Raw genomic sequence first — 72,089 nt, forward strand, 5'->3', positions numbered from 1 at the left:
ACAAGTCATAGCTTCCAATTCCTTGTCCTAAAGGAAAGTTTGATTGGCTAATTCTCCTTCTAGATGCCTTCTTTTTCTTACTATGGTGTTCTCTTCCTGTTGTTCCTCATCTACTTCTTCCTTGCTTTCTTCTTCTTCTTTTGCTTTACCACGCTCTCGTTTAGCCATCATTACCTCTCTTTCCTCATCCCCTGAAGAAGCTTCTAACAAGGATACTTGTTTTTCTTCTTTCTTTCTCAATCTAGGACACTCGGGGCGATAGTGACCTTTTTCATTACATTCATAGCAAGTGACCCCACTCCTATCTCGAGGCCTATCTTCACTCTTTGGTGCTCTAGGTTGTCGTGCATTAACCAAATGCAATTTCAAATCAGCAAACTCTGCCATTAATTGGGAGATATTATGACCTAACTGTGAGGACTTTGGTACCTTATGAGTGACCATTACCTTCACCTTAGAAGTTAAAGCTGTTGAAGACACAAAAGAGGATTCGATCTTTAGAGAAGCTTCTTTCTTGGTTGCGATGCGAAGTGCCTCCACGTATGTTGTTGGATCTTTACTCATTACTTTTGAGCGAAGACGAGGCTCCAAAGCCATAACAAATTTGCTCATCTTTAAGTGCTCCATCCCTGAGAGACTTTGAGGGGCCGATGATGCAGATGCCACAGCTCGCAAAGCTGCCCTTTCATACTTTGTCCATAAAGTTTCATATCGGATTGCCAACGCAGAGACCAACTCACCCTCTCCTTGATAGAACCGGTCCAACTGCAACATCAAAGAATTTGGCGACTCCATTGCCCCAAATCTCTACTTCATTACTGCCACCACTTGGTCCCAGTCCTCCTTGGTAGACTCGGGCAAGGTCTCATGCCAACTCAAGGCTACACCTTCAAGAAAATCAAGCAAAATCTCCGCCTGATCCTTCATGGACCTTCCAGAAAAGCCGGCATCCTTGAACAAAATCCCGAAGATAAGACTCCGGGTCTTCCCCTTGGGTACCTCAAAACACTGGAATCTTCACTGTGTTGAAACACAAAAAGGAAACACCAAGATCCAAATAATATCCCAAACAAGATCCGAACAAGATCCCACAGAGCCTTAGTATACCAAGACCAACTTATTATGCATAACCACTTGTTGAAAACCCTCCACAATGTGATCCTCAACAAAATCTTCAAAAATAAGTGACCAACCAGCACCATGAAAACATTGTGTATACATGCATTCTAGAATCACCCTTCTCACAATAGGGAGTGCACATAAAAGCTTCAAGATATTGTACTCTTTATCATTTGCATAGCAAAAGAAGTTGAAACCATTAAGAATCACCACTCCACTGTTATAGTCGAAATCTACCCAAAGACTCAACTCTTCTTCACACCAAGCTGCCAGTGCATGGAACAATCCCCAATCTATCATTGTGCCTACTGCCGGTGTTGTCGATTCACCAACATATTCAACAGTGTGAACATAAACGATATGATCAAGGTGACTGTGCGAATAGCTTGAGCATCACCTTCACAATCTTCAAGTTCTCTTAAACGGGTTGCAATCTCTTCTAACGAAGTTCTTCCAAGCATCTTCTTTACCCCATCAAAACACATGCCTCTTCTAGGCATAACATGCAATCAAACACACCCGAGACCATTTAGTAAGGTGGGATGAATCCAATACCAAACGTACCCGGCGTCTCCACCAAAAGATGTGACATGAAGTTGGGGGTAATAAACTTCACGCACCTCTTCACTTCCTTCTGCTTTCGAACTGACTTACAAAGATATTTATCATTGAGAATGGGACATTAGAAAGAAGCTTTTATGCCAAGATACCACACCATACTTTCCTCCCTCAAATGAGAATGAAGATGGTAACATCCCAAGTGATGTTGTAATCACGCATAGGGAGAAAGAAAGGATCAGCAAAGGCCATAATCTCAGCGAGCCGGTCTGCGCCAAAGAGAAAAGCGATATGTTGTTGAAAGAAGATCTTGCGGCTCAACATGACATGAACTGATATATATCAAGCAGTTTGAAGGGGCTGATTGGGTCGGATGGGTAGATTCCGAGGAAACATTGCACCTCCTTCATAGACACCTTTAATTTGGCATTGGTATTGTTTTTCTCTATGTTTCATAAGAGTTTGAGTATCAAGTGATAGCCTAGCGGCTCTCACTTATTTCTATTTTCTATGATATCATATGGGATGGAGAGAACGAGTGGAATGGCTCATTGTAAATACCATAGGTATGAATTATAAAAACCTTGGTTTGGGGTGAGAGTTATTTGTGTATGGGATATTATGGAGTTTTTTTTAGAAAATAGGATGAGTGAGTCACGTGGGCTCATGTCCATGTGTTCCAATAATATAAGAGAGGCCACATGCCAAGCGTGTGGAAGGCTCCATGTGAGGAGAATCTTGACTTTCTCAATATCTTAAGAGTCTTGAGCATCTTGTGATGGGACACATGGCAAGAGTAGCAAAAAAGGACATGGATGGTGACATACGTGCTTATGTGATTGATGGGAAAAGGAATCTACACGCAGCAATTGTAAATGGGTGAAGAAGGGTAACAAAATCTCTATAAAAGGAGCCCTCCTCTCCCTTGTTCATCAATCACTTCCACCATTAGGCCTCATGTTGTTGCAGCTCTAGTCTCCCCAAGCCTCTTCCATGAGCCTTCTCTCCCTCTTGTAGATATTCTCTTATGTAGACTCTTAAGTCCATCTCTCTCTACTTTATTCTCTCTCTATGAGTAGTCTTGGAGCTTCCGCTCCCTCTTGTATGTATGAAACCTCTTCTTCTCCCTTGTGTTTGTAGTGTTAAAGTGGATTCTCACTCTATTTGTAACAAAGGTCACTTCAGGTTCCCTCTATCTTGAGTGTCTCTTTCCTTTTCTTTCTTTCAAAGCCTTAAAAGTTCTTTCTATTCGGCTGCTCACTGTGCACACATGGTCCATCTGTTTCCTGAGCCACCATGCAAGCTTCTTACCCTCTTCTAGGCAAAATCCATGAGGGGTGGATCATTGATGAAGGTGGAGTCTTGAGGGAGCATCTTGCTCAGGCCAAATCAGCCTGGGTCGAGGGCAGTTTTCATGACAGTTTGACCCCCTGTTAGTGTTTTGCTCATAACTTTCTGCTCGTCGGTAGTCCGATTGTGAAGGTGATGCTCAAGCTATTCGCACAGTCACCATGATCATATCCTTTATGTTTGCACTTTTATGTTTGCACTATTGAATATGTTGGTTAATCGACAATGCCGGCAGCAGGCACAATGATAGATTTGGGATTGTTCCATGCACTGGCAGCTTGGTGTGAAGAAGAGTTGAGTCTTTGGGTAGTTTTTGACTATAACAATGGAGTGGTGATTCTCAATGCTTTCAACTTCTTTTGCTATGCAAATAATGAAGATTACAATATCTCCAAGCTTTTATGTGCACTTCCTATTGTGAGAAGGGTGATTCTGGAATGCATGTATACACAATGTCTTCATGGTGCTAGTTGGTCACTTATTTTTGAAGATTTTGTTGAGGATCACATTGTGGAGGGTTTTCAACAAGTGGTTATGCATAATAAGTTGGTCTTGGTATACTAAGGCTCTGTGGGATCTTGTTTGGATCTTGTTTGGTATATTATTTGGATCTTGGTGTTTCCTTTTTGTGTTTCATCATGGTGAAGATTCCAGTGTTTCGAGGGACCTAAGGGGAAGACCCGGAGTCTTATCTTCGGGATTTTATTCGAGGATGCCGGCTTTCTGGATGGTCCATGAAGGATCGGGCGGAGATTTTGCCTGATTTTCGTGAAGGTATAGCCTTGAGTTGGCATGAGACCTTGCCGGACTCTACCAAGGAGGACTGGGACCAAGTGGTGACAGCAATGAAGCAGAGATTTGGGGCAGTGGGGTCGCCAAATGCTTTGATGTTGCAGTTGGACCGGTTCTATCAAGGAGAGGGTGAGTTGGTCTCTACGTTGGCAATCCGATATGAAACTTTATGGACAAAGTATGAAAGGGCAACTTTGCGAGCTGTGGCATCTACATCATCGGCCCCTCAAAGTCTCTCAGGGATGGAGCACTTAAAGATGAGCAAATTTCTTATGGCTTTGGAGCCTCGTCTTCCCTCAAAAAAAATGAGTAAAGATCCAACAACATACGTGGAGGCACTTCGCATTGCGACCAAGAAAGAAGCTTCTCTAAAGATCGAATCCTCTTTTGTGTCTTCAACAGCTTCAACTTCTAAGGTGGAGGTAATGGGCACTCGTCAGGTACCAAAGTCCTCTGAGTTAGATCATAACAAAAGAAGAAGAAGAGAGCAAGGAAGAAGTAGATGAGGAACATGAGGAAGAGGAACACCGTAGTAAGAAAAAGAAGGCATCTAGAAGGAGAATTAGCCAGTCAGACTTTCCTTTAGGACAAGGAATTGGAAGCTACGACTTGTTGTCCGACCTTAAAGAAAAGGAAGCTCATATCACCTTTGGTCAATTACTTGCTTTGTCTCCATAACCACGGAAGGAATGGCGAAAGCTAGCAAGCATAAGAGTGTCAAAGAAGAAAAAGAAGAAAAGTGTCATTCCTGTTGTTCAAAAGGTAGATATAGATGTTGGTGATGATGTACCTGTGGTTGATGTGATCATTGATGGTCAAGTGATTTCTAATGTGTACATTGATCGAGGTGCATCGATTAATGTCATGAGTGAGAAGACCATGATACATGCTGATTTAAAATACTCTAGTACTACCTCTCCTTATCGCATCAAATTGGCTGACAACACTAGGGTTAAGACCTTGGGAGTTGTGAAGAATCTAGAAGTGGATGTATGTGGAATTTCTGTGCCGACTACTTTTCAGGTGATCCCTACCAAGCCAGATGCACGTGCCTATCCACTCATTTTGGGAAGGCCTTGGCTATGCAAGGTGAAGGCTGTTCAAAAGTGGGATACTGGAGAATTGATTTTGCAGGGAAATGATAAGAAGGTGCGCTACAACATCAGAAGCCGCAAAAAGGAAGTTGTCAAGGAGGAGTCTTCAACATCAGAGAGTTCAAGCTCTGACTTAACCAATGAAGAAGAAGAGACAGGGTGTAGCTCCGAGGAGTCCAACTCAGAGGATGAGGTGGAAGGAGTGGCCTTTGGTCTTTGTCTTGGTGCTGATCGGGATGAGTCAGGAAGGAACAAGGTGGTGGTGCAAGAAGATCCTGTAGAGACACTTCATGTGGAGGATGTGGAGCACACTAAACAACACCAACGCAATGAAGAGCTTCTTGATGATTCTCTATCAGGTAGTGAGAAGCTCCAGTACTTGGATATGCTAGATAATTTTCCATGTCTCTTTGCAACAAGCTATTCACAGGTTCGATCAGTCTCTCTTCTAGAGCACAAGATTGAGTTGAAGCCACAAAGCAAGCCAGTTGTGCAACGCTTAAGGCGATTGCGGGTGATCCAAGCTGAGGCACTAAAGAAAGAGGTAACACAACTACTTGAGGCGGGATTCATCTTTCCTGTATGTGTACATTTTTCAATATTAACATTTAGACACACCTCCATGAAGCTACACTTGCAAGTTACACTTTGTTGTTATTTTATTAATCAGAATGGATATCTCCTGTAGTTGTCACACCAAAGAAAGGAAATAAGTGGCGAGTTTGTGTGGACTTTCGTCCTTTGAATGGATGCACTAAGAGGGATCATTTTCCTTTGCCATTCCAAGATGAAATACTAGAGCAAGTAGCAGGGCATGAGATGTATTCTGTATGTGATGGGTATTCTGGGTACTTTCAAATTCGTATTCAGGAGAAAGATCAAAAGAAAACATCATTTGTCACACCTTGGGGAGTTTTTGCTCACAGAGTGATGCCTTTTGGGTTGATCAATGCACTAGCTACATTTCAAAGGTTCATGAGTCAAGTCCTGGAGCCTTACTTGGGAAAGTTCATAAGGGTGTTTTTGGATGATTTTTGCATTTATTCTCGGTGCATAGATCACATGGAGAAGTTAAAGATGGCCTTAGCTAAGATTGATGAAGCAAAAGGGTGTCTAAATCCTAGCAAGTGTCATTTGGCTCAAACAAAAGTAGTCTTGTTGGGGCATATTGTGTCTGAAGAAGGCCTGCAAATGGATCCTGACAAGGTTCAAGCAATCATGGCATTGCCAAGTCGTGAGAGTGTCACTGGTGTTCACAGAATTCTAGGAAAGAGCAAGTATTATCAACGCTTTTGTGATGATTTCACAGAGATAGTGCATCCCATTAATTTGTTGACAAGAAAAGGAGTTTCTTTCCAATGGGGTGTGGAGCAACAAGAGTCTTTCCAGCAACTTAAGGAGGCCATGAGTAAGGGCCCAATATTGAAGCCCCCTGATTGGTCTCAAGATTTTTATGTAAATCCAAGTGTATCTTTGCATTCAGTTGGTGCTGTATTGCTATAAAAAGGAGAGGCAGGTAGAATGCAACCCATCTATTATGCCAGCCGACAGTATACAGATGTGGAAACAAGATATGAAGAAATGGAGCAGCAAGCTCTCTCTTTGGTGTTTTCCGTCAGAAAGTTTCGCTCCTATTTATTACCTCAACCATTTTTCTTCCTTACCTCAGTCTGTATTAGCATATCTAGTTCGCAAGCCTAATCCTGGGGAGAGATTTGCAAAATGGTTGTCAGAGCTTCAAGAGTTCTCTTTCTCTTTTGTCACTAAAAATACCACTAGGTCCACTATGGCAGATTTGCTCACAGGGCGGGAGGATCTAGGAGAAGAAAAGAAATGTAAGGAGAACATTAAAGATGAAAGGGATACACCACCAACAGCTTTTTTTTTGTATTTTAATGGGGCTTTTAGTCCTTCATGCCAATAAGGAGCCGGGGGGATAGTCTTAATGAATCCTGAAGGTCAAGAGGTATGGGCAAGAGGACAAGAGCTTCGAGGTATCATAACTAACAATGTAGCTAAGTATAATGCTTTGATTCTTGGTTTGGAGGGTTGTCTTCAAAGTCAAGTTAAAGAATTGGAAGTAAGAGGAGATTCTCAGCTTATTATAAAGCAAATGCAAGGGCATTACAAGACAAGAAGTCCTCATTTGAAGGAGCTTAATCAAAAGACTATGGCACTATGTAGTCAGTTTGATTTTTGCAAGTTTGTTCATATAAACAGAAAAGAAAATCAAAGGGCAGATGAGTTAGCTACTCAAGCCATTGTAGTACAAGACTGGGGGTGGTTTCCTTGGTAGACAATGGATGGCCAGAACTGCAAGATGTTCAGCAATATGTGGAGGAAGGCATGTTTCCTCGAGGGTTAACTTCACAACAGAAACAAAGATTGGTAAGGAAGGCTTGTCCCTATACTATTGTTGATGACATTCTTTATAAATTGGGAAAAGAAAGGTGCTCCATCGGGTGGTCCATCCCATGGAGACTAGGAGAATCCTAGAAATGTATCATGAATGCTCTGGTCATTTTGCTTCAGCAAGCACAGCTAGGAGAATTCTTAATGCAGGATACTTTTGGCCACGCCTCCATAAGGATGTATATGAATGGTGTCGAAGTTGTAAAGTATGCCAAAAGTTTGGAAGGCGACAGTTGATTCCTGGGCCCTTGAAGCCTATTTCAGCATATGGACCATTTGAGAGGTGGGGGTTGAACTTTGTGGGACCACTCCCTCGCTCATCTCAAGGCAAGCATTATTTATTGGTGGCCACAGATTATGCGACTCGATGGGCAGAGGCCAAGGCCACAGTCAATAGCAAGGCAAGCACAGTTGCAAAATTTCTCTTTGATCAAATTTGTTCACGCTTTGGTTGTCCTTTGGAAATTCTCTCTGATGGAGGAACCTCTTTTAGAAATGAACTAATTGAAGATGTGGTGCATAAGCTAAAGATAAATCCTAGCATGTCCATGCCATACTATCCCCAATAGAATGGCTTGGTTGAGAAAACAAATGGATTGTTGTGCAATTCAATGGGAAAGCCTGTTGACATGAAGAAAAGGCATTGGGATAGACACTTGGTAGAAGTTTTATGGGCTTACAGATCCACATACAAGCTAGCTATTGGGTTTACACCATTCCAACTAGCATATGGAATAGAAGCCATTTTACCCATTGAATTGAAGATACAGAGTCTTCGCACAACTGTTGCAAGAATAGAAGGACAGGAGGATGCCTATGCTTAACGCTTGGTACAGCTAGAAGCCTTGGATGAATGCAGATTACAGGCCTTACAAAACTTGAAATCTTCTCAAAAAAGACGCAAGGCCCTTTTTGACACCAAATTATGCAAGAAGAAAGATATTGCAGAAGGAGATTTGGTGATGAGATTTGATAGCCGTCTAGACAAGCGGCTAGACAAAAAGTTTATCGGTCGATGGGAGTGACCATATGGAGTCAAAAAGAAGTTCACGAATGGAACCTATCAACTTGAGGAGGTTGATGGCATCGTGATACCCAAACGCACCAATGAGTATCGCCTTAAATTCTTCTATGCTCGATTACCTTGAGGACCAGCAGACCCTCTCTGTACTAGAGAGGATCTGCTGGGGGGGAAAGATGCGACGCCAAAAATTGATATTTTTCATTTTGCATTGGTATTCTTTTTCTCTATGTTTGATAAGAGTTTGAGTATCAAGCGATAGCCTAGCGGCTCTCACTTATTTCTATTTTCTATGATATTATATGGGATGGAGAGGATGAGTGGAATGGCTCATTGTAAATACCATAGGTATGAATTATAAAAACCTTGGTTTGGGGTGAGAGTTATTTGTGTATGGGATATTATGGAGTTTTTTTTAGAAAATAGGATGAGTGAGTCAGGTGGGCTCATGTCCATGTGTTCCAATAATATAAGAGAGGCCACATGCCAAGCGTGTGGAAGGCTCCATATGAGGAGAATCTTGACTTTCTCAATATCTTAAGAGTCTTGAGCATCTTGTGATGGGACACATGGCAAGAGTAGCAAAAAAGGACATGGATGGTGACATACGTGCTTATGTGATTGATGGGAAAAGGAATCTACACGCAACAATTGTAAATGGGTGAAGGAGGGTAACAAAATCTCTATAAAAGGAGCCCTCCTCTCCCTTGTTCATCAATCACTTCCACCATTAGGCCTCATGTTGCTGCAGCTCTAGTCTCCCCAAGTCTCTTCCATGAGCCTTCTCTCCCTCTTGTAGATATTCTCTTATGTAGACTCTTAAGTCCATCTCTCTCTACTTTATTCTCTCTCTATGAGTAGTCTTGGAGCTTCCGCTCCCTCTTGTATGTATGAAACCTCTTCTTCTCCCTTGTGTTTATAGTGTTAAAGTGGATTCTCACTCTATTTGTAACAAAGGTCACTTCAGGTTCCCTCTATCTTGAGTGTCTCTTTCCTTTTCTTTCTTTCAAAGCCTTAAAAGTTCTTTCTATTCGGCTGCTCACTGTGCACACATGGTCTATCTGTTTCCTGAGCCACCATGCAAGCTTCTTACCCTCTTCTAGGCGAAATCCATGAGGGGTGGATCATTGATGAAGGTGGAGTCTTGAGGGAGCATCCTGCTCAGGCACTATGTAGTCAGTTTGAATTATAAATATCTTGGTATGGGGTGAGAGTTATTTGTGTATGGGATATTATGGAGTTTTTTTTAGAAAATAGGAAGAGTAAGTCATATAAAGAGGTGGGCTCATGTCCATGTGTTCCAATAATATAAGAGAGGCCACATGCCAAGCGTGTGGAAAGCATGTGGAGGAGTGTAAAGTCAAGAGGAATCCTTCTAGAACTCCTATGTGGAATAAGGAGGATGTGGACATGTGGAAAAGAGAGGGTCCCTATGGGCTCCATGTGAGGAGACTCTTGACTTTCTCAATATCTTAAGAGTCTTGAGCATCTTGTGATGGGACACATAGCAAGAGGAGCAAAAAAGGACATGGATGGTGACATACGTGCTTATGTTATTGATGGGGAAAGGAATCTACAGGCAGCAATTGTAAATGGGTGAAGGAGGGTAACAAAATCTCTATAAAACGAGCCCTCCTCTCCCTTGTTCATGAATCTCTTCCACCATTAGGCCTCATGTTGCTGTAGCTCTAGTCTCCCCAAGCCGCTTCCATGAGCCTTCTCTCCCCCTTGTAGATATTCTCTTATGTAGACTCTTCAGTTCATCTCTCTCTAGTTTATTCTCTCTCTATGAGTAGTCCTGGAGCTTCCGCTCCCTCTTGTATGTATGAAACCTCTTCTTCTCCCTTGTGTTTGTAGTGTTGAAGTGGATTCTCACTCTATTTGTAACAAAGGTCACTTCAAGCTCTCTCTCTCTTGAGTGTCTCTTCCCTTTTCTTTCTTTCAAAGCCTTAAAAGTTCTTTCTATTCGGCTGCTCATTGTGCACACATGGTCCATCTGTTTCCCAAGCCACCATGCAAGCTTCTTACCCTCTTCTAAGCGAAATCCATGAGGGGTGGATCGTTGATGAAGATGGAGTCTTGAGGGAGCATCCTCCTCATGCGAAATTAGCCTGGGTGGACGGCAATTTTCATGAAAGTTTGATCCCCTGTTAGTGTTTTGCTCATAACTTTCTGCTCGGTAGTCCGATTGTAATGAAACATATATCAGAGCGAAGCTCTCTTTAAGGTGCATGTCTCTAAGTGCTTAGATCTCGAATCAAATACTGCTGCAAAATGTTATGAGTCTCTCTGTCTGACAGTCTATTTTCATGAAAGTTTTTACCTCCTTCCAGCAAACTGTCCATATCTCTTCAACCGTCTGTTTGTTTTCAATGAAACTTATATCAGCGTGAAGCCCATCTCAAGGCGCATCTCTTTATGTGCTTGAATCTCTGATATCATGTCTCTACTAAAAGTTATAGGCCTCTGTGTCTAATGACAGTTTGTAGAGTGTTTTGAGCTAAGTATAAAGGTGTCTATGAAGGAGGTGCAATGTTTCCCCGGAATCTACCCATTTGACCCAATTAGTCCCTTCAAACTCCTCGATATATATCAGTTCATGTCATGTAAAGCCGCAAGATCTTCTTTCAACAACGTATCGCTCTTCTCTTTGGCGCAAAGCGGCTCGCTGAGATTATGACCTCTACTGATCCTTTCCTTCTCCCCATGCTTGATTACAACATCACTTAGGATGTTACCATCTTCATTCTCATCTGAGGGAGGAAAGTATGGTGTGGTATCTTTGCATAAAAGCTTCTTTCTAATGTCCCATTCTCAATGATAAATATCTTTGTCAGTCAGTTCGAAAGCAGGAAAGGCCACATGCCAAGCGTGTGGAAAGCATGTGGAGGAGTGTGAAGTCAAGAGGAATTCTTCTAGAACTCCTATGTGGAATAAGGAGGATGTGGACACCTCGGAATCTACCCATCCGACCTAATCAACCCCTTCAAACTACTCGATATATATCAGTTCATGTCATGTTGAGCTGCAAGATCTTCTTTCAACAACGTATTGCTCTTCTCTTTGGCGCAGACCGGCTCGCTGAGATTATGGCCTCTGCTGATTCTTTCCTTCTCCCTATGCTTGATTATAACATCACTTGGGATGTTACCATCTTCATTCTCATCTGAGGAAGGAAAGTATGGTGTGGTATCTTAGCATAAAAGCTTCTTTCTAATGTCCCATTCTCAATGATAAATATCTTTGGCAGTTAGTTCGAAAGCAGTAGGAAGTGAAGAGGTGCGTGAAGTTTATTACCCCAAACTTTGTCACATCTTTTGGTGGAGATGCCGGGTACATTTGGTATTGGATTCATCCCACCTTACTAAACAGTCTCGGGTGTACTTGATTACATATTATGCCTAGAAGAGACATGTGTTTTGATGAGATAAAGAAAATGCCTGGAAGAACTCCGTTAGAAGAGATTGCAACCCGTTTAAGAGAACTTGAAGATTGTGAAGGTGATGCTCAAGCTATTCGCACAGCCACCATGATCATATCCTTTATGTCTGCACATTGAATATGTTGGTGAATCGACAACGCCGACAGCAGGCACAATTATAGATTGGAGATTATTCCATGCACTGGCAGCTTGGTGTGAAGAAGAGTTGAGTTTTTGGGTAGTTTTTGACTATAACAATGGAGTGGTGATTCTCAATGCTTTCAACTTCTTTTGCTATGCAAATGATGAAGATTACAATATCTTGAAGCTATTATGTGCACTTCTTATTGTGAGAAGGGTGATTCTAGAATGCATGTATACTGAATGTTTTCATGGTGCTGGTTGGTTACTTATTTTTGAAGATTTTGTTGAGGATCACATTGTGGAGTATTTTCAACAAGTGGTTATGCATAATAAGTTGGTCTTGGAGGCTCTGTGGGATTTTGTTCGGATCTTGTTTGGGATATTATTTGAATCTTGGTGTTTCCTTTTTTTGTTTCATCATGTTGAAGATTCCAGTGTTTCGAGGGACCTGACCTAAGGAAAAGACCCGGAGTCTTATCTTCGGGATTTTGTTCGAGGATGCTGGCTTTCTGGATGGTCCATGAAGGATCGGGCGAAGATTTTGCCCGATTTTCTTGAAGGTGTAGCCTTGAGTTGGCATGAGACCTTGCCGGACGAGGACCAAGTGGTGGCAGCAATGAAGCAGAGATTTGGGACAGTGGAGTCGCCAAATGCTTTGATGTTGCAGTTGGACCGCTTCTATCAAGGAGAGGGTGAGTTGGTCTCTGCGTTGGCAATCCGATATGAAACTTTATGGACAAAGTATGAAAGGGAAGCTTTGGGAGCTGTGACATCTGCATCATCGGCCCCTCAAAGTCTCTCAGAGATGGAGCACTTAAAGATGAGCAAATTTGTTATGGCTTTGGAGCCTCGTCTTCGCTCAAATGTAATGAGTAAAGATCCAACAACATTCGTGGAGGCACTTCGCATTGCGACCAAGAAAGAAGCTTCTCTAAAGATCGAATGCTCTTTTGTGTCTTCAACAGCTTCAACTTCTAAGGTGGAGGTAATAATCACTCCTCAGGTACCAAAGTCCTCTGAGTTAGATCATAATATCTCCCAATTAATGGCAGAGTTTGTTGATTTGAAATTGCATTTGGTTAATGCACGACAACCTAGAGCACCAAAGAGTGAAGATAGGCCTCGAGATAGGAGTGGGGTCACTTGCTATGAATGTAATGAAAAAGGTCACTATCGCCCCGAGTGTCCTAGATTGAGAAAGAAACAAGAAAAACAAGTATCCTTGTTTGAAGCTTCTTCAGGGGATGAGGAAAGAGAGGTAATGATGGCTAAACGGGAGCATGGTAGAGCAAAAGAAGAAGAAGAGAGCAAGGAAGAAGCAGATGAGGAACATCAGGAAGAGGAACACCGTAGTAAGAAAAAGAAGGCATCTAGAAGGAGAATTAGCCAGTCAGACTTTCCTTTAGGACAAGGAATTGGAAGCTATGACTTGTTGTCCGACCTTAAAGAAAAGGAAGCTCTTATCACCTTTGGTCAATTACTTGCTTTGTCTCCAAGCTACGAAAGGAATGGGAAAAACTAGCAAGCACAAGAATGTCAAAGAACAAAAAGAAGAAAAGTGTGATTCCTATTGTTCAAAAGGTAGATATAGATGTTGGTGATGATGTACCTATGGTCGATGTGATCATTGATGGTCAAGTGATTTCTAATGTGTACATTGATGCATCGATTAATGTCATGAGTGAGAAGACCATGATACATGCTGATTTAAAATACTCTAGTACTACCTCTCCTTATCGCATCAAATTGGCTTACAACACTAGGGTTAAGACCTTGGAAGTTGTGAAGAATCTAGAAGTGGATGTATGTGGAATTTCTGTGCCGACTACTTTTCAGGTGATCCCTACCAAGCCAGATGCACGTGCCTATCCATTGATTTTGGGAAGGCCTTGGCTACGCAAGGTGAAGGCTGTTCAAAAGTGGAACACTGGAGAATTGATTTTGCAGGGAAATGATAAGAAGGTGCGCTACAGCATCAGAAGCCGCAAAAAGGAAGTTGTCAAGGAGGAGTCTTCAACATCAGAGAGTTCAAGCTCTGACGACTTAACCGATGAAGAAGAAGAGACAGGGTGTAGCTCCGCCGATGAGTCCAACTCAGAGGGTGAGGTGGAAGGAGTGGCCTTTGGTCTTTGTCTTGGTGCTGATCGGGATGAGTCAGGAAGGAACAAGGTGGTGGTGCAAGAAGATCCTGTAGAGACACTTCATGTGGAGGATGTGGAGCACACTAAACGACGCCAACGCAATGAAGAGCTTCTTGGTGATTCTCTATCAAGTAGTGAGAAGCTCCAGTACATGATTTTCCATGTCTCTTTGCAACAAGCTAGTCACAGGTTCGACCAATCTCTCTTGTGGAGCACAAGATTAAGTTGAAGCCAGAAAGCAAGCCAGTTGTGCAATGCTTAAGGCGATTGGGGGTGATCCAAGCTGAGGCACTAAAGAAAGAGGTAACACAACTACTTGAGGCGGGATTCATCTTTCCTATTGATGATTCAGAATGGATATCTCCTGTAGTTGTCACACCAAAGAAAGGAAATAAGTGGCGAATTTGTGTGGACTTTCGTCCTTTGAATGCATGCACTAAGAGGGATCATTTTCCTTTGCCATTCCAAGATGAAATACTAGAGCAAGTAGCAGGACATGAGATGTATTCTGTATGTGTGATGGGTATTCTGGGTACTTTCAAATTCGTATTCGGGAGGAAGATCAAAAGAAAACATCATTTCTCACACCTTGGGGAGTTTTTGCTTACAGAGTGAAGCCTTTTTGGTGAACCAATGCACCAGCTATAAGGTTCATGAGTCAAGTCCTGGAGCCTTACTTGAAAAAGTTCATAAGGGTGTTTTTGGATGATTTTTGTATTTATTCTCGGCGCATAGATCACATGGAGAAGTTAAATATGGCCTTAGCTAGGATTGATGAAGCAAAAGGGTGTCTAAATCCTAGGAAGTGTCATTTGGCTCAAACAAAAGTAGTCTTGTTGGGGCATATTGTGTCTGAAGAAGGCCTGCAAATGGATCCTGACAAGGTTCAAGCAATCATGGCATTGCCAAGTCCTGAGAGTGTCACTGGTGTTCACAGAATTCTAGGAAAGAGCAAGTATTATCAACGCTTTTGTGATGATATCACAGATATAGTGCATCCCATGAACTTGTTGACAAGAAAAGGAGTTTCTTTCCAATGGGGTGTGGAGCAACAAGAGTCTTTTCAGCAACTTAAGGAGGCCATGAGTAAGGGCCCAATATTGAAGCCCCCTGATTGAAGCACACATGGTCCATCTGTTTCCCGAGCCACCATGCAAGCTTCTTACCCTCTTCTAGGCAAAATCCATGAGGGGTGGATCGTTGATGAAGGTTGAGTCTTGAGGGAGCATCCTACTCAGGCGAAATTAGCCTGGGTGGAGGGCAATTTTCATGACAGTTTGACCCCCTGTTAGTGTTTTGCTCATAACTTTCTGCTCGGTAGTCCGATTGTAATGAAATTTATATCAGCGCGAAGCTCTCTTTAAGGCGCATGTTAGTCCAAAAGGCATTACAAAAAACTCATAATGTCCAAACCTTCTTCTAAAAGTGATTTTATGCACATCCTCGTCTCTAATACGGATTTGATGGTAGCCACATTTAAGATCTTTCTTACTGAAAATTACGGCCCCATGTAATGCATCTAGCAAATCATTGATCCGAGCCATCGGCGAGCCATCGGATACCTATGCTTAATAGTGATATTATTCAATGCTATGTAATCTATATAGAGGCGAAAAGTATCATCTTTCTTCTTCTTTAATATCACTGGCGAAGCAAAAGGTGAGAAACTTAGTTGACCTAACTTGAGGTATTCTTCCAGTTGTCTTCGTACCTCCGCTTCGGTAAAACTCAACCTATAGGGAGGTCTATTTACAGGTCAAAACACTCCACAAACTGTCATTAGACACAAAGGCCTATAACTTTCGGTAGAGACATGATATCAGAGATTCAATCACACAAAGAGATGCGCCTTGAGATGGGCTTCGCGCTGATATAAGTTTCATTGAAAACAGACAAACGATTGAAGAGATATGGACAGTTTACTAGAAGGGGATAAAAACTGTCATGAAAATAGACTGTCAGACACAAAGACTCATAACATTTTGCAACAGTATTTGATTCAAGGTCTAAGCACTTAGAGACATGCGCCTTAAAGAGAGCTTATAGACACCTTTATACTTAGCTCAAAACACTCTACAAACTATCATTAGACACAAAGGCCTATAACTTTCAGTAGAGACATGATATCAGAGATTCAATTACAGAAAGAGATGCGCCTTGAGATGGGCTTCGCGCTAATATAAGTTCAGATAGACGGTTGAAGAGATATGGATAGTTTACTAAAAGGGGGTAAAAACTGTCATGAAAACAGACTGTCAGACACAAAGACTCATAACATTTTGCAGCAGTATTTGATTCAAGATCTAAGCACTTAGAGACATGCGCCTTAAAGAGAGCTTCGCGCTGATATATGTTTCATAAGAAACAAAGAAGCGGCCAAAAAGTTATGGACAGTTTACTAGACGGGGGTAAAAACTGTCATGAAAACTGACTGTCAGACAGAGAATTGTAACTTTTTGCAGCAGTATCTGATTCAAGATATGATCACATACATAACAATGCTCCAACTACATTCGTCATGCTTATGAACGATTTACTATGTCCTATATCGAAAAGTTTATAGTACACTTTATTGACAATATTCTTATATTTAGCAAAAGTGTTGCTGAACATTACGAGCACTTAAGAATAGTGTTCAGTACTTTGAGGAAAGCCAGTCTTTATGTAAATAAAAAGAAAACTATACTGTGTATGGTAAGACTTGAATATTTAGGATTCATAATTACTCCTGAGGGGATAGAAATGGATCCAAAGAAAGTGGATGTGATACTGACTTGGCCAATCCCTCAGAGTTTGATCGCTTTGTGATCATTCTTAGAATTTGTCCAATTGTACCTTTTATATGGGACAGAACCAACAAGAGAGTTTTAACACCATACATTTTCCCTTGAAACCGATGCAAGTGGCATTGCGGTAGGAGCAGTTCTCCTCCAAGAGGGAAGGCCAGTAGCCTTTAAAAGCAAGAAGCTTTCTCCCTTTCAAAAAAATTGACCAACTCATGAATTAGAGTTATATGCTGTTGTCCATGCTCTGAAAACATGGAGACATTATTTGTATGGGTCAGAGTTTTATGTTGATGTTGATCATGATACTCTGAAACATTTTTGTAAACAACCTGACTTGAGAGACCGCCAAGCTAGGTGGGCAGAACTCATGCAGAAGTTTAACTTGACGATTCGGTACAGAAGAGGGAAGGATAATAAAGTTGCTGATACATTGTCACGCATTATGCATAATATGAGTTTCACGGTATTAGAGAGTGCTCTAATGACCGAGATTAGAGAAACTCAAAAGGTGGACGAGTTTGTCCAGAGCCTTTGACCTAAGGCTCATGTATTCAAACCCGGGAAAAAGAATGACCTGGCATCCAGAAAAGACCAAACTTATGCACGATATGCCATAAGTGATGGTATGCTGAAAAGAAATGGCAAGGTAGTAGTACCTAATCAGAATGATCTCAGGCAGAGAGTCATTCAACAATGCCATGATAGCCCATGCGCGGAACATCCAGGAGTTGAGAAGACATGATCTCGTGAAGCGAGATTTCTTTTGGCCAAAGAGGAAAAAGCATGTTCATGAATATGTGACACGTTTGTCGTGTCAAGTAAGCAGGGCAGAGCAGGTCAAGCCACCCAGACTTTTACAACCTTTGGAAATACCACTAGATAGGTGGGAGAGCATTTCCATAGACTTTACTGTAGGTCTGCCTACGACACAAGGTGGATATGATTCTATCCTTGTAGTGGTTGATCTTCTTACCAAGATGGCTCACTTCATTCCAACTAGAGAGTCTGTTAGTGCCCCGCAAGTGGCGGATTTGTTTATTAGACATATTTTGTTTGCGTGGATTACCCAAATCCATAGTGTCAGATAGGAATGTCAAATTTACCAATCATTTTTTGACTGCGGTGTTTGAGACACTAAGGACTGAGTTGGAAATAAGTAGTGGGGATCATCCAGAAACGGATGGTCAAACGGAAAGAATCAACCAAATTTTAGAGGATATGCTTAGAGCATATGTGTCATTGAGGCAACATACATGGAACAAGTGGTTGCCATTGTTAGAATTTGCCTACAATGATAGAAAGCATTCCTCTACAGGGTTCAGTCCGTTTGAGCTGAATTACGGTTATAGACCATACCACATTGATTTCGACAATGTATGTATATCTCTTGTTGAGTATTCTCAACGATCACATAGAATCTTCTACGATAGCTCTTCTTACACATGGTCCGCATGGTCTAGATTCTTCAAAAGTTTTCTTTGAAGTTCTAAAAAGCATTCCTTTTCTTGTTCGTTTCGTGGCATTCATTGATTTTGTTGTGATGGTTGTTGCATTTATTTAATCATCGAGCCGCGAAACTGCCTACTTCAACATCGACGGAGCGAGATCAAATTTACTCTTAGAAGCGTAGAGAGTGCTTTTGGCAGCCTGTAATATAATGTGTTTCAAGACAGCTTGGTTGTTCTCCTCCACTATTGTATTAAGCATCATTATGTAAGAGATAATCTTACAAAGTTGGAAGCCAACCATCATATTTTCCAGTGTGCATGAAGTAGTCAGCTTCCACTACTCTCCGAGAAGCTTCCAAGGTTTTGTATTTTAGTTAGAAGCATCAAAGTGATAGAAGCCAACTGGAGCAAACGACCCTGTTGCATGAGCGAGAAACATACAAGAGTATGTGACCATAGCACATCTATGCAAATCATCGATTGCCTTTTCTTGGTTTCAAAAAAGGACTTTGAATCTATTTGATAAAATTATTGGAATAGTTGTGAGGATAGTGTAGTAAGTGCTATTGAATATTAAAAATTGCTACAAGAAAGTCATCACGCAAGAATGTTGCCCTACAAGAATGCTATTACAAGAATCCTAAGAATGCTGTGTTGCAAGAATGACAAGAATGCTGAGAATGTTATTATATGAACACTGTAACAAGAATTATGAGAATGCTATTACAAGAATCTTTGAATGCTAGAATGTTGGAATGCCATAATGTTGGAACACTACAATACTAGAAACATGATTGCTTGAAAGCTGTAATGCAAGAATGATAAGAATGTTGAGAATTCCAAGAATGCTAGAATGCTATAATGTTGGAATGCTAGAACACTACAATACTGGAAACTTATACAAGATTGCTTGAAAGCTATAATCAAATGCTAAGAATGTTGAGAATGCTAGAATGCTATAATGTTGGAATCTAGAATGATGGAATGCTGGAGCACTACACTATTGGAAACTTGACACAAGATTGCTTGAAAGCTGTAATTCAAGAATGCTATTACAAGAATGATGTTACAAGAATGTTGAGACTGTTGAGAATTCTGAGAATACTGAGATTACACAAAAAATTGCTATTACAATGATGATGTTACAATAATGTTGAGACTGTTGAGAATACTGAGATTACACCAAAAAAAGGCAACTTCAACAACCCACCTACAATTGTTGTGTACCCCCTCAACACACGAAAACAATGTCATGATAAATAATGAATTTGTTCATACAAAAGAATGATTTAATCAGAATGCTAAGAAATATTGTTCGCAAAAGGTAATAGCCAAGCATTGTTTTGTTCTTCTTCTTTCATTAATTAATATTTCAGTCTTTTTCATTAATTAATATTTCCAAAAAAACAAAACAAGTGGCGCATGGGGTGTGGTAGCATTGCCCCTTCATGCTTGAATTGCAATGTCGAATGAACATTTATAACGAAAAAGGAGATCAAGCCGAAAGGAAAAGTTGCCTCTAAACCAAACCAAGGCAAGAAAAAGTGAAAATAGGAAAAGCTGAGTGAATTTAACCAAGAAAAGGCTAATTTAGCTTAGAAAAAGATAAAACTGAAAAAAAAGAATGTTACCACATGTGGTGTGGTAGCATTTCTTGAATGTAGTTTTATTTGTGGAGAGTCTAGATGCACATAGTTATATTAAGGCTTGGGTAGTTGCATTACTTGATAGATTTACATTTTTTTAGTTTCACGTTGTTATTGAGCACATAATTATGAATTGATAGATAGACTTGCATTCTTATAGTTTCACGTTGTTATCGAGCACATAATTATGAATTGTGAGTAGAATGTCAATCGTATAATTTTAGCGCTTTTTACATATGAGTAAAAAGGAAGCATGGAAATCATGAGCATGAGACATGACACACAGTCCATCGAACCCGATCCTCCTTGCAAATAGCAGGGTTAACATGCTTTATTATTGAGTACATGGTAGCCAAAAGTTGGCTTGTTTTATTGAAGTGCACTAATACATGAAGAAGGCATCACATGAGCTCCCCCCCTTCCCCCAGGGAGCCACTCTTCGAGTGTGAGGGTGGTCTTTTTTTTGTTGCATCATCCTAGTTGTCGTTGCATGCCCCGTTTTAATATCCAACTAATGCATTTTCCAACCATGATGGGTAGCCAAGGCAACAACACATCTGATCATGGACAACCTAGAACTAGGTGCAAATGTTTCATAATCTATGCCTTTTGTTGGGCATAGCCTTTAGCAACAAGTCTTGCTTTGTACCTATCAATGGTACCTCCATCGATTCCTCTTATCCTTCTCCATCGGCTACTGCAAATCGCCTCTCCTTGCCTTGTCCTTTGATATCACTTGCACGTCGCCTCTCCTCGCCTTGTCCTCCATCTACCACCTCCATCGACACTACTGAGGATTCTAGAAAAGTCTTCTCACCATATGTTACTCCACAATTGCGATTGCAAACTATAGATACAACCTTCTAAATGGAACTTACATCTTAATAGGCATCTAAAGAGCATATTAATTTGCTGATCTTGTTTGCCAAAATACTCTAAATTAAGTCTACAGACTGTCTTTTTGATGTGGTTAGCATAGAACTTCTACTAGTTCTAAACATATAGTATTGGAATGCACACAATGTTGGTATTTTTGTCGATAAAAGAGTCAATATTTCCATTAAAAATGTTTATTTCAATGTGACTATTCCAATAGAAAGACCATTCTTGAAAAAGATTCCCGTCAAAAAAGGTGCTCTAAGCATCAAAACTAATGTAAAAGAGGGCCCATATCTTGTATTGAGTTGTGATCAACACTTGGCTTTTGAAATTACTGAAACTTTAGTTCTCTATACTTAATGTATTTAAGGAAAAGTATAAATAGATGATAAATGCTTTTTCAAAATAATCCGTTAAATTTAAAAACCACAATTTTTAGACTTCTTATGGCTGAATTTGTTGTTTTGCAAGAAAGGTAAGATTTGTCCTTGATGTCCAACTTGCAAGAAAGGTAAGATTTGTCCTTGATGTCCAACATTCCAACTTGGTGAGGGAGGAGGTGGAAGAATGGGGAACATATATATAGCAAGGTAGTAGACAAGATGTAACATATCATATTTTATCTATTACATATTCGAAGTATATGTTTTTCAACTACCACATGGCATTACATATATTAAGCAAATGATTTTTTATTACCATGTCTCACAAAGGATATGTATCTTCATGGTGGCACTTCTCCATGGGGTTCATGCACTCTCATACTCATGGCACTAGTCATTTCCTCCTCTTCTACTTCATTGCGATGCTAGATGTAGTAGGTATGAACAAGTCATGGCCCCAGTCATCTCACCTAACCCTGTACAGCTCACCATCTAGTGGCTACACCACCAAACTGAGGCTGACCCAAAAATTATTCTACTTGCTTCTCTTCTACTTCATTGGGATACTAGATTTAGTAGCTGATTCTTTTCTTAATGGGAACACAAGCTACACATTAGCTCTCCACCCTCCATGTTATGTTAAAACGATATATCGTGTGTGTTTGTGTGTGTGTGTGTGTGTGAGCTTATAGAGTATCTATGTACTCACATCACTCGCTATTGCAAAATCAGCTGCAAAATCGGACAAGCACATCTCTGACTTCGACTGCATAGTGGATGCAGTTGGACGCGACCAAGCTATAATGGGGATCCGGCGCCTCCAGAATTGCTTCAATTTGATTCAAGCCCACTTTCTTCCCGTAGCATCTTATTTTGTTCGAGCAAACTTTTTGTAAATATATCGGCGTGTCGTTCCTTTCTACCCAACTGATATATATACCTGGCTTGTTCTGTGGCTCTCCAGGTTTGGGCTCCGGTGGGTAACCCACCTTCTCAGCAAGAATGTATAGCTTCTGACCACCGTCCTGCAGCTCAATGATCACAAAATGGTGGTTGGCAAGGCTTATGGGGTATCTTTCCTCCGGGGCTCCAGAAGCCGATGAGGATGAGGATGGGGAACTTTGTAGTTTACTGTTGGCAACTTCACAGTAATAGATAAACTCAAGAGTCAATTGATCAGATCGGCAAAGCGTCTTGTACCTTCTCTGGCCGATTAGGGGCAATTCATTGTAGATCTCTGCATCCTCGATCCCAAATACGTTGATGCCACCGCTCGAAGATGTAGAAGAAGAAGAAGAAGAAGAAACTGACCCCATAGAAGAAGAGCTGAGCTAGAGTGAACTTGAAAGTGTATAATAAGAAGAAGCCAACTGATTTCCATTTGTAGTGCGTGCTTTAGTCTCTCAAGTGCTTTTGCTAGTGGCCCATGATTTGGCATTATATGTATACAACAAGCCTACTTGGTTTCCTTTTTTGTAGTGAGTGCTTTAGTCTTTGCTAGTGGACCTTGATTTTATTCTCTTTTGCTAGTGGACCTTGATTTTATTCTCTTTTGGATTGCCAAAAAAATGCATACCCAATGTTGTAGGTACCTGGGCTCAATAATATAATGGTGTGCTTTATTCCTTTACCAAATCGAGCAATAAAAGAGGCACGTTCCTCCCATTCATGGATTGTTTTGCATGTTTTGCCACACTCCCGCCTCCCTTAGCATTTCCAATACCCACCTTTACACGTTCAATAATTTGTCGATGTGCTATATTCCTTTACCAATTGGAAAGTAAAGGTGTGACATTTTCTCACCATGGAGAGATTGGATTACGGGCTCTCTATTTATTCCTATTTTGTGTCCTAATTTTCATTAGTTGTTTTTTAGAGGTGTCCCTTGAGGGGGGTGCCTCCATGATGTATTCAGGATTTGGTCTCAATATAGGGCTTTTGGCCTTCTACATACATTAATAATCCTTTCTTTCTTTCTTTCTTCCTCTATTGAGCTATATAGCTTTTAGTTGTGTACATGTTTTTTTTTGTTCTTTGTAGGGGCTTCCCTATGGAAAACTCTTCAATATTAAAGAGGTATCTCTTTTCATGTCATTGTATTATTATTCAGTTCCTTTTATGGCATATTGAGGCTTCCTTTGTGTGGGCATAGGTCGTAAGGATGTATGTCCTTAGACAAGGCTTCTATTACTACCTTCTTTGTGACTTTCATCACAACTTGCACAATGGTTGAATTCATTCAAGCCCACTCAAAGATGATATTTTGCATTTTGCTATAGTGCATGATTTTGGAGATATAAACTAGCATCCATCTTAATACAAAGTAATATATGAAAGGGAAGATGATCTCCAAGTTGTTATGTGTGGAAATGATGTCAATGATATTATTGGATTTTACACTCAAAATTCCATGGCTCTAAACATTGTCCTAGACATTGGTTAGATAAAACCCTTAATTTAAGTTGACATATATTTGTGATCATTATTTTTTATAAATGATTTCAAAAAGTATATTTTTGTAACCAAATATCAATTTGTTCCTTTTTGAAAATAATTATTTGTTTTCAACAATATAATTTGGTTTTGTAAGCTATTATAAATGTGTGTTTATTCTCTACTTGGATAATTATTTAATATATTATTGATTGAAAAACATTTAGACCATCTATTGTACAAGCAATATCAAATTTTGCATTTTTGTAAAGCATGGAAGGTAGGTGTTTCAAAAAAATATTTGACAATGAGGCTTTATTGTATTGGCACTAGGGGAATGATAGTTTTTTATTACCCTTGCACTTTTAAATGTAAGTCAAAGTTTTCAAATTTCTTTATAAAGTTAAAAACTAATGCCTTACTCTTAAAGGTGCATTTTTCATCAAACATTTGATATAAATACCTATCAAGCATCTCCATGTAGTAAGCTCCACATGGGCATGACTGACCTTGGAATCATGGTGTCTGTGAAAGATATCCAAAATATGTTGTTGGAGTTCTCTACTCGTCAATGAGAGGTGTACTCGTAGGTGACATGAGGTCTGAATATAATGCTAGGATGCAACAATGGTGGTGCCTCACATGGGGCAAGTGCTCACAAGGCCTAAGTCTAGTCTCCTGCTAATCTAGCATATTTGGAGGGTGGGCTCAACATCCCAAGCATGGTGTCTCCTAGTCACTACTCAGCCACTATCTCCCTTGTGGTGATTCCTAACACTAAGCAAAACCCAAAAGTATCATGCTTCTAAGGATAGAATGCCCTCAATACATGCTAATCAAGATACCAAAAATGATGTTTTCAAGGTACCATGAAGTATAGCATTAACATACTCTTACACCATGATTTTCCTCTCAAGTGCTTAAACTAGTTTTCAAGTAAAGCCGTCACATTTTCATTACCCAGGTGGTACTAATGCTTAAAAATTTACCATATTAATGCAACACTAGCCAAGCATTAAAAAATGAATCTCTCTTTCCTTCTCTTTGTTTCAAGACATGGACTTCCATGTCCTTTAAGCCACTTTAAGGGCTTGAACTTGAACAAGAATAGCTGATATCAATCTTCCAAGTTCGTTCCATCATGAATTTATCGGGCTTCGAGAGCTCTCAGTGCTGACCCGCATGACCCATGCCTCTAGACAGACGTCGACCTAACCGTGTCATCCCTCCTGATGATGGCAAGAAGGTTAAGACAACCATCCCTATAGACAAAACCATGAAGGAAGGTAGTTTGTATGCTAACAAGAATGGTGTGTGAAGTCAAATCGATGAAGTGACTATAGAATGTCTCGTGAAAGATGTCAGAGCTATCACCAACAATAAGAGAGCAACATTTTCTGATAAGGTAGATGGCAAGGTACCCGAACGGGCTTTTCAACCCGAATGCCCTATCGAACAAGATGGGTGGGGTAGCCGAACACTATATCAAATTTTTTGCGCTTCTGGGCGTTAAATCATGCCTTCCCCTTCTGCATATCATGCAGACTGCATCACCATGTCTGCCGTTGGCACTGCCCTCCTGCGCGACATTTGCACCCTCCTTGATTGCCTGCACAATGATGGCACGTTTTCTAGAGCTCGGTGTATGCTTTTTGGTTCGGGTATGCTCGACAAGGCTAGATTTTCTTGGGTTCAGGCGATGCCTGTGCTGGTTTTTGCATGTCATTTTGTCTTCCGGTTTGAGTTGTCCACCTTCGCAACCTTGGGCTGGCCGTTTGAGGAAGTAGTGCATGGGAACAGGTCCCAGATAGACATATGTTGGTCCTCCAAAGTGTCAATGATAGGTCGTGCTTGCATGTACACCTCAGTGAGCCCACGGACTCCACCTCACCTGCAGTCACACAAAGAGGTAAAGGCCTGTGATTGGCAGACAAAGGATTACCACCCTTAATCGTGGATTAAAAAGAAGTAATCAGGGTCGTTAAATTTGAATTGGCAGACTAAACAACAACTTAACTCTAATTTGGAAAGATTTAAAAGTCAAATTAGGCAGGCGAGTCCAAAGCACCCCACACTACATTTTTACATAAGGTGGCCTCGAAATCCTCTTGTCTGCATGTCAGTCCCGCACCTGCACACTTCTTCCAAACGAGATTATTCCTCCACCTACCTTCCCCTTATTGGTTTCCTCCCCATTTGCCCCCCCCCCTTCAACCTTACCTCTTGCCAATCCTTGTACTCAACCGCATTCTCTGCTGCCAGCAGCATCCTGTCAGCTCCCATCCTTCCACCCACATCCTCAAAATTAGTGTCAGGGTCATTTCGAGTAGTCTCACATGGGCAGATCTAGGAGAGCCACAACCATTCCAACAGGCCCACGCAGTAAGAGAGTGAACACAATTCTGGGCTCAGCTCCAGTGTCCAAGCCAGTAGCGGCACCATCCAGAGAAACACCGACATGGACCACAGACGACATGAAGTCAGCCATGGCAGAAGTGGAGGCAGGCACCTTAAGTATTCAGGCTGCAGCCAGGAAGTACAACATGGGGGGTTCATCTCTCTAGCTGATTGGCTTGATGGAAGGACTGCAACAAAGTGGAAGGGACCTGATCCAGTGTTATCCAAACAGGAGGAGAATATGATAGCAAGTTGGGTGCTCAAGCATGCCGAAGCTGCTCAGCCACCACTGACTTTGCATGATCTCAAACTAAAGGTTGCAGAGATTTGCGAGCTTTGACATACTCCTTTTATGGATGGGATACTTGGTAGGGGTTGGTGATGAGGCTTTCAACAGAGGAATCCAGATTTGGTACAAAGGATAGCACAAGGACTGGATAGAGATAGAGATATAAATCTAAATCGTGGATTGGTTGGGCTATTTTATGACAAGTTGGAGACACTCTATGGTCAGTACCACCATGACCCTTCCCGTATTTGGAATTGTGATGAAACGGGTTGCCAGGCTGGAAGGTTGGTAGGTATGCAAGTGCTTGCAAAGAAAGGATCAAGAAATGTGAAAGGTCTGATTCCTAAAGCTTGTGAGTGGATGACTATGCATTGTTGTGTAAATGCTAATGGACAAAGTATTCCAAGATTTTACATTTTCAGGGGAGTCTACAAAGCCAAAAACTATCTTCGAGAATGTGAGCCAAAGAGTTGCATGGCTATACAACCCAAAGCTTGAATGACTGCTAGATTGTTTCACTTGTGGTTGAGGCACTTTCAGAATTATGTGCTTGATATAAGTCCCACTATTAGACACTTGATCATTCTTGATGGTTGCAAGTCCCATATATCCGTTGACACAGTTTTCTCTGCCATTGAGATGGGTCTAGATATTCTCACCCTTCCATCACACACAAGCCACAAGTTGCAACCCCTAGATGTGGCTGTGTACAAGCCATTCAAGCCACACTTTTGCCACTAAAGACACGTTTGGATGTCAAAGAACAAAGGGAAGGAGGTCTGTAGGACCTCTCTTGCTGGCATTGTGTCTAGGAGTTTACGAAGTGCATTTACAGAAACTAACATAAGAGCTAGCTTCAGGGCAACTGGAATTTTCCCATTAAACAAGAATGCATTGGAGAAAGCATTTGGGCCAGCTGATCACTTGTATGTCGAGGCTGATGAAGACACTTCTGTTTCACAAACAATGATGCAGCTCAGCCAATGCCCAGACCCTGCAGGACCTAACAGCTTGAATGTGGAAGAGTCATCCCCTCAAGAACAATCCTTTGTTCCAAACTCTCAAACTTCCATGGTGCCGGATTCTATGCCTAACATACAAGAGGATTCTGAGGAACTCCAACAAATGCAGCATGGTGTTGATGAAGGCATCCCCTCATAGCAAGAGATGATGGAGCCCTCTCCTCTATAGGAACAACATGACATCAGGCAACGCAGAGAGCCAACAACACACATTAACACCAAGCAGAGAAGGGGACCTGAACAATAACATGGAGGCTCCACGAAAGAGGAGGAGAGCCCCTTTTGGATACGAATTGATGGGTTCTAGAGATGGATTTGTCCCTGCAGCTCCCCATCCATCCTTTGCATCTTTCATGATTGAGTCCTATGGCTATAGTGGTCTGGAAGACTGGGCACATGCTCAAGACTTCCACCATGGATACAATGGTCCATATGGTGGTATGACTAGGATCGATGTGACTGCGAGATCCAAATGGGGCCATGTATACAGACATGTAGAACATGAAGGGGCTTATGCCCCAGCACACGCAGGTGGACTCGGAGGACACACTGAGCAAGTGCGAATCAAAATCAAGACGATGCGCTTTTGGCTTGGAACATTGTGTACTCATCATTGCCCTTTCACTTTCCCACAGGACAAGTTTTTGCACAACTAAGCTTAGCTAGCTAAACCACAAGAAACATTTTGTACACATGCATATTGTAAATAAAGTAGCAATGCATCTGTTTTGTGTAATGTGCAATGTTGTAAACCACTCAAAGTGAAATGCACAAGTGCAACAGAAATGCTAGAAGACGCACAGCTAGGTCTACACCCATTTTGTATCGAAAGCCGTTTTCAAGACCACCATAAAACCCACCGTAAAACCCAAGGATAAACACCCACCGTAACCCATGGAATCCCATTTTCAACACCACAGCAGATCCCGTGCGTGAACCCCCATCCATTTCCAAACACCATGTTAAACATCGAAAACCTTTTTACCATGCTAAACTGATTTCACAACACTAACAAGCCAACATAAATCACACAAAACTGTCATGCGAACAGTACAGCATACTATGCCATAACATTTCCACTACAAGCGGTCCACTGACATACGATGGTCTCATATGCAGGCATATGGCCGTCCCACACACAGCCATCAAGTTGCCGTTTCATCTTCACATCCTGGATGAAGATAGCACCCATAGATTCTTGCAGGTGAACGCTCATGACATGCATCCCATCCCTTCGCTTCAAAGACATGCATCCTGCCTTGACACCAGGGCTCCGTCTTTTTCCCACGTCTGCATGTCAAAATTTTAGCATGTTCCAACTTCAAGGAGCCATGTTCCCGTCCTCCCTACAAACCGTGGAGAGAACCAGAAAAATCACTCACAATAGCTTTCATGGACCAAAAAAGATGATGGTAGGGAGAGGGAGAGAACATCCTTGCAGTGGGGTGAGCCATTGATGAGGCAACAAGGAGAAACTCTAGCTCTGTGCATGCAAACACCATCAAGGCACTTCAAAGTAGGCCAAGTAGCAAGTAGCAAGGTGTGGGAGGGAAGATGATGCCATGGTGATGGCGGAGAGAGCCACGAGGATGCGTAGGAGACGGAGGTTTCCACCATGGCACAAGCATAGAGGAGTGCAGAGTTCTTGACATACGCAGGCCAATTTTGGGTGACTGTGTTTATGCATATTCGTCACTTGAAGTGACTTGTGGTTGCTTGCCACTATTGTCAGTTGCTGTGTTGCAGTTTGCCCTTGTGAGGCAGAATTTCATATTTGCAGAAGTTGTGCAGTTTGCCCTTGTGAGGCATAAGTGATATTTTGCAATCTTCAGGTACTACAGAAATGGCCGACAATCTGTCTACTATTGTAAGCGAGAAGCTTGACAAGAACAACTTCCAGGCATGGAAGTTCAGGATGACAAATTTCCTTATGGGAAAGGGATTTTGGGAGTTCATTAATGGAGATGAGCAGGAACCTGCTCTTCTTGAAACTCCTACTGCACAGCAAGTGCAGGCATTTAAAACCTCGCATGAAAGAGCCAGGAAGTTCATGTATTGGCTTTCTGTTAGTATCTCAGATTCTATGAGTGTGCACATATAGGATGCACAAACGCCTAAGGAGGCGTGGGACACTTTGGTGAAGATGTACAATACCAACACTCATGCACGGAAAATGCAGCTCAAGTAGGAGTTGCATAATGTGCAGAGAGGAAGGATGAACATCAATGATTATTCCATGAAGGTGAAAGGCCTTGCAAATGCACTTGGCTCAATTGGAGCACCAGTTGATGATGAGGACTTGGTGTCCGTGACCTTGAATGGTCTTGGTAAGGAATATGCACAGTTTCGGACTTCCATTGGTGTCCGTGAAACATTTCCTGATTTTCAGGATTTAATGGCTCTTCTAATCAGTGAAGAGATGAGAAATGTGGGTGGTTCTTCATTCGCAGGAAATTCGCAAGAAACTGCCTTCTACTCAGATGCAGGTAGAGGTAGAGGAAGGTCATCTAGAGGCCGTTTTGGAAATCAAAATCAGCAACAGCAACAAGAAAATCAGTCCTATGCAGGAGGACGAGGTCACTCTAGAGGCAGGGGGAGCCAGAGAGGCCGTGGTGGATGGCAGAGAAGCCAACAAGCAAACAATAGCACAGAATGCTACTACTGTGGAAAAATAGGGCATGTGGCCAAGAGCTGCTATAAAAAGCAGAATGACATGAAAGTGGAAAGTTGCAGCAAGGCAACTTTGCATCATCAAGCAATCAAAATGATGACAAAAATGAGCATCTATTTGTGATGCAGCACATGATTAACTCCATGACAAGAGATGCAGCAGATTGCAGAAACGTCTTGTATGTTTACTTAGGTGCCTCTAACCACATGACCAGTCATGGTGAGTGGTTTAAAGATGTCAAGAGTTTGGATAAACCAGGTTATGTTGAAACAGGTGATGATACTGCGCATCCTATTGCGCAAATTGGCAAAGTGCCATTATCCATGCAAGATGGTAAAACGAAGTACCTTGCTGATGTACTTCATGTTCCTAACATCACTAAGAACCTGGTTTCAGTTGGCCAAATGGTTGAGCAGGGTTTGCAGGTCAGATTTAACCCTAATGGATGCTTTGTTGAAGATATGAAGGATCAGTGCCGCTTGGTTGCAAAAGGCAATAGAACTGGCATAATGTTTACCTTGGATGTTGATATGCCCGAGGTAGAAGCTGCTATGTTTGCGCATGGAAGAGGTGTCATTGCAAACATTGAAATATGGCACAAGCGCATTGGGCATGTGAATGTACAAAGGCTGAAATCTATGCAATGTTGTTGCAGGTTTGCCTAAATTCAGAGTTGATGGAATGCATAAGGTATGTGAAGCATGCCAAATGGGCAAGCAAGCTAGACATGCATTTTCATAGAATTATGGTGTGAGCAAGAGATCTTTGGAAGTGATCCACACTAATGTGTGGAGTACCAAATCTGCTTCTATTGGTGGATGCTACTACTATGTCAGCTTTATTGATGATCACACCAAGAAGGTGTGGGTCTATTTTATGAAGCAGAAAAACGAAGTGTTTAGCCACTTCAAGGTCTTTAAGGCCATGGTGGAAAAGGAAAAAGAAATGAAGATAAAAATGCTAAGGTCTGATGGAGGGGGAGAGTACTTTTCAAATGAATTCAGTGATTATCTGAGAGAACAGGGAATTCGAAGAAAGTACTCATGCAGTCATACCCCTCAACAGAATGGGATTGCAGAAAGGAAGAACAGGCACATTGCAGAAATTGCTTATGCCATGCTGAATGAGAAGAAAATGCCAAATTACTATTGGGCTGAAGCAGTATCAATTGCTGTTTATATTAAGAACAAAACCCCCATTGTTGCAGTACATGGAATGACGCTTGAAGAAAAGTTTACAGGTAGGAAGCCAGACGTTTCACACTTGAAAGTGTTTGGATGTATTGCTTATGTTCATGTCCCTAATGAGAGGAGGATTAAGTTGGATCCTAAGGCTGAAAAATGCATCTTTATTGTGTATTCTCTACAGCAGAAAAGGTATAGATGCTATAACCCTTCCACTCACAAAATGCAAGTAAGCAGAGATGTTTTTGATGAAATGAGTAGCTGGTATGCGCCAGTGAATGTTGCAGAAATGCAGAAGTAAGGAATGGTGATGTTGTACCACATGCAGAGCAGCAATCACAAGTGCTGAGTGGACCAGGAGAGTCCTCTAGTGGTGGATCCAATCCTTGGACAGGAAGGCTGAGATCAGATGGATCTCCTCATGGAAGTATAGATAGTGATATGCAGGTATCACGGAAAGGAAAAGAAAAAGTGGTGGACCATTCTCCATTTTTTTATGTTTCTGTAGGTCACTCTCATGTGGATGGAGAGACGAGTGGATCAGAAATGAGTCTCGATGAGGAACTTGGGCTTCCCTCAGTTTTGACTCCTGGTGCAAGGAGAAGCAAGAATGCTTTGAAGACTCCTGGTAGTGATCCTACTTTGCGAAGGTCCACACGTGTCAAATACCCAGTTGATAGGCTAAGGTATGATGGTTTTACAGCTCACCACTATGCATATATGGTGAAGGTAATCCAAGATGTTGAGCCAACTTATTTTGAGGAGGCTGTTGGGAATCCGAAATGGGAGAAAGCCATGGATGAGAAGATGGCTACATTGGATTCGAATGCAACATGGGAGCTAGTGCCCTTGCCTAAGGACAAAAAGGCTATTGGTTGCAAGTGGGTTTACAAGGTGAAACACAATGCTGATGAGTCTGTGAGCAGGTATAAGGCAAGATTAGTTGCCAAAGGATATGCACAGACATATGGCATTGATTATAAGGAAGAGCGTGGTCTGACAAGATTGGGCAATATCTTGTCTCAATTGGATTTCAGATTTCAACAACAGAGTTTTCACTGTATGTGAAAAAGACAGACAGGGGTATTGTGCTTATAGTCATCTATGTTGATGACTTGATTATCACAGGTGACAGTGATGCAGACATCTGTGATATGAAGCTACGGAGAGCTACGGTATTTCCTAGGTATTGAAGTGATTAGATCCCCAAATGGGATATGGCTGTTGCAGAGGCAATATGCATTGGACGTGTTGTCCAAGTATGGTATGACAGGCTACAAACCCATCTCTGTTCCCTTGGAGCAGAATGTGAGATGCAGATTGGGCTGGTAGTGTCTTTGATAGAAGATCTATCAGCGGATATATGTTTTCTCTTGGGAGTGCTGCAGTTAGTTGGAGCAGCAAGAAACAACCTACAGTTGCCTTGCTGAGCACAGAGGCTGAGTATAGGGGTGCAGCTTTGGCTGCGTGTGAGGTATTCGGAAGCTACTTACAGATGTGCATCAGTTTGTGGATGGTACTTCTGTCATTTATTGTGACAACATCAGCAGCATACACTTGGCAAACAACCCAGTCTATCATGCTAGGACAAAGCACATTGAGGTGCATTACCACTATGTGAGAGAGAAGGTTCTAGCAAGAGACACAGATCTCGTTTATGTCAGCACAGAGGATCAGGTGGCTGACATTTTCACAAAGTCATTGGGCATAGAAAAGCTTTGCAGGTTTAGAAGCTTACTTGGTGTGCAGAAGCTCGAGTTGAGCTTGAGGGGGAGTGTTGAGATATCAAGCCCAACACATGTTCACACTCGTAATATGCCGGGGTGACCGTTGTTCATTTATGTCACTGGCATAGTTGGTGGCGGATATGGTTGTGCACCGCCAGTGAATAACAGCTGTATGACAACTACTTTTGTGTACTAGAGTTAGTGGCATGGTTAGTCTGCCAACCCATGTGTGTTTTGGGTTTAGTTTATGAACCATCTATCTTAGGGTTCACTTACCTTTTGTATAGTTGTTGTGTGGCTTTTGAAGTAAGAAGAAGAAGAGATTTTCAGCCTCCACCTTTTGTGTCTTCCCCCATTGTGTTTGTTGTGAAGAAAGCTACAAGCAAGTCTCCTCCCTTTAACCTTACTCTCCCGCAATCTTTACAGTGGACTGCCAACCTGATTTTGAGACCAAATATACTAGGAATCAAGAAGGTAAGAGAGTTTGTTTTCTTTCTCATGCGGACTTTGACCATGATAAGAAATAAGTTTTATGCTTTACATGTTTGGGAAAGGGACACCCAGCAAGTCCTTGCCCAAATGTTTTGGCCTCTGAATCTATGCAAATAGGTCCATATGTTTTGCACATGGTTTCAAACATGATGGACGGACCAATTAGTATGAATGCTTATGTGCGAGCAATCACGTACTGAACTGAGGGAGATCCATGCATTGAACTATTGACAAGATCAATGCACTAAAGAGGGCAAGATCCACATGCTAAACTTGGGGGCTCTGTATAAACCCCAACCCTCGTCGATTTTCAGGTACAATTGTAGTCATGAAATGCTGCCAAAATTTTCTAGAAATCTACAAAAATCCTCTCAAATTGCACCCACGCTATCACCTAGAGTCCTCCAATCATCTCACACTTCAAATCTCAAATCCATCACCCACTTTGATCTTCCATGCACTGATCTGATCTGAGTTCAATGCATTGAACTCTGAGTTTAATGTGCTAAATTGGAAGGTCAACCTATAGACTTAATTAGATCTCTAAAAATCATATGCCCTCTACCTAAAGTATGCCACACTCTAAGACAACTATCTACGACCCCCTAAAAGCTCTTTTCCCTTCAAATCCCTTCAACAAGACCCTATCCAACCCGCAACTTGACCTTTCTCAACTCTTCTCTACCCTTTAACATGAGATGGAACTTGAATTTCACCCCCTGCCTCAGTCTACTCAACCCAAAGAGATCCCAATACACCTAGTGTCCAAAGGTTAGTCCACCAACCAACCCGAAACAGAACCATCCCAATCATAACAGGGGCCCCCATGAAAGTACTCCCAACTTCACTGCTGCAGTGACCTAGTGCTGTACACCAAACACCCGGCTAATACCAGAAATGACCCTCCTTTGGGACTAGAATGTTGAGATATCAAGCTCAACACATGGTCATGTTGAGATGCCTAGGTGACCATTCCACATCATTGTCACTAGCGTGGTTTGGTGGTCGATATGCCCCCAGTGAATAACAGCTATTAGACATCTACTTTTGTATACTCTAGTTGTGGCATAGTTATTATGCCTAGTCATGTATGGTTTGGGTTCACACTAGGAACCATGTAACTAGGGTTAGTAGTTCATACCTCTCTTATGTATGTTGTGTTGTGTGGCTTTTCAAGTAAGAAGGATAACCCACTTTTATCCTCCACCTCTTGGGTCTTCCCCTTTGTTGTGTAAGAAGACGAAAGCTGCAAACGAGTTCTCCTCCCTCTCCCCTGCATTCTTTACATGGTATTAGAGCCTCGTTCATGGTGAGGAGCTCAAGTAGCAAGTAGAGAATGCGATACCCTGGTAAGAGAATCTTGATCTCTTTCCGTTTGGAGTTTAGGGAGCATATCTCTGCAGGTTCCACAGTTCCGAGTGCAAGGTGCACTGTCTCCGATTGAGAAGATTTGCGGGGTGAAGCACGGGAGCATTGTTTCGAGAAAAACAACTGCATAGCAGTTATGATGCAAAAAATTGCATTCCGGAGTTGTTTGGGAATATTCAGAAAGTTTTCTGCAAATATTCAAAAAAGTGTCATTTTACGACAGTGGGTGCAACTTTTTGTGACTATGTAAAGTTGCAACGATCTGTTGGCTTTATGCATTTGGTGCAGAGTTCTTAAAATACACATGCCAGTTTTTGGTGACTGTGTTTATGCAAAAACGTCACTTGAAGTGACTGCTTGTGGTTGCTTGCCATTGTTGTCAGTTCTGCAGTTTCACCCTTGTGAGGCAAGAATTTTAGATTTGTAGAAGTTGTGCAGTTTGCCCTTGTGAGGCATAAGCTGTGTTTTGTAGCTTGCAAATACGTTTGTACGAATATAAAAATGGCTGATAACCTATCTTCTATTATGTGCGAGAAGCTTGATAAGAATAAATTCACAGCATGGAAGTTAAGGATGGACAATTTTCTTATGGAAAAGGGCTTTTGGGAGTTCATCAATGGAGATGAGCAGGAACCTATTCTTCTTGAAACTCCTACTCCACAACAAGTATACGCCTTCAAAGCGTGGTATGAGAGAGCCAAAAAAGTTATGTATTGGCTATCTGTAAGTGTCAACGATGTAATGATTGTGCACATATAGGATGCCTAAGGAGGCATGAGACACATTGGTGAAAATGTACAACACCAATACGCAAGCACATAAGATGTAGCTTAAGCAGGAGTTGCATAATGTACAAAGGAATAAGTTGAACATAAATGATTGTTCTATGAAGGTGAAAGGCCTTGCAGATGACCTGGCTCAATTGGAGCACTGGTTGATGATGAGTACTTAGTGTACGTGACCTTGAATGGTCTTGGAAAGAAATATGCTAACTTTTGAATCTCCATTGGAGTGTGTGAAACGTTTCCTAATTTTCAGGAATTGATTGCTCTTATCATTAGTGAGGAGATGAGGAATGTGGGTGGTTCATCCACAGAAAATTTACAAGAAACTGCCTTCTACGCAGATGCAGGTAGAGGCAGAGGAAGGTCATCAAATAGAGGCCATTCTGATGGACAGTATGGAAATCAGAACCAACAGCATGAAAACCAGTCCTATGATGGAGGACAAGGTCACTCTAGAGGCAGGGGGAGCCAGAGAGGCCGTGGTGGTGGATGGTAGAGAAGCCAATCAAATGATAGCCAAGAGTGCTACTATTGTGGAAAGCATGGACATATCGCCAAGACCTACTATAAAAAAAAAAGTAATATAAAAAATGGAAAGTTGCTAAAAGGAAACTATGCGTCATCCTGCAAACATAGTGATGACAGAAATGAGCATCTTTTTGTGATGCAGCCCATGGTTAACTCCGTGACAAGAGATGCAACAGATTGCAAAAATGTTTGGTACATTGACTCAGGTGCCTCTAACCACATGACCAGTCATGGTGAGTGGTTTAGAGATGTCAAAAACTTGGATAAACCAAGATATGTTGAAACATGTGATGATACTATGCATCCTATTGCATAGGTTGGCAAAGTACCATTGTCCATGCAGACTGGAAGAACAAAGTACCTTGCTTCACATACCCTATGCATTCCAATAACTCTGAATTTAGGCAAACCTACAACAATATTATGTGTTTGCATAGATTTCAGCCTCTATATATTTATATGCCCAATGCACTTGTGCCATATTTCAATGTCTACAATGACATCTCTTCCATGCACAAACATAACTTCTACCTCAAGCATACCAACATCCAACGTAAACATTCAGCCAATTATGTTGCCTTTTACAACTGAGTGGCACCGATCTTTCATAGCCTCAACAAAGCATCCATCATGATTAAATCTGACATGCAAACCCTACTCAACCATTTGGCCAACTAAAACTAGGTTCTTTGTGATATTAGGGACATGAAGTGCATCTACTTTAAATTTGATAAATTCGCCCAAAAATCAGCATAACTTTCACATATGAGCTCCGAATATAGCCATCCAAGTACTCAAATCGATCGCCACAAGTCATATAGATCCATCTATATGGTTAGATTTTTCAAACTATAGCTTCTAAGAAACTTGTACGTGAATTTTAAGTATACTCTCACCCACTAAAGCCTTAAAAATGGTGGCATGGCCTAATATTTGTAACTTTATGTTGGGGAAAGATTCACCCAATGACCTACACTTTTATAACCATGTTGGGGAGATATTCGCCCAATGACCTACACTTTCACAACTATGTCAGCCTCTTATTTTTTACCCTGATTTGATGGCAACAATGGATCGGCCAGTTCACAGAGGCATTCAAACTATTACATCCAAAGATCTAGCCGAGTAGTCCGTCTGAAATATGCTAGGGCTATGTAGACCATCCAATGGGAACATCTCCATGGACTCGGATTTGTAGTGGCTTAAAGATATTGAAGCTACCACGGTAACCCATGAATTCTCACCGTATTGGGGATGGAGATTAGCAAACTCATGAAGCTCGATCCAACGCAAGGCACAAAAAGGAAAGAAGAAAAATTAGGAAGAACCTTCGAACCCACAAACAGATGAGGAGGAGGAGAAGAAAAAGGAAGACTTACACCAAGTCCCTCCCCACTTCAAGGCTTACACTATACAAGAGAGAAAAATTCTCTTGGAACAAGCCAAAAGAACTGCAGAAGAAGGTGCAAACTATGGGTAAGACGGCCCGGCTAAGACAAAGGATGTCAACTTGGCCGAAAAAGGGGAAGACCCTAAGCATGTCTTCATTGTAGGTGATCTTACCCCTCAACAAGAGGAGTTAGTCTCGCTCCTAAAAGAGTATCAAGATTGTTTCGCATGGAAGTACACAGACATGGAGGTTGTGCCTCCCAAAGTAGTCCAACACACCATCCCCTTGACCGAGGATGCGAAACCAGTAAGAAAAAGACCGTACCCAATGAATCCCACTTACGTGGTGATAGTGAAAGAAGAAATTCAAAAATTCATCGACGCAGGCTCATTTACGAAATTGAACACATGGAATGGGTGTCACTGATTGTGATCGTCACAAAGAAAATGGGTACCTTAAAAAGGTCAATGCGGCCACCATCCGAGATCACTACCCATTACCTTTCACGGAACATGTGTTGGAACGAGTGGCAGGAAAAGAGGCTTACAACTTCTTAGATGGCTTCTTAGGGTATAACCAAGTGTCCATCGACCCTGAAGACCAACACAAAATAGTTTTTGCCATTGAGTGGGGGATATTTGCCTCCAAAGTAATGACATTCAGCGTCAAAATGCACCAATGCCATTTCAACGGCTTATGAGAACTGCCTTAAAGGACTACTTAAGGGGTTTTCTCGAAGTATTCTTGGATGACTTGTGCATGCACTCAAAATGGCATAAACATCTTCATTATCTAAGATTAGTCTTTGAACAGTTCCGACTGTACTGCATATCACTACATCCACTTTGTTGGAATACTGAAAGGAAAGAGTAGAGTGGACACAAAATCAGAATACTTGCTTATGGAATGAAGAAGAGTGAGGTCCTTAAGTAGGCACCTCATACAAGCTCACTGACATCACTGATGACCTCAAAGCTCCACAATCATCTCCTCAATCTGCTCCTAGATTCTCTCAATCATCCTATGTGGCTCTCCACCACCTAACTGTGCTTGTGGGCACCTAACTGTGCCTCTAGCACTCACACATAGAAACATAAGGTGTGCCTGAGGCATACACCTTGAGATATCCCAACAAACCCCCCCTCAAGGAAATGCCTCAGGCTATGTCAAGGATACATCTAGTCTCATAGTTTCTCATGCCATCCCATGGTGGTCAAGGATAAATCTATGGCTAGGTTCTCATGCTAGCAAGGGTTCCCTTGGGTGTAAGGTAAACAAAAGGGATACAAAAAGACTTTCCAATGGTTATCTCCCCTGCATGTACATGCACACAATGTCTGCAGGAGGTACCATGGAACAAAACATACACATGGCCTACATCATAAGGTGACCAGAGGTGTTCACAAAACACAATAGTTTATTTTCATTCATTTTGGAGGACTATCCAGGCTGAGTACCTTGACATAAAAAGAGAGATCGGGAGCATACATAGAGATGTGTTTAAAATGCATAATCTTCAAAGGATGCCTCATCTTGTGGAGGCTCATTAACTGTAAGTAGATTTGCATTTTCTGTCTTTGCTTTGGCTCTGCAAAACTTCTCATGATGGTTGTTCTTGCCACAGTGCTTGCATGGATTAACTTTGAAGCAGTCCTTTGAAAGGTGATTTGTCTTTCCACAGTGATTGCAAGGAGTATACTTGCCCTTCTTGACTTTCACAGCATAAGCAGTGTCATTGCCTTTCCTTAGCTCCATATGCCTTTCTTCTTCTTGGAGAGCAGAGATAATGCCTTCAAGGTTAGGATTGGGAAGATTCTTCAAAGTGCTAACAATGTGATCAAAACTTTCAGGCATACTCTTAAGTAACACTGCCATAGCATCATCAGGGGTGATAGGAGAGTTGATAGAAGCTAATTGAGTCATAAGACTCCGCATGTAGTTGACATGAGCAGCTAAAGTAGTATCACTTGCCATCTTTAATTCAAAGAAAGAGATTTTAAGTGATAGTTTAGAGATGTGAGAGCTTGCACCAAAAATTATGTCTAGCTTCTGCCAAGCTTCCGAAGGAGACTCCAAGTCAGAGATATGGTGTATATAATCATCACCTAGAGCAAGAGCAATTATACCATATGCCTTTTCTTCTCTTGCTGGATCCCTTGCTGGTCGTGTCGGTGTTGAGGATTCTCCAGCATTGGAGGCTGTAGAAGAAGCGGTAGGAGTAGGTTTGACAAGTCCCCATAAGTTCTCCCGCATCAATGCAAATTTCACCTTCATTTGCCATGTATGGAAGCCCTTTCCATTGAACTTCTCAAGATTATATATGGTAGCCAATCAAAACCAGGTCTAGCAAGTCAAAACAAAACTGAAGCAACACTTGTAGTGAAGTTATTGAAAACTTCAAAAGACCAGAAATGCTAGAGTAGCATTTTATGTAGCATCATTTTCAAAAGCTTGTCAAAACTGTCAAAACTAGAGAGCTGAACTTGGAGGGCTTATAGCTCACTCTTCAAAGCAAAAGAAAGGGGGCTTTCTGAGGCAAAAGAAAGCTCATATACCAGAGAGGGTCCAGCACAGAGGTTGGACGAAATGGTGTGCACTTTTGCCCGGGAGAGTTGCTACAGGCTGAAACTGAGTTTTGATGATTTCTCCCTCGTTACTGAACCAAATGACCTGAAAAATGGCTCAAAATCTTCGTCTTGAGGTCGCCCATCTACTCCTAAAAGGGCTCAGGCAATGGCGGAGTACGCAGGGAGTATTGAGCAACAGAAGAAATTCGCTGTTTGGAGAATGGCAGCCACCACAGACGTTTTTTCTTCAATTGCTTGCAGGTGGAAGTTCGCCCATACTAGAGGAGTTTCCAGCTCAGAGGGTTTGGGCAATGGTCGTTTGTAGGTGGAGAACCAAGCTCTCTAAGATTTTGGGAAGAAGGAGGAAGATAGGGAAGAAGAAGATGAAGAAGAAGATGATGATGTGGCAGAAATGGGCTCAAGGCTGTGCTTGTGGGCACCTAACTGTGCCTCTAGCACTCACACATAGAAACATAAGGTGTGCCTGAGGCATACACCTTGAGATATCCCAACACACTTTAGTGTCAGTTTTGGGTAAAGCACAGTGTAATTCTCGGACACATAGTGTCCCAAAAGGGGATTTACATAGACTATAACAAAGTCAAACTCATATTGGAACTTCCCCCCCTGCCCAATTACAAGGGTGTCCAATAGTTCACTAGGCACACTGGCTATTACCGAAGGTTCATCATCTTCTATGCTGACATAGCTAGACCCTTGTACGGTCTTTTGATTGAATTCATATGGACCGAGGAATGTCAAATAGCATATGAGGAATTAAAGTTGGCCCTGGCTATAACACCCATCCTTAAAGCACCCAATTGGAAACTCGTTTTTCATGTGCACATCGATGCATCAAATTATGCCATAGGGAGTGCGTTGGCCCAACTAGGCAGGCAAGACATTGACCATCCCCTATATTTTGCAAGCCGCCAACTTAATGAAGCTGAAAAGAACTACACCACCATGAAACGTGAGGGATTGACAATGGTGTATGCCGTAAAGAAATTTCGGCATTATCTATTGGCCAACAAGTTTATCTTTTTTGTTGACCATCAAGCGCTTCTATATTTGGTCAACAAGCCATGCATGACTACGAGAATCACAAGATGGATGTTGATCCTTCTAGAATTTGACTTTTCAATCACAGTTCGCAAAGGCAAAACGCATGTATTAGCTGATCACTTGTCAAGGGTACCAAATGGAGAGCCAGCCATCGGGGTAGAAGATTACCTCCCCAACGCTGATCTATTTCATGTAGACATCATTCCAAAATGGGTGGAAGAGATAGGCCATTACCTCACCGACGGGCTCCCGCAAGACCAACCCTTGAGAAAGGATAGAGCTTGGAAATTGATCAGGGATGCAACTCGTTATCAGCTCATCACAGGTCAATTATATAAAAAGGGTAAGGATGGCATCCTATGATGCTGCGTACATGAGTGATGGAGCATGTGACTATCACATGCTCTTGTAGTGCCTCATTAGACAATAAGCTGCAATCTGCCCTAAAATAAAGTTAATATGAAATACACTACCTACAGGGCCACTGACTCCCTTTGCATCCAGTGTAGAATAAGTGTGGACCACTACTATGTCACTCAGTCTGGTTACTCCCATCTATTGGACTGAACTCAACTCAGCCTATCTAATCCAATCATGATGTATATATGTGCTTCATCCAGCCTCATATGCCCTAAGGAAAAACCATGGCTTGGTCCATTGAGCTTGTTCCTCCCCTCTTGGTGGTCAAAGTGCTCCCTTGGATGTCTACTTTTGGTCTTGGCCTACCCAAGCACATTGTCCACTGAGATTGAAAATAGCAACTTTCTAGCTCCGAATTGTGTGTTTTATAGAGACATTTGCTTGCATCTGAATCTTCAGACCCAAAAACGGCTCCATCATGGAAGTGCTTTAAGCTCCTCCATCTCTGCTTGCTGCTCCAAAAGTCTCTGCGGCGCTTGGACTAACAGGAGTCCCAAAATAGAAAACAGGTCCAAAACTGAACAAAAAGGTATTCCTTGCATAGAGGAAGGCTAAGGACATCCGAATAAGCAAAAACATTGCAAAGCAAACTGGTAGGGGAATAAATCCCAACACAGTCCAAATTAGCCAGTAAAACTGAGCAAAACAGTACCTGAGATGCCTGACTATGTAAAAGAGCATGTGGGCAGTCAAAAAGGGCTGCCTAAGGAGAAAACAACACCAAGGTCCAAGAGGGCCATCAAAACTGAGTGAACTGCAAAGCTGAAGTGAGTACCACTGCCAAAAAATCATAATCTATCCAAAACAGTAGGCACAGCGTGCACCTACTCAAAACATCTCCAGTGATTGTTAAAAGTCAGCAAGCGCCTCCAAAATGTGGTGGGCCATCTGAATCCTTTGATTCATGTTTATCATCATGATCAGTTCCTTCAAAGCTTGTCCCATTTCGTGATGCTGACAAAGTAACAAGGCTGCCTCAGAGGCCTCCTATTCCTTTTCTTTCTCATGTTATGGTGTCTGCATCAGGATCACCATCCTTCAGTTCCTCGATGCTGATCTCAAAGGCTCAAATTATTGCTTGTGAATCCCCCCTCAATGGCATTGATTCGTATGAATGTATAATAAGATCTCACAAGTTTTGTGCTTTAACTTGTGCAAAAGCCCAACTTGTACAAAGGCTCCAATTCTCGCTTGTGAATCCCCATATGAATGTACAGTCAGATCTCATAAGTTTTGGGCTCAAACCTGTGCAAAAGCCTGACTTGTGCAAAGGCTCAAATTCTTGCTTGTGAATCCTCCTCAACAGCATCGATTCATATGAATGTACAGCAAGATCTCACAAGTTTTGTGCTTTAACTTGTGCAAAAGCCCAACTTGTGTGAAGGCTCCAATTCTTGCTTGTGAATCCCCATATGAATGTACAGCCAGATCTCATAAGTTTTGGGCTTAAACCTGTGCAAAAGCCTGACTAGTGCAAAGGCTCAAATTCTTGCTTGTGAATCCTCCTCAACGGCATCGATTCGTATGAATGTACAGCAAGATCTCAAAAGTTTTGGGCTTTAACGACTGCAAAAGCCTACAACTGTGAATGAAGGCGCAGGTGTGAGTCGGGAAAACATAGGAAAGGATGGTTTTCTGTAAAGGACTTGGGTGCTTGGGCGGTCAAGAAAAGCCTCCAAGTTTCCAAACTCCCAAACTTGTAATTTGTCCAAAGAAACCTGAAGATCTCAAACTCCAAATGGGGCAATTTTCATAACATTGCCCAAAAACGCGTTTCAAACCTTTCTATTAATGTTTTTGGCAGTTACCATGAGGCAGACAAGGATATTATGTTTCATAACTTTGCAGCTGATAAAACATGTGATGAGATGTGCCCCTCTTGTACTGGGACTCGTCTTGCCAATGCACTTGCAATTTAATTGGATTTTGATAGGATTATTCATAGCTCATAACTTGTATTCCTAAAACAGGTGTAAAGTATCTTAATACATTGTGCAACAGATTTGCCCTGCACTTACTCTCCCTGTCATAAGGAGGCTATTGTTGAGCATTGAACCAGATGAATTCTCCCCAGATCCTGTCACGCCTTCATTGCTTGCTGCAGTAAATGCAGAGGTAATGCTTGGATGTCACTCCCACCATTTAAGATGCCTGGATATTGGCAACTAATACATAGAATGTACCTTCCTAGTAACCTTTCTCGCATTTCAAGGCACCTTCAAGTACAATTTTGTCATTTGTTTGCCACAGATATCCTTGGAGAAGCAGATGTATGGCGATATGAAAAGTAACTTTTCTTTAAATGGAGTGGCTTTGGTACCTGCAGTGACTTACTTCCCTCAGTCAAGTACATATACCTAGATGAATCCAGGAACATTCCCAAACTCATCCTCTAAAAGCACAACATAGTGCAGTTTCAATCTCACGAGAGTCACTCATAAGATTGAAAACCATAAACTCCATCACGCATAGCAAGGACTAGCTACTATGACATCCCCACTGACGTCATCAGCGCCCAACAATGGGTGTAGACCATAGTATAAAAGTATGCTCTCACACATACAAATCCACACACCCACACATACTTGAGCATCCATTTATACAAAGTCTTCGTACTGAGTTTCTGTCGGCACTTCGGAGGTGAAGGGCAAACTCAGCCATGACAAAGGCTAGCACTAAAGGAGAAGGCTAATCAAAAAGTAGTCCAAATCTCTTCATTCAAGCTACAACTGCTTGTGAAGTCTAAACGATTTCATTTTAGTCTCTCCCAAACGAGCATCTAAATCTAAATCTAGCTGATAGGGCAATGCACCATTTAAGATAGAAAGAATTGTCGCAATGCCAGCAGGCCGCAACTTGGACGAAAACTTCACAAGGTGAGATTTGCATGTCTGCTAATACGGCAGAAGCATATACCTAGATGAATCCGAGAACATTCCCAAACTCATCCTCTAAAAACACAACATAGTGCAGTTTCATTCTGTTGTGCTTAGTGAAGGTTTTTTGTTTTCGTTGGAACTTGGCATGTAACAATCATGAAATCAGTGCAAATTTCAAAATCACGCATTGTCCTCCTAAGAACGAACATATCAAGATCAAAGATTTTGCCAACAGCCTGTAGACCAAGTGGTAAAGATGTGTGACCAAGTGGCAAAGATGTGTGGGTGAGTTTGGGCCGGTTCTCAGCCCAGGTATGGGGGTGTTTGGCACTTTAATTAAAGGAACAAAGCAACTAGGGTGCTTGGCCACAAACACATGCTCTTGTAGTGCCTCATTAGACAATAAGCTGCAATCTGCCCTAAAATAAAGTTAATATGAAATACACTACCTACAGGGCCAGAGTAGAAGACTAGCTCTATGTGACTACCTCTACTAGTTTTTCTAACCCGGTGGGTGGTTGTTCTTTCTCTTTGGGTGGTTGTGTAGCAACACGAACATAATTAAACAGTGCAGCTAAAAATGGACCTAGCTTTGATGGTGTGTGAATATTTCTTTTGTCTGTCCCTTCAATTTCTTCTCTCATATTTTTGTATAACAAGGCAGCCCAATTTACATTCTCCCCTCCTTCGACCGACAGTAACAATGAATAAGTGTTTAACGACATTGCATCATATTTGACTAGCAACAACACATGTTCCATAAATCACTAAGGATTTTTACAATTCTTTACCGCATAATAGTGCCTTTGCCCAGTTGGTTTTCCAAAATGTTATTGCATCACGGTTTCGATTACTTTATGATTACCTTTGACAATTCCTTCCGGAATAACTGGTAGATGAAATACCTGGAACAATAGCATGGGCTCTAATCGGTAATCTTTAGAAATGAAACCTCCATTCTTCTTTAAGTGTCGCAGCTGCTGTGTTGCTTCCAGGTTGCCAAGGAACGGCGACCAGTCAAAACCTACGTATTCCGCCAACCGGATCTTCTACAACCAGTCAGCATGCATTTTCTTCTGATTATCCAAGGAAATTTTGAAGTCTTGGAAAAATGGTTGATCCTCTGCATGTTGGAATTCGGCTTCATCCTCTACAACGACTCTGGTCGAGGAACAAAGTTTTGACTTCATAGCCATATTTTGGCTCCGAGCACTCTGAGTTCTCGATGACAATACCTCGATCGCTTCCACATGTGATTGTTGGAGTTTCTATTGGAATTGCAAAGGATTGCTCTGGTGCTCGCGCGCTTGGAGTGGATGAATATCCATAGCTTGTGGAAAATGACCAATAGAAAATATTGAGCATGCCAAATGATTGTTAGTCAAGTAATCATTAGGTGGTGGTAGTCTTTTTAGATTAGACTCATTGAATATAAAACTATTTATTAAATGTGACCCCATTCCTTGAATCCAATCCAAATTTACCGAAAGAGAATGTGTGGTTCGCAACCGACTACATTCCCACAAATGGTTTCAGTCGAAAACCATTAATCGGTTCTGAAAGAACACTACTATACTTATCTTCCAGTTGAAAAGTGCCTTGACCCAAATCTGTGGTGATTCGGTAAGGGGCATCATACCCCAACTTGCTTTTTCTCGAAAAGTTTCCCAATCTGGAATTATATACCTTCTTTGAATATTTTTAGTGTAATATTTTGGCTCACCCAAGCACCCTTATCCCAATCTCAATTATTTTCTACAGCTATCATCTTGATAATTTGTTTCATCACTTTGTTACTGGCTGTTGCCTAACCATTTGCTTGTGGATGATAAACCGATGATACCTTATGTAGTATCATGTGGACCTTTGTCAGCTTCCGGATTACTTTGTTGAACTCCTTGATCCAAAACTAGTTTTATTGGACAACCAAACCTTGTCATGATATTCTCATACAAAACATCTACCACACTATCTGCCTTATTGTCCCAAAGAGACTTTGCTTCTACCCACTTAGTGCAATAATACATAGCTGCTAAAATATACTAATTACCACCAATAAACCGTGCCGCCAGTTTAAATGGTCCAACAAATTCCATCCCCCATTTTCGGAATGGCTCCAATGGTAAAACTAGATTCAAGGGCATTCTGTCTGTATTCCCCAAACTTCCATCCCTTTGACAAACTATACACAATTTAGAAAAATCATGTGCATCTTTAGCACTATGGGCCACCACAAAGCTGCTTGAAATTTTTTATGAGCTATAATTTCTCCTAAAAAGTAATCTCTAGAAACTCCTTCACGTGCTTTCGACAAAATAGCTGTGCTCATGTTCCGGCACACACTGTCGGATTACTTGGTCTATACCTCTCAGGTATAATGTTCCAACAATAACCAGGAAAGGTTTACTCTTCACAGCCAAACATTTCTGTTGATCCTTGGTCATTGACTTTGGGAAAGTACCATCAATAAGAAACTAAAGCATATGATCATACCAGCTTGTACTTTTCAAAGATTCTACATGAAACAATGCAGCATCCCGATAAATCATTCAAAATTCCATCAGCTTTGCCGGTTCACCATATTCTAACCTGCTTAGGCTTCTAGGTCTATGAATCATGTATAATTGAATTCCTGTAGTAGTAATATACACCTTGCTAATCTCCCAATTGGTTGTAGTTTATTTACCATTTAAACCAAAGCTTGATGATCTTTATGAGAAATCACATGATTTCCTAGTAAATAGTGTCAGAATTTATGTAATGCATAAATCATGCCTAAACAATATCTATCAGTAACCCAGTAATTCCTTTCTATTGTGTTCATTGTACAACTAGCATAGTAAATTGGTTTATACCAGCCTTTTTCCTTTGTTTGCATCAAAACCGCCCAAACAGCTACATCTGATGCATCTACGAACACATGAAATTCAAGCATCCAATCTGGTGCAATTACTAACATTTTCTTCAGAATTTGGAAAGATTTTTCTTGTTCCTTGGTCCATTTGTATAGCACATCCTTCTTTGTTAAATAGGACAATGGTTGACAAACGTGAGCCAAATACTGAAGAAACCAGTTATGCCATTTAATCTGTCCCACAAATCTCATCAACTCTTTGATATTGCCCAGAGATTTAGCATTCTTAATGAACTAAAATTTTCTAGGATCAATGGCCATACCATCCTTTGAAATTATATGACCAAGTAACACTCCTTGATTTACCCCAAATGCACATTTTGGTGGATTTAAGCTCAACCAAAATGCTCGACATTTATCAAAACAGAGTCTGAGATATTCCAGATGCTTATTTTTGCTACCCAAAACATTGAAAGCATCTAGGAAAACTCTCATAAAAGAAGATAGATAAGGAGAAAACACCTTCTTGATCCATGCTTGAAAAGTCGGTGGAGCATTCTTCAATCCAAATCCCATGACATGGCTTGGAACACTCCCCATTCAATGACAAAAGTGGTTTTATCCTTATCATCCAAGGCCATCTGAATCAGATTATAGCCACTAAACCCATCCAGAAAACTATAAACCTCATGACCATCCATTGCATCAATTAGAGTGTCACAAAAAGGAAATGGAAAAGGATTCATTACTGTATCTACATTGAGTTTCCAGTAATCTACATAGATCCAGAGCTTACCACTCTTCTTAGGCATACCACAATTGGAGATAACCATGTTACCTTTTCAATCGGATAAATAAAGCCGACTTGTAGGAGTTTATCAATATCTTGCTTTACCAATTTGGCATAATTGTGATTCACCATGTATCTTTGATGAACTACTAGAACAACATCCTTCTTCAAGTTGATCCGGTGGACATAGAGATCTGGATCTACTGCTTTCATATCCTTATAATCCCATGCAAAGCTATCTTTAAATTTAGTCAAAAGCTCAACTAGATGCATCTTTAATACTCCATCCGCATTAAGACTAATTCTCACCATTTTTGGGTTATCTTCAGAGCCCAAATTACAATCTTGTAACTCGTCTTCTTGGACTCTGGACATCTTCTGCATCTAGTGCTCAAACTGTAACTCCATCCCCACTTAATGAGATCATCATTTTCTTCCTGTGAAACCTTCTCCGTGGATTTTACAACGATGATTGTTCCATATCCAGCCATAGACTCAAATCTTCAACCCTCTTTGTATCCAATGAATTCTCCACAGAAGCGGTTCTTGCTACATTCAAAACCATAATTTTTGTCCATGAGACAGTACTGCTGTATAATCTGATCGACATTCACTTCAAATATTGGGACCACATAGGGATTTCCTTCTAAAAATGATTCCTCCTCCTCATTATCCAACTCAAATACCATATGGATACCTTGAGCGAACACAAATGTCTCTTCGATTTTCTTAGTACCACTCTTGGGATCTCATTTCCACCCAAACTTTCTTTTTCCGACTCTTTATAGTGATCTTAGATGCACCCCAATCCTGCTTCACTTTGGTAATGTTCAACCAAGGGCATCCTAACAACATTGGGTAGGGGATCTCTCCTTCCTCCATTTCCAAAACAACGAAATTAATCCGGAAATACAATCCTTGAACTGAAATTTGTTGGTTACAGATTATACTAATTGGCTGAATTCTTTGTTGATCTGGCATTTTGACCTGGAAAGGAGCCGGATCCAAATTAGTATGTCCCATTTTTTTTATACATGAAATGAGGTAAAACATTAACTCCTTAACCTCCATCAATGAGAACCCCATGTATTTCCTTTTCTTGGAACACCAAAGACAGATTGGGAACTTTGTAATCAACATCCTACCGGTAACATTGCGTCCGCCTAGTTTATTTCTGGTTCTTCCTTCTCTTTTATTTCTTTTCCCAAGAACAGATGCTTGAGGATCGTCTTCCAAAAATCTAGAACCATTGCTAACAATTGGTCAAATTTCAAATGAACTTGTGCATTCCCGAGGGAACTTGTGCATTCCTGAGGGCTTGAAACATTTCCGCTAAAAAGTTATCCTATTCCTCGGGTTTTCCTTTGTTAGATTTCTTCCCTTCGTTGTACTCCATCCGAGACTGTAGCGATATGATTTTCGGCTCCTGTTCCAGAATACAGATTTTCTGGAGCTTTTGGATTTCCTTCAGCACATTGCTCCGAACTTATTCCTGCTCTTCCCAACTCAATTTTTTGCTTTGGGTTTATCTTTCTCAACTTCTTCCCGGTTTTGGAAACCGGATCGGGTTACAGTAACACATCTACTTTTCTTGTTTGAGAGCTTTCATTTTGAAAACTTGAACAATCACAGTCCTCATATGAATCTTCACTCACCGAAATCATATTCCTCAATTTTTGATATGGTTACCGTATTTGCCTGGGGCGATGGATCCTATTGCGATGTTCTCGAACTTTGGGTATTATTATACTAGATGGTATTCCTCTTTCTTATCGGTGTTTACACCAGAGCGGGTAATCCGGGCCTTGCTAGAGTTCTCCCCCACAATAATTACACGATGGTTGCCTTGGATTTTGAAATTCATTATGTAACCTATTTGGATTCCACGGATTGTCGGGTTAACGATTCCACGAATTACCGGGTTGATGCCTTGGTCCCCGGTTCTAAGCTAGTTCTACTGCGTTGGCTCCAATTGCCGATGTTCGTGGTCCAAGAGGTTGCGGATTTGTGTGGTTCTTTGGATTGCTCCATTGTATATGTTTTGCCACAAATGCCACAGACATGTATCACACTGGCATCATCGGTAACGAAACTGCATCAATTTTTTATCAAGCACTCAAATTCTGTACTCTTCTTTTTTTATTTGGACTTACCTTTGCCCTTCTTACTTCTTGATTCTGATTTCTTCTTTTTTTTGTCGTTTCTTCTGGTCTTTACTGCTCTCAGTTCTGGAATCATAGTGTGAAGAATCTCTAGAGCTAGATTCCTCCTCAAAATTTGAATTTGCTTCACTTGAGCAATCATCTTTTTTAGACTTCTTTTTATCCAAACCGCATCTTCGTTCATCTCTTTTTGTTGAATCAATCAAGGTCGTAAATCCTGCTGCTTTTGCCGGTAAGTCCATTCCATTGATTGCATTCCGGATAGACTTTCGCATCTATCATACCCACCTTCATGCGTATGAGGTTGCTGATAATCGATTTTGAGTTGATCCATGGGAGAGCTTTAGGCCTTGGATATATTGGTTGGTTAAGTGGTACTGAGTAGGTGTCTATCCATTGGGAGATGTACTCGGGTGAATTGCCTTAGCTACTCTATATTCACCTCTTTCGATGTTCAATGGCATCTATCTATAAGGAAAGTAGCCAATTGGAAATTGGTTGAACCATCTCTGTGCACTTTTTATAAATGTACACGGGAAATAGTCCAGTATTCTTCATCTATTGTGGCACTGTTTATATGATACATGAGCAAGATACTTTGAAGATGAATGTACAAGTTTTCCTGTCCCGCTCCCCTGGATCTTCCACCATCATCTATTGTTTATATGATACACCAGCAAGATACTTTGAAGATGACTGTATGACTTTTCCTATCCTGCTCCCCTGGATCTTCCACTCGGTCATCTCCATAAACTGGGTATGCATGACATCCATTTAGAAGAACAGGGTCTCAACGGTGTATAAAGCGTGATCGACCATACAAAGCATATCGGATGGAAAAGATACTTTGCATGCACCACAAAGTAGGTGGTATTGATGGCCGTGCAAAGTGGCACACCCATCCAAAAAGTACTTGTTTGAATAACACACCTAGGAGCGTGTTAAGAGGCCCACTAGTAGTACATATCCCATTGGACGCACGCTTGCATCATTTGTGTGATGGGTCTCGCTACAACTATTGCTATTGCTCTATTGCAGAATTTCTTTTCAGAGTAGGTGTAGAAGATATCCTACATTAGAGCTGTGCTATGCTAACATGTACTACTCTTTTTCATCTTTGAGCTCATTGTTGAGGAATGGCCATGTAATCTTGAGTTGAATGGCTTTGTTAGCAACTAGTCATTTTTTTTGTCGCCATGGAGACAGTCTGCATATCTACCGTTGCTCTTTACACTTTAAAGACTTGGAAGGAAAATGGTAGATCCCTATGATATCTATTGGAGCATTATGAGAATGCCTCTTCTAGGCATCAATGGAATCCCCCACCAGGGCTGAAGTTTGAGATCAAGCCATTTTATTGTTTTAAAAATGGTATTGCATCTACATAGCATATTGCCAAGTGACATTAGCTATTTGATGTAAGACAACTGGCATAGTGTTACTAAATATTCAAAATAGGTTTCAATTTCTGTCAGTGAAGCTCCAAACTACTCTACCAAGCATAATAATTGCACAAAATAGGATGCTAGGTGCTCCATTATCAGAGGTCACATCTTTTTTAGATATTCGCAAATTTTACGCCTTTTGCTGTGCAAAGTCTTCCATATGATATCCTAAAAAAATGACAAGTTGAATGCCTGAGTTGCGCAATCATAAGCCTTAATGTCCTATATTGGGTCAAAATTGGTGACCATAAATGCTTTTCAAAACCAAGTAGAATGCACTGGCCGATCAAACCATTCATTATATGGTGTAAACACAGGCCTAGGGCAAGTGCCTTCTACAAGATCTTGTATACTTTTGATAGATAACTATAGTTACATTGAGCCAACTAGTTTGTCTATATCCTAAGTACCTTGTACACCACCAACCTAGTATTATGTGTTTCCAAGCTCAAGGGTTGCACTATTAAGAAACCCTATGTATCACGTGAATTCAAAGGATATTAAAAAAACCCCTCAACTAAAATTTCTCCCACAATAAAAACACTCCTCTTTACTTATGAACTAAGTGAATTCTTTAAAAAATTGAATTAAAGAACCCTTCCTGTTATTGTAAATATGTTAAAATTTAAAAAAAAAGGATTAAAATACCCCTCCTTTTGAATGCACGTGGTACACTAAAACTTTTTAGGTGAACCCCTTGAGTTTCCAAGACACTAGGATGCTTTGAGGGCTAGTCCAAGTTCTAAACTAGCACTTGAATTTGTTCAAGTGTGGTGACCAATGCCTCGTTCTCCCTCCTACATTGCAACAAATTGGTATGAATATTGCTAAGGGACTTTAGTCTTTCTTCTTGATGAAACATTGATTTGTGCTAATAGGCTATGATTCCCTGACAAATTTTGAGTGCTCCCATGGATTTGTTGTATTGGTGGAGCATAAATCCATGGTCTAGTTGGAGCTAGTCATGAATAGCTTATAGATGTGCGATCTTTCCTTTTCATTGTTCTACAAAAGCTGCATAGCTTGCACATGGGTGATCTTCTCATAGCTTGTAGATGGGTGATCTTCTCATATGTTTCCTTTTCATTGTCCTCCAAAAGTCCATGATCTCGTCAGACTAAGCCTTAACCACCCTAGCATATCTTGCATGCTCTTTGTGCTTATAGATTGTTCTTGTGGGGGATCCATGTGGTTGCAATTTGTTGGTTTGTTCAAGCTGCCTCAAGTCCCAACTCTCTGAGCTATTGCCCATTGGAAGTGATTATTTCCTTTTTATCTATGTCTTTAAAGTCAAGTAGAGGGTTAATACCATCAATTAGGATCACATAACATGGAGGGGTAAAGTGAACACTTATTTCATTAATTTTGGATTTTTTCTCTTGTTTTGGATGAAGCCCCAAAATCCTTCCCAAATGAAAAGGTTACTTTGTGAAAATATCCTTCCTAAATCAAGAGTTGACTTTGTGATAAATATCCTTCTCAAAATCAAAAGTTCACTTTGTGGCACTCATATTCACATAATAATCTTATTTTTTCAATCTATACTTTTGCACTAACATGCAAGAATTTTGTTTGAAAGAATCATATTTTAGAAATTCTAGTTATTCCTAAGTTATTATTAATTTAATTAATTTAACATTTTTCCTTAAGGTGATAAATTATAAATCCATGAAACATGACTTAAATATTTAATCACTCGCAATATGCACAAATTTAAAACTTCTTAATAGGAAAAAGACATGCCATAAGATCCAAGTTTTGTATTATGGAAATTATAGCTATCATATGTTTACAAAATTGTTGCTCTCAAAGAGCCTTCGGTGCCATCTGCATTGACTCCCCATTGTCTTATTGCTTATCGCTTGCCATCTTCATTGACTCCCCATTGTCTTATCACTTGTCGCTTGCTAGGTGCCATCTACATTAACTCCCTGTTGTCTTGCCAAGCCTTGTCCCTTGGGTGACATCTGCATTGAATCCCATTTGACAGAGGAGGTGATGACTCGGTATTACACCTAGTCTATACAATAATTGGTTTGCTTCTTTCCTAGTACCCAATCCTTCAATGGACTGCAAAGCTTTTATCATGGAAATTCTTCATTTGCACTGTCTCCTTCTACTTCCTCCATGGCAAGTTTCCTTAAAAATTCATGTATATGCAAAATACATTGTTGTGGTATCTTTATCTTTTCTTCCACCTCATATCCCATGCACTTCTTTGATTTCTTTGCCCTTGAATGCCAAGACACACTGTCTCTGTTGCAACTTGTGAGACCAGTTCATCATTTGGGACCCAATCCTTCGTTATACAATTAGTATACAATGTGTTGTTATCCATTTTCTCCTTCCTACCCTTTGGCTCATACCATACCATTGTAAATGTTGTATCTCTCCCTTGATCATCTCTTTGCACGTCAACTACTTTTGCAAACTAAAACTTCACATTCTCATATTCATCATCCGATGGCCGAACCATAACAAAATAATCGACCTCTATATCTACTTGTGGCATGAACTCTCTCTTCTTTGGTCCACAATATGGATGTGGGAGTACTGATACACATTCATTTTCAAAGACTGTGGGTACAAATCGTTATGAACATTAGGCCAAAATAAATTGCATTCTTCCTCAACATCCTTTGAGCCTCGCATTCTCTCAAGGTCCTTTATTAAATTGTGTGTTGTTAATTATAGTGGTAGTGCGTTCTCTCCAAGTAGGCTTCGAATCAGGATATCTCCGCAGGATTTTCTTTGCATGTAATAAATGCTTTTAATCCTTATATTTCACACTTATACCTCTCATTGAATTCTTGTATAGGAACCCACGTTGGATACATTTCCTTGCTCGAAATTGAAGTTAAGAGATTATAAGGTTCTTCAGGTTCCCATTTTGTATCATGAGAATACTCTTGCAATTGCATTACTAGTTTTTCATCCTTTGAAAAAAACAAAAGTGGTGATATCCTCATGTGTATGCGCAACATAAAAAAATCCACATTCAACCTCATTGGAGATTCGATGAGGAGTTAACTAGCATTGAGAAGAATGCTAACATGAGTACATTCTTATTTTCTCGTGAGCAATTATCAGCTTATATTCTCAAAGTCGGTAGTAGGCGACCTTTTTCTGCATGTACATTGCGAATTGCCTTCATAATCAATGTTACAGCTTGATTGCTATCATGTAGATGCAAGGAATCAATCCATATATCTGCAAAAAACTTAATTCCATGCACCAGCACTCCATATAAATGTCTTTAGAAAGTGCTTTCCTTGTAACTTAGGTGGAGTGGCAACAAAACAAGGCAATGTTGTCGTATTCTGATCCATGCCATCTACAACAAGGCACATGTAGTCATCGAGATGCAAAATCGCTTGCTCCTTCCAAAATGCATATTTTTCTCTAGAATGTCGAATAAGGTGATCATGATGAGATTTGTAGTTTTTTTAAATAATTCCCTTTTATTCGGACATGTTGCACTCTCAATCACCCGCTTTAAATCATCACAGACATTGCACTTTGACATTTTCTACCTCTTTGGGATTTTAACATATCCAAAGTTCTTCTTCCAAAGAGTATACAAAGTATGAGAAGAAGCCATGGCATCCCCTCTTTACCTTTTCTTTAATGCAATAGAGTCAAATACTTTGAGTTTTGTTAAGCCCACTGGAAGGTGCATTTTAGTGATCACATCACCGTTAGGGAGTTTGGTAGATATATGGGGTTTGAGATAAAGCATTTTCCTATATGAAATCTTGCAAAATTGCTCCTTCCTTGACAGTTGAGATTCTTGATTTAAACCTTCCTTTGTTACAGTGAATGCTAAATTTTTTGCCACCCTTTGCCTTACTAACTAAATCCCAATATGTACCATGGGATAATTCAGCAATATTGTGATATTCCTTATTGCAAATCTTTTGTCCATTTACAAGAGGTTTGACCTTTTGTCTTGAACTTAACCTTTTATTGCCATTTTGAAGAAAGTAAGAGAGACTTGTGAGAAGGCATTCATTTCTTTCGCTTCCTCTTCTTTGCCACACGTGTCCTCTATATTCCTTGATGTTTGCAAGATCAATGAAGCACATACATCTTTGCTTGCAACATAGATATCCCAATGTATTTAACATATTCTCCTCTTTCATTACACTCTTTCTCTTTGGTTGCTTTTGCGGATCTGCCTGGATTCACTTTCTCTTCATGCATTTGTATGACTGTTTTCATTGATGTTATCTGTATTTATGCAATTTCGCTCCTCACGTTTGTTTGTCACCTTGCATCCTTTGGTCGTTGCATCCTTGGCCATATCACAATCAATGTTAAATACTGAATAATCCTCTATTAATCTCATCCTCGCTTTTAACATAATCTTAGGGCCATTCAATGCATTAAATATTCTACGAGAGTATTGAGAATCTTGAAACTGATCTTCCACTCTTGAGACAGCATCGCTCATGGGGACATCTTGCATGGCTTTCACAAATCCACAAGTTTGATCGACACCAGGTTTGTTTGTATGCATGAACTCATCCACACCTGACAAGACATCACTATTAAAACCTTTGCCCTTCTCACTATGGAAGAATTCATCCACTGTAGATAAGTCATCGGTTCTAAAATCTTTTTGTTTCTCGGAACCAATGAACTCATCCACTCCAGATAAGATGCCACATCTATAATTGACTACATTAAAATCATCCACATTTAAAGTGATAGAGCTTGGCACATGGGCAAGCTTTTTAGGTCCTTTGATATTGTAGTATACTTTATCTTTATCATTGAAAACCACGTGCCTCTTTCTCATGTTTAAAAATTGCATGCTCCATCTCATATTTTTGCCTACCTCATAGAAGAGATCACATAAGGATTTTTTGTTATCAACCATACCATCATCAATGACTTTTAGAATCCTCATCTGTGGAAATGACCACTACTCCACTTCTTCAGATCCCAATACTTCACCTTTTGCTACATTCTTATTTGCAAATGACCTCATTTGTAAAATATCCCCCAGCACCTTGTATTCTTGATGATGTCTGTTGCATAAGTCTCATCTCTATCCCATGCTAAAAATGATTTATTGCATGTATTGTAGGGCATAACATCTCCAAGTGTTTCCATATCTTCACATTTATACTTTAGCTCAACATGTGTGCTAAGAATCTTTGATATAGTAACTGCGACCTTATCTTTGCCAAGTCTTAGAAAGTGGCAAACTGAATGGGGATCACTATCATGGATTGTAGCAAATGCAACAAGCTTGCTTGCAAAGGGCTCTCACAAAGGAGATTGCTATATATTTTGTTGTAGGGATGGATGTGATTTTGTGTAGCAAACAACCATTACATAAATATTAGTCTCTTTTTAATAATCTACTTATTGATTATAATTTTAAATGAGTAATTTATTTGTTGGGGGGAGGGGGGAGTGGTGTACGATGGCAAAGGAGGGACGAGGGAGGGCTTTAATTAAATAAAATATTTAGGGATAAAGGGGTGAAGGTGGGCTTCAATTAAATAACAGGGGGGGGCAGCAGTATATCATGGCAAGACATTTATTAGGGATAAAGGAGGGAGGGGGAGGGATTCAATTAAAATAAAGGGGAGAGTGGTATAAATGCTTAGGGATAAAGGAGGGAGGGGAGAGGTCCTCAAATAAAAAACCATAAAAAACCCGGCTCTTAGGTGTGATATTCGGATAAGTACTTATCGGATGGGTGCACCACTTCACACGGGCCTTAATCCCACCTACCTTGATGCACATGCAAAATATCAGTATAACAACGAGCCTTCCTAGTGTTCAATCGACTCTGTTTAACAGGTTAAGATAACCAATCGAGATCACTTTATCATCCCTTTGGAAGAAACCCAAACGATTCGATGGGTTGTACATCAACAAGCTAGACCTGTAGAAGATTCTTCATACCTACAACTACATCACCAAGCTTTTGCCCATCAAATCTGCATTGGACTACAATATAAAAGCACCATAAGTGTGGGGAGGATATGATTTTTAATCTCCATAGTCACGCTTGCAAACACTCGTGCATGATGGGCATAGCTAAGCACATTTCAGTAGCCTGGGCAAGCATGCCCGAATTCAAGAAAAAGTATATCAAGCCAACATTCTTAGACGTATCCATATCACATCTGTTCAAACTAATGTAAAGAGAAGAAGGACTTTTCTAATTACCGATCAGCACTAATGCCTAACAATAAAGAGGTAAGCCGGTTCACCATAAGCCAACCCAGCAAATGTTTTTGCTTGGTTGGGTCTCATAGCATAACTACATCAGATGACCACTCCACGATATTCGACGGCTGCTGGAAGCTTACAGTTCTCCAAGCGAATACAGTATAAGGTGTACCTAATCACTATTATATGTGCTTGTGCGACCACATTTTGAGTAGCCACCATGTATAGTAATGTATAGTTGTGGGGGGATGCAGAGCATGTCCAAGGGCATATATAACTCTTAATGCTCTTCTTACATAGTATACATTACTATCTTCAGCCTCCTAGAGCTCATACGATCCCTCACTGCTTCAGTAGACATGACTTGTGATGTATTTTAGACATAATAGTGCTTATAAACTATGATTACTTTGTGAGTAGTCATGGAGCTTTGTACTGTATGTGTACACTTTCAACTATAATGTGAGAAAAACCATTCGGGATATCATCCTTGTCCAGCCCATGCATCATGCCAAGGTTTTCAAATACCTAAGTAGGTTGCTCCCTGCCATTTGCATGAAGCTCAAGAGACCTACGTACCACGCAAGACTTGTGTTCGATGGATGAACTAGGGTGCTGGTCTTTCATGAGCAAGGAGGTTCCTTCACAAGTCTTCACCGCGCTCCTATAGGCGCTCAGACCCTTTGTTGCTAGGGACAGTAGAGGGAGAGTAGAGGGGTATGGAGCTCTCAAATTGATGGGATAATCAAATAACTAGAGCTCACTATCTATGGGGTCCGAGTGAGTCTTGGTTGCGGCCATATTAGCAGCTTTGTAAGGGCATAGGAAATCTAGAGCAAGACGTCTCCTAGAGCTCATTGGTGTTCCAGCCGAAGGGGAGTGGAAAGGTTTCTGACCTGTGTGCTCTCCATATGCTCAGCGGCCCGTTGGAAAGCTGTGGCACGGAAATAGATGCCTCCTTTTCGTGTCAGAGGCTTTTTCTTATGCTCCACATAGCGAGCTGGAGTCTCAAGCTAGAGTACAATTGCTATAGTCCTTGTTTTGTCTACAGTCCAGGAGTTAGGGTTGTCTTCATGTTGAGCCATCTCTTCATATCTCCTCCAACATCCTCGGGTTCAGTGCGTTTACAAATAGTGTTTTGGATGCCTTTTGTACTAAGTCCACTCTACCTTCCCTCTATGAACCCAGGAGGCATGAAGAAGGCGATTAATGTGTCCACCTCCCCATAGTGGAGTACTTCCTTGTGGCCTTGATTTCATACCCGCCCATTCTTATGCATCTGGATATCAATGTATCCATTGCATATATATATATATATATATATAGTCATATATGTGTGTATATCAAATACTTTGTGCAATTCACCATTACGTGTCCTTTTTCTTCCCTCTTATTTTTTCATGGGTTTTACTCTTTTTTAAAAAAATTGGGTATTACCATCTCATGGTAGTGGGTTCTTCGGCAAGAGTCTACATGACCCCCTTTTTTATTTTTGGGTATTTCCTTTTATTAGTGTAAAGTACTTTTAAAATTCCATAGTTTCATTTTTACCCTTTCATCTCGAGGTATGTACCCCTCCAGTGAGAATCTAAGGGTATAAGTCCATAGGCACCCTAAAAATCAAGTCCCCCACCTATTAAGGTATACACATCCACTATAAGGCAATAGCCTATATGTTCATCCTTATAATTCATTTTGGGCCTTTTTCTCCTCATATGTATGCCTATATTGGTGCATATTTTTACCAAATACAGATGTTCTCATGCTTAGAAGAATTAGATAGAGCGTATAAAGGGTTTTGGGTCTTCTTGTTCGAATTCTTGGGTCCTCCCAATGGGGTCCCATCAGGGTCACGTCCCTCTGGGAAGCATGTGTGTGTGTGTGTGTAACCAAAATAGACAAAACTAAAAGAAATAGGAAACCATAATAGAAAATTTTAGAGAGCAACTTAAAGGGTTAAAAAAAGAAATAAAAGCTTTCTTATCTATATAGATAAGTTTATAGAAATGGACAAAATGTAAACAATGTATATAAAGTCAACATTACATATATCAAGAGGAACCATGATTTCATAAATAGCAGGATAAGTTTAAATTTCTCTATCTTTCTGTATATATAAATATATAAATAGAAAGCAAAAAATTAGCTTTAAAAAAAAAAACCAATTGGGGGTTAATCATAACAAGCCATAAATAAGCAATAAGGTTAAAATACAAGCCTTGAAGCGAGTAAAGGCCTTAGACCCCATATATATATATAAATATAAGTTAATGGTTAGGGGGCAAACAAGTTAAGAAAAATTAAAGAAACCCGAGCAAATTACAAAAAGCAAGACTAAATTCTAAAATTAACATAAAAGCAAGAAACAAACAATATATATATATATATATACACACACACAAAGAAACCAAGAGCTTAAATTTACCAAAATATACTGGGAAAAATCTTTACAGAAAGCATTAAAATATATATAAATAAGGAAAGAAGTATATAAAAGATAGAAGGATAGGTATATAAGAGTAGAAAGACAAGTAAAAGTTAATAAATACACATAAATAGAGACAAAGAGACAAACCTACATACGTTTAAGGCACATAAATATATATATATTTTATATATAAATAGATCATAAGAGGAAGAGAAGGAAAATGGGCATAGCTACAAGAGCAAAACTGCGTATTACGAAAAAAACATCAAACACAGAGCTTGCACTAGTTGCCAAGTTCTCACATCAACAAACCATGCTAATGCTTAGCAAAAGAAGCAAAGGCACAAAGAGTAGCAGGTCGTCGAGAGTAGGGAGTGCAAGGGGTCACTATGATCAGGCACATTACATGAGCCAAGAGCTCATGAAGCTGAACTATGCAAGTAAACACCGTGTACAACTATGAGCAATTCAGAGTGAAAAGCCTATACTATGTAAACACCATGTATGACTGTGAGCGATGTAAGTGTGAGGAAGCAAGAGCTACCAAGAAGAGGACAATGTAGTGTAGTGAAGGAGATAAAAGCCAAGTGAGAAGCCGATCCAACATGAAATAACTTTGAGAAGCAGATCGCCCATGAAGACGTAGATTAGTAAAGCCTTCACCCTGCCATCTTGTGTAGAAGGTCACTTGAGAGAAGAATGAAACAATGGAGAAGGTAGTGGATCTTATAGAGACGAGCTTGGAGCACAGAGGTAGAGGCAAGCTAGGTGCAACCACAGGTCCATGAAGGGAAAGAACCACATAGCAGAGTTGGCCGCAGTGAAGCCAAAACAGTGAGTTCACTTTGAAAAAACAGAGAGCGTAGATTGAGCATAGACTAAGAAAAGGTGGCTCATAAGAAAAAGAACACATGGAAAAGTACAAAAAGTAGAGACACCTTTTTCCTGAGTGAAGGGGTTCGCCATCATGAGAGGGACACCATCATGTAGAGGTCAGTTGATGAAGAGCAAGGAGCTGGAAATGGGACGGGGACCTACCATGCAAATGAGCCAAGCAAGAGCCTTGTTGAGGCCATGAAGGGAGCTATGACGGACAATTAAAGAGACACGAGGTAGTGGCGAGAGGGAGTAAGGATAATGGAAGGCAGAAGGAGCTAAGCAAAAGGTGAAGGCACGAGAGCAAACAAGGAGATGCATATAAAGCAAGAGTTAGTGGAGAAGAAGCCATAGCACTTAGCAGTGCAGTTACAAGAGGGTAGTGGTGGATAAGAAGTCTTCGGCATTAGTGGTGCAATAATAAGTGAGAACGTGCAAGGTCATGGGTATAACTTATGACTCTAATTCGAGCAAGTGTGTAGGTTAAGGGTTGTTGGCATAGAGGTTATGAGTGTGTAGGTAAGGTAAGGGGTTGGTTAGGTGAATGGGTAGCTTAATTTAGGGGTAGTTTCTTTTAGAGGGGTTTAATATTATTAACATTAAATGGGATTTTAGTTAAAATGACAATAAAAAAGGGGTTAGTAAAAGGAAAAAGGGTGTAAGTAAGGAAGGGTATGGGGAGTAATCTTAATTACCAAACAATAATAAAAACAAGGGGGAGAATATTAAATAAAAATAAACATAAGGGGAGACGAGGAGATCATTAATAAAACTAATGCAAAAATAAGAGGAAGGGGGGACAAACATTTTATTAAAAAGGAAAAAACAATAAATAGATACTAGTAATCTTTTTTATAAATCTATAATAATAGTAAAAATTTTAATAATAATTAAAATAACGAAATCACTTAATTATGTGTGAGTGCATGGAGAGGGAAATGTGTGCGTGTGCATAATTGGTTATAAAAGTGAATAAAATGTATGCATGTGTGTGTGTGTGTGTGCATATGTGTGTGTGTGTGTGTGGGCTAAAATATTAAAGAAAATTTTGTATGTGTGTGTTATTAACGAGAAAAGAAATCAAGTCATGAGGCTAAATGCTAGGCATGGCCACACTTGAGGGCCATAGAGGGAAAGGGAATGTGAGGAGAGAAGTGTTAACATGGGTGGGGAAAAGGGATTAAGAGGGGTGGGAATGAAGAGGGGGACTATGGCACAAGGGGGAAGGAAGAGCAGGAAGAGGAGCATGTACATGATGGGAGGTGGAATGTAGAGATGGAGACATCAAGAGAAGAGAGTCATGCTTTATTTGAAAGGAAAGTAGGATGGGGGAAATCAAAGTACTAGCATGGTGGCTTTACAAGAATGAGCATGTCCCATCAAGGAATTGCCTCCTTTTATAGCCAAGAGAGGGGGTCTCTCCTAATAAATGCATCTTCCCACATGCATGGTGTGTGTGGAGGAATCTCCCATGTGGGCTAGGTGGGTACGCACTCTCAATTGTGTGCAACAACCCTTTGCCTCATTTTTCCACATAAATCAAACCCCATATCCCAAGTCTATGATACTCCCTTGGTCTCTTCTCAATTTTATAATACATTCAAACATCTAGGAGGACAAGTGGAGGGTTGGCACAAGGTATCTTGCCACCTCATCCTACTTTCTCCATTATTTAACTTGCATTCTTGGACTATCTACGCCCCCCCCCACATGGGCCTATCCTACATGGAGGGAATAATCCAATATAATATCCATCTCCACCTATTTTATATTACTTCTCCCATGGCCCTTAGGCCATCTGCCTAGGTGGAGGGGTGGCACATGGAGGAACCATGCCACCTTAATATTTTATTATATTACTACCATGGATTATGTACAACACACCTGTGGGTCCTCTTACATGGAAGGATGGCACATGGTCATGTCCTGCCACCTCAACCCTAGGCCCTATGCACACCATATTTTATTATATTATTGCCACACATACAAGCACATACACATATTTATGCCTTTTACCTTGGTCAAATTTATCCATAACAGTGTGTGTGTGTATTCAAAACTAAAATATACACACGACCAATTTTATAGCAAAAAATACAAATCTAGACTTCCAATAATTTAGCTAAAAAACTAGTTTGTTTGACATGAACAAAAATCAGAGTTTTAAGAAAGCATCACTTAAGTCCCTAGAACTTGTCCATAGGGATTAATCTAGCCACCCTATATCATCCCAGACAGTATTTGAATTGATAAAGTCACATTTGAAATTAGAAGCCACAAAAAAAATCTAAAATTTTAAAATCAATCATCTAAATTTATCTGCATTTACCACACAAACTAATGGGATGTCATTTGTAAGCAATTTGGTCATCAATTATCTACCTAGAGGAAACTTGGTCCCTTCACTTTTTACATGCTGCATTGCAAATGGACCACCCCAAAGGATCAATGACAATTGCAATGGAAATGGGGCTTAGGAATCCATGTCTCACAGATCTTGTAAGTGGGAGGGAAAAGAGAAGGTAGATCAGCCCATGTTTGATGTGAATGCAGGTCACTCTTATGTGGATGGTGAATCTAGTGGCTCAGAATAGAGCATTGATGATGAGTTGGGTATTCCTTATAATGTTACATCTGAAGTAAGCAATCTGAAGTAAGCAAGACCAGGGATGTTTTGAGAGCACCTAAAAGTGATCCTATTTTATGCAGGTTTACCAGAGCTAGATATCCTATGAATAGGCTAAAATATGATGGATTTACAGCCATTCACTATGCCTATATGATCAAAGTGATACAGGAACCAGAACCCACTTCTTTTGAGCAAGCCATGGGAAAAGAAAAATGGGAGAAAGCCATGAATGAAGAAATGGATGCCTTGGAAGCAAATGCTACATGGGAATTGGTGCCTTTGCCTAAAGACAAGAATGCAATTGGTTGTAAGTGGGTTTATAAGGTCAAGCACAATGCAGATGGTTCTATGAACAGATACAAGGCAAGATTAGTTGTCAAAGGGTATGCATAGATGCCTCTACAAAATTTAATCCCCAATGCACACACCTATATTGTTGGGTAGCTGGAAGGACATTACTTCGTGTTTAATGACGCATCAAGAAAAGGTGTGAAATGTAGTAGTTTGAGTTATTTGGTACTCACAGACACCCAATAAAGAAAAAATCTACAATCTATTACATAATAGTTTATTGTTGCTTATCTACTTTCATTTAGTTAGGGCTATTAAATCTTAGAATGCAAGCTTTTTTGAAGGAAATAATGGTAATGGGGTCTTCAAAATGGAAATAGACACTCATGAGAACATATGGGATTTCTTGGAGTCATGGAGTATTGAGATATCAATGACCAAAACCCATTGGTCCTCAGTGTATTCATTAAGAAACCACCAATTTAGGTGTATAAAATTTATAGCAAGGAGTGTAATCTACTTTATTCAAGAATCTTTCCATTTTTACATTTTTACATTCAGATTAAGGCTAATCTAATTTTTTAAATTCAAAATAAAACATCTATGAAATTGAGCTTGTTATTCCACAATAATGAGCAATTTATTTAGGTTGAGCCCACAACAATGAGCATATTGAGACATGTTAAGCAATGCCATGGTTTACATTTAGCTCAAGAGTAATAATTCTCTTCATTGAATCCAACTTTTCTGACTTTAAGATCTCAAGAAGTAATCATCTTGCTTTTGCTGCTTTCATTCGTTTTCACAACTTCAACAACTCACCCTATTTTGAACACCATTGCTTGTTTGACTCTAGGATCTTTTCCTTCTTTGAGGCTTCTTCTCCAAACCTTTTTATTGAGTGGAGGCCCCAGATAGTTTCACAAGATAGGCACAACTACTATGTGGTGGTAGTCAATATTTGCAGTGGTTGATGTGGTCACCATCATAGTTAGCACGGGCCACTAGACACCAGTGTGGTGGTTGGCATTGGCCATTGGCCTAGTCAATGCATTTTTCCTTGTTGCTAGTAGTCACCACGTGTGGTTGATGTGGCTTTGAGCATACATAATGCCATGACATGATGTGGTGTTTGATTTGGCTATCCCAATGCTAGTTCCCACTATTGTTGTGGTTGATGTGGTTGCTCTGTGGTTGGTTGGAGCCTACGTAACACCCCACTTCCATCAAGGAACACTTTCAATTATTTATATGCATAGTGCCACTTCCACCAAGGAACACTTCCAATTATTCATTTGCATAATGCCACATGTTCCCCATCAAGAACTAGCAAGGTAGTTGTAGAAGAATAACTAGAGCCTCCATATGGCACAATGGATAGGATGATAGTAGCAATAGCATGTGGTTAAGAAGACAATAGAGAAATATAGATGGTAGAATATCAAGGCAGGTTGAAAATTTGGGGCCTCCAATGTGATAAATCATCAAGCCATACTAAAAAGCACGACCAAGCAACTATGTTATTACACATCATCTTGAATATGCTGCCCATTTTGCAATCCCACCTAAGTTATTCTTAGACCCACATTGATGCAATATGTGACTAAAGTATAGGTCACATGTACTTCATAAACTCTAAGGAGTTGATCCTAGTACAACCAAACATTATGAAAGGTTAAAGAAGACAAGGAATCCACCACTACAATGCTTCCTATCCACCCCAACCAGGCCCTATGAAAGGTTAAACAAGAAGACAAGGAAACGACCAATCCACCACTTTCTCCTACACCCCACCACCTTATATTATATAAACAAGGGAGTTGCACACACATCTTCATGGTTAAGGAATGCAAATATATTATTTTTTTCCAAATTATTCCTTTTAACACACTCTCTTCATACCATCATGTACATTTAGTTTCACTCAGACAAATGAACATCCACTATGTGTAGGTGTGATAACTAAATTCTATTTCAATAGATTTCAATGAAACAAACTAGGTTCGGAGTGGATTTCTCCCTTTGGGATATATTGTAAGAAAACAATACAACGTCTGTGCTCAACAGATAAGAGGATCTCATATGCAAGAGAGAAAAGCAGATAGTATGGAGAATCAAAAAATTTGATTACTATAAAACTGATACAATAGATGGCGCTGCCTCCCAGCCATGTGCTTCTGTGTGAGAAGCTTCGATGGCATGCTGAAAACAGTAGAGGATGGAGATTGGATGCTAAGGAATTAGGGTTGCTGTAGCTAGTGATGATAATGGGCTTCGCGGGCTTTCTCTTATATAGCCACCAATCGTAGTCGGTTAGACCCAATTGGGTGACCGACCCAGTCCGTCCAAAATGGTCGACTGGAGGTCGGTCCCGAAATAGGCCACCGACCACACGATAGAACCGTGGCGTAGAATAGAGCAATTGACCTACGGATTTTGTTCGGCCCAGAGCCATACGAGATTATCTGGGGCTCCAAACAGGCCCCGCATCCCGAGAGTGGGCTGCCTCAGGAAATGCTCCGCGTACCCATCGTGCGGTCAGTCATGGGATGCCTTCCCACACTTGCATGTAGCCTAGTTGATAGTGTGCCAACTCTATCTGAAGTCGTCCAGCCATCAAGCCACACATGGTCTCCATCTGGTGTCCAAACCAAGATCTATCGAATAATCGAGCTACTCAAATGCCTTCTCCTCATATGGGAGGCTTACAAGTAGAGTTAGTTGGTTCCCGCGTAGTTACATGAGAGTGAAGCATTGATATCTAACATATATTCCTATATAATTGTATCACATTCATTAACCAACTACTTGTGATACAATATTTTGAGTTTAAAAGTTGATTCCATATACCTTACATGTGTGCTAAAATAATAATTACCTTTCTACACTTTTGAAACACTATATTTTGTACTTGACTTAGAGAATTATGAATGTCTTTTTCTTTGACATCAAAATATACATTTTGCACCTACTATTTCAAAATGACCTATGCATCTATATAACAACATGAGGAGAGAAAATGGCTACTATCACAAGATGACGAATTGTTCAGGATATACATAAAAGATATCTTGCATCATCATTTCATATTTAATTGAGTATTAATTTATGTTTTGATGATGATAAATGCATTGAAAGCACATATGGTAGGAGCTTACTAGATTCTAGGGTATATATTATTCATAGTTGTTTTTGTGGTTACAACCTCTCTAGTTCTTTAATTTTCTCTCTTTTATTCAACAATCCACAAATGTTGTAGAAAGATCAATGACCTTGTTTCTCGAGTACCCCTTGGCTTTGATTATCTTTAATTTAAACATGAATAAGGCTATGCCATTTGGGCCTTGAAAAGGATCCAATAACTAGATGTATGTCTAGCAAAGAATGAAGATGTCACATGTAGAGTTTAAAAATTTAGCGTTTGAAACTTTATCTCATTTTTCAACAATCCACATGTTGCAAAAAGAGGGACATTTTTTTATGAGAGCCCCTTGCCTTTCATTAGGTCTCCTTCAAACATTAATAAGGCTATGACATTTGGAACTAACAAAGCATCAAATTACCATATCTGCATCTAACAAAGGCTCAAGATCTCATATGTTGAATTTTGAAATTTAGAGACACGAAATGACCAAGACTAAGATTAGCTAGTTAAATGACATTTTGCAAATACCGACTAATGATTTTATCAATCCCCAAGTACTTAGTATATCTAGGATATAATTTATCTACTCCTTATAAGTGAAAAATTGGTATTCCAATTGGTGCGATGCACATTGAAGAATGAAAATCTTGTTTACGAACCCATTGCATCGCCTATAAGAATTTTGATGTTTTAAAAATTTTAATTCATGTCTTATAGCGTTAGTAATCTTGATTTGTTTCTGTTATTAAATTGGTTTTTCCTCTTATATCATGAACTCCCTATTAATAGGATTATATGTTTATTAATATCTTTTATTTTTGGACTTCCTAGTGTTGCTAGATTCTAGCATGGATCTCCAAGCAAATTATTTGTTGCTAAAAAATGATAATTTGGAGCCGATGCAAAGTCTTAAGTAACAAAGTATTTTGTACTTCTATCACCATGCATGGGGAGCAAGTTAATCACTCCCACTACATCCTTTCTAGAATCTTTTAATTTTTGTAGGTCTAATCTCATGAGAGGCCCTTTGCACTAGGGTTTACTTTGAGAGGCCAAAATATTTAATCCACCTTCTGTGAAATATAATAATATGGGATGTTATAGTATGTATTTCTACAAGGCAAGGCGATATTAATTTCCAATAATTAGTTTTAAGAAAATATCAATACCAATAGCAAGAAACACTGCGAGCATTTTGTGAGCCTCCTTGATAAACCTTCTTACATCCTTGTAAGATGTTCATTCCATCAAAGTGATGATGTCATAACCTTAACCTTTTGTCAAGCCTCACAATCTCAAAGTAAATTTTTGATTAAGGATGGCATTTCATTGCATTAGTAAGCTATAGATTCAAGGGAGAAGGACAGGAGGGGAGAAGGTGGGGTGAGGGAGGAGATGGTCTTATAGAGGAAATTGTTGAGAAGACTTCTAGATAATGTGGAAATTAAGTTTGAAGTTTCAATGTGAGTAGTTCTTAAAAAGTCAATGCAAAACTATAATGTACATGTGCAAAATTTTACTCACAAATTTAACCCTTTATATGGCTAAAGTTTTATAGAATTGAAGACTTTTAAGATGGAATGTGATCTTTGAGAAACCATAAGAAAGTTGCCCTGATATTATAAAGTGGTGATGAAACCAACCAGCATTGCTCACTTTCAATTTGTATCCACTCAAGAAAGACATGCATCCATTCTAAAGACATGTGTACAATAGATTAATTAGTCCTTTGATTTTTAAGAGTCTCACCATGAATCAATTAGCAAAGTACTTTCAAAATATTTCAATAGTTTGATCTACATGAAACTATTTTTGGAGTGAGCCATTTTTGTCTTGCAATTTTTAGCCTACAAGAATTTGGTAGAAATGTATTTCTATTAAAAGCTATTATCCATTTCAAAAGCAAAAAATTAAGTGAAATTTACAAAAAATAAAAGGCACATATACTTTCTAGTATGTGATCTAGCAAGAGATTAATGAAAACTTGAACCATACAAATATCACCCTTTCTTACAACATACACACAATAATATTGTTACTATATCCTCAAATTTTTATATACAGAAGCACGAGCATCTTTGTTACTTTGGGTTGAAATGAATTACTAAAGGGAAATCTATTTGTTGAGCTCTTGCAATGAATTTTGCAATGACTTCAAGATTACATTTTACAGCAAAGAATGGTTTGAACATTGGAAATAATCTACTCTTTGATGGGGACCTTAGCTAGGAAATGCTTTGCATGTGCGAGCAGTATATGTTGGAATGACTTAGCTTTTACAGTTGATATACTTACCATAGTAGAGCCGATGTAGTTTCAACCTGCTATCCAAGCGTTTGAATATCAATATTACAAATGGAGAGAGAGAGAGAGAGAGAGAGAGAGAGAGAGAGAGAGAGAGAGAGGATAACCTGCGAAGTTAGATCCAAGTCGTAGAGTTGTTTTGCCAGGGATCATACTTGATTCGGCCTGTTGTAGCAGCGAGGCCAATACCTTAGAGGAAGCTTGCATAGTTGACGAACCTTGACAGTTTATCACCAATGTAAGGGCTTCTTGCATCCTGTACTCTTGGTCAATCTTCAAGTTCATGGAGACTGATTTTTAGAAATCAAGGAAGCCTCCATTCAAACGTAGGATGTCGACGACATGATGTTACCTTACCTTCGCTCTAAGCCTGTCATTCCTTGGAGAAGCGCACGTTCCGGAAGAAACTTAAAGAAACACAGTGAGAGAGACGACCAAGCAATCAGACAACCAACTACAATCACCCAGTTCTAGAGACTACATAATAAGAAAGAGACGTTCGTATGGTAATCAGACAAAATGATCACTAACCTTTCTACTAAGCTCCTGCATTTGTTCTGCCTGCAATTGAGTCTGCCCAAAAGTTTAACCAGACATTCTGAATGAGTATTTGATCAAAAAATTTGTCGACACTATGAGGAGGTGTGACATGTAATTCACTTTTACGTTTCATTAAGATGCCTTAATAGCTTTATGACTTCTTTCATGACCCATGTCTAGCAAAGTTCTATCAACCTCTGCAACGTAGTCTTTTCCACGCATGGATGCTTTCTTTAACCCAAGCATTCATGGGACCCCTTGGGTTAAACTGCCAACCTTTCTCGCCTTCACTCCATTTGCTGCAATTTCTAATCGGCTTTTCATCTTTTGTAAATCCCTAAGTGATAATCCTGTCAGATTATCACCCAGCATATGTCTGCAACATTACCAAAAGTTTATCAAGTTCATGTAAGGAATTTGGATTAGGATTGCACTTAAGACAAAAAGTGTACACATTAATATTGGTAATTGTCTATGGCATAGAAGTTTTAAATTATTCTTTCACACCTTTGTTCATTTTGCATGAAAGCCACCTGCTGCTTTAATTTGGCAACATGTTGCCTCCAGCTCTGAAACATCAACAACAATAAGGGAGGGACGCTTCAGACTCGAGCCCTGGTTAAATTTATCACATGACCACTCAGTCACAAGAAATAACTTCATAAAAACTGAGTGTGCCTCTAGACCCTCATACCTCTTGGACAAGAAATGGACGGATATAAAGCGAAGACGATAAGGTGGAATGTCATGTGTGCAAGTTTGGTAAGTTATGTTGGGCAATGTAGAAATTTAAATTCTACTCTATAATTATCCAAGAGTCACAAAGTAGCATGTATGTGACTGCAGGTCTTGGCTTTGGTCTGCTCCACATGTCCATGAATAACCAACTTAGTGGAATTTGGAAACAGTTAGAATATGACAAAGGACTAATGCCCTTCAAGCATGCTCAATTTGCCCCTTCTTGGCCTTGCTCACGATGTAGCCTTTTATAAGATTGAGCTTCTGTGACATACCTTGAAATTCAAGGAAGGCCTTTCTAACATGATAGATGGACACGTTTGTACATGCTAGCTAACTACTAGTTGCAACTCCATTTCTTTTTACGGTTGGGCAACCAATCAAAAGACAGAAGCTGAAGGAGAAGGTGAAATGGGAGCAGAGGAGCATGCAACGTAGAGCTCAATTGTGGGGCCCGATTGGATTCATGCCAGAGCTTCCAAAGAGTCAAAGTTCATACATAACTAGAGTCAAAGGTTGGATGCAATGCAAATGTGGCGAAAATCTACATCGCTTATGTAAGGACTTTTAGTTCAAAGCTAATGCAGTACGCATATCCAACTAGATTATGACCCCCTAATCAACAAAAAATCAGCATTCAATTAGTTCGGAAGGACGCAAAAAGAAGGCACATACACTCTCTACCAAAAGGAGGCAGTGATCGTTTTTTATGGAACCGTCAAGGTCCAGGTGGTCGGATATAAGACAAGCTCCATCATGCAATTAAATGATCTTTTCAAGAAAATTAAATCTGTAAACCTATATGTCAATGTCAATCTCAATCTCAACAAATCTGCTGGTCAGTGTCCACATGAGAAGAAGTCGGGTAGGTCTTATGAATGACAAAAGTCATTCATTTCTTTCCCTTGTTTCCTTTGGGGTTTTGGAAGGACTTGTTGTGAGAACATTTAGGAAGGGGCTATTGAGGTTCTTGTGTGAAAGGGCATCTTTGCCTGTAATCACACCTACTCGATGAAGTTTGTTGGATGCTTAGGATCCATGATGAGATAGTAAAAGTTTGAATCTAGGTTTGGGCTTGTCTTCATTGTGCCCCTTTGGTGCGAATCGATATAATCTTGGAGTGATGCTTTGATGATCGCATTAGGAAAAAAGGGGGCTCATTTTGGGGCCCTGTAAGAAATTCACTATTTTCTCTTTTCTCTCTCTACAAAAGCAAGAAAATATGGATACTTGCGTGAGAAATGTCAGTGTGAAAAGGAATAAATATATTCTTTCACATGCTTT

General features: G+C 40.3%; 1 protein-coding gene and 1 pseudogene across 2 annotated transcripts in view; one reads left to right on the plus strand and one right to left on the minus strand.

Annotated features, from left to right (window-relative positions):
• The first annotated feature begins 29,178 nt into the window (after nt 1-29,178).
• Nucleotides 29,179-30,471, plus strand: LOC147901744 (uncharacterized; annotated as a pseudogene).
• Nucleotides 30,472-69,302: 38,831 nt separating this feature from the next.
• The window catches only part of LOC147901745 (MADS-box transcription factor 23-like), a 4,744-nt gene continuing 1,957 nt past the window's right edge, over nt 69,303-72,089 (minus strand). The window contains exons 2-6 of one of the 2 annotated variants that reach the window (XM_087374315.1): nt 70,575-70,636; nt 70,344-70,443; nt 69,885-70,100; nt 69,635-69,692; nt 69,303-69,544 (exon numbers count right to left, since the gene is read on the minus strand). In XM_087374315.1, coding sequence (XP_087230441.1) covers nt 70,581-70,636 — 56 coding nt within the window. In that variant the 3' untranslated portion in view covers nt 69,303-69,544; nt 69,635-69,692; nt 69,885-70,100; nt 70,344-70,443; nt 70,575-70,580. Of the gene's footprint in view, nt 69,545-69,634; nt 70,101-70,343; nt 70,444-70,574; nt 70,637-72,089 lie in introns of both variants that reach the window. The other variant, XM_087374316.1, reaches the window with a different exon arrangement.

This window comes from Dipteris shenzhenensis, chromosome 5 (assembly GCF_047967505.1).
Source record: "Dipteris shenzhenensis isolate YYH24624 ecotype China chromosome 5, Dip_SZ_1.0, whole genome shotgun sequence".
Classification (NCBI taxonomy): Eukaryota; Viridiplantae; Streptophyta; class Polypodiopsida; order Gleicheniales; family Dipteridaceae; genus Dipteris; species Dipteris shenzhenensis.